Source organism: Mustela nivalis, assembly GCF_964662115.1.
Source record: "Mustela nivalis genome assembly, chromosome: 2".
NCBI classification, from domain to species: Eukaryota; Metazoa; Chordata; class Mammalia; order Carnivora; family Mustelidae; genus Mustela; species Mustela nivalis.
Genome location: NC_139021.1, coordinates 135,936,453 through 135,997,400, shown reverse-complemented (window position 1 = coordinate 135,997,400; position 60,948 = coordinate 135,936,453). Strand labels below are relative to the sequence as shown.

The 60,948-nt window shown below is 46.2% G+C and overlaps 2 protein-coding genes across 5 annotated transcripts in view; one reads left to right on the top strand and one right to left on the bottom strand.

Moving 5' to 3' along the window:
• The first annotated feature begins 2,243 nt into the window (after positions 1–2,243).
• On the top strand, positions 2,244–36,985 carry DUSP29 (dual specificity phosphatase 29). 2 transcript variants are annotated; one of them, XM_082722590.1, is made up of 4 exons: positions 2,244–2,297; positions 13,831–14,058; positions 27,258–27,478; positions 36,396–36,985. In XM_082722590.1, the coding sequence occupies exons 2-4, from the start codon at positions 13,859–13,861 to the stop codon at positions 36,638–36,640; spliced, it is 666 nt and encodes a 221-aa protein (XP_082578716.1). In that variant the 5' UTR covers positions 2,244–2,297; positions 13,831–13,858; the 3' UTR covers positions 36,641–36,985. The 2 variants fall into 2 exon arrangements, with proteins under 2 accessions (XP_082578716.1, XP_082578715.1); XM_082722589.1 differs by lacking the exon at positions 2,244–2,297 and adding an exon at positions 10,170–10,313.
• A 4,890-nt stretch (positions 36,986–41,875) lies between these two features.
• KAT6B (lysine acetyltransferase 6B) overlaps positions 41,876–60,948 on the bottom strand; it is a 55,317-nt gene continuing 36,244 nt past the window's right edge. For all 3 annotated transcript variants that reach the window (XM_082722586.1, XM_082722587.1, XM_082722588.1), the window contains exons 10-14: positions 51,324–51,555; positions 50,850–51,009; positions 49,885–50,244; positions 47,515–47,806; positions 41,876–45,705 (exon numbers count right to left, since the gene is read on the bottom strand). In XM_082722586.1, the coding sequence (XP_082578712.1) occupies positions 43,142–45,705; positions 47,515–47,806; positions 49,885–50,244; positions 50,850–51,009; positions 51,324–51,555 (3,608 nt within the window). In that variant the 3' untranslated portion in view covers positions 41,876–43,141. The remainder of the gene's footprint in view (positions 45,706–47,514; positions 47,807–49,884; positions 50,245–50,849; positions 51,010–51,323; positions 51,556–60,948) is intronic.

Below are 60,948 nucleotides of genomic sequence, written 5' to 3'. Positions count from 1 at the left end.
CCTGGGTGGCTCAGTGGGTTAAGCTTCTGCCTTTTTTTTTTTTATTTTTTTTTTTTAAAGATTTTATTTATTTTATTTGACAGAGAGAGAGATCACAAGTAGGTAGAGAGGCAGGCAGAGACAGAGGGGGAAGCAGGCTCCCTGCTGAGCAGAGAGCCCGATGCGGGGCTCGATCCCAGGACCCTGAGATCATGGCCTGAGCCGAAGGCAGCGGCTTAATCCACTGAGCCACCCAGGCGCCCCAAGCTTCTGCCTTTGGCTCAGGTCATAATCTCAGGGTCCTGGGATTAAGCCCCGCATCAGGCTCCCTGCTCAATGGAGACTCTGCTTCTCCCCAACCCCACTCTCTCTCTCTCCCTCTCTCAAATAAATAAATCTTAAAAAGAGAAGAAAATGTTATTGTTCCCACCACACGTCAGCCCTTCAGCTGCTAGAAGATAGGCCAGATGTCTCCTGACGCCACCACCACTCTTTTCTAATCAAATCTTCCCAGGACTTCCTACAATTCCTCATAATCACTGATGCAATTTGCCACCCTTGCCTAGTCTTGGTGCCCACTTTTGGGCCTACTTGAATATGTGAAGGACTGGGGGCATACGAGGTGTAGGGGAGAGGGTCATCAGTATTCCAATCAACTACATGTAGGGTCTACTCTATGCAGGTGATAATCCAGCATCCCACCTGATTCTTTTCTTGCCTTTATTCGCTTGAATATCCCTCCTAGACCGTGTGAAATATTACCTCCCACTCTCATCAGTCAGTTATCTATCTATCTTAGGTGTCTTTGGACACTTGATTGTTGTCTGCTGCTGAACCTACACCTACAGAGGCCACCTTTGCCTCCTTCACCCTTGACTCAGGCTGGGGTTAGGGCAGGGGCTGGGACTCCTAGCCAGACAGAAGTCATTCTCCAACTCTTGACTGTTCCAGCATCTCTGACTCCTTTAGTTCCTGGGGTACTTTCAGAAGAGCCCATGACCCCACTGCTCTGGCTTCAGCTCTTCACCGAGAAGACATTTGGACCCTGATGTTTTGACTTTGTTATACACTCGGGTCCCGAGTCTTGGCCTTGGGACTATTCTTCGCACCAAGAAGTCAATAAAAGCTAAGTCTTTCGGCAGTTTCACAATGAAAAATACTGGTAGAAATAATCACCCTAAATAAAACTGGCAGTAGGTAAACATGCAAATTGTGAGGAAGATCTTGAGGTTGCTGAGAACAAAGTTGCAGCGGACAGTTAATGACCCCAACACAAGAAGACTGGTGACCCCTTCACCCTCCTCCTGATCCTTAACACACTAGAGTAAGAGCCTAAAAGGGGTGACTAGGACCTCATTCATCGAAAGGAACTGTAGGAAGGCCAGGAAAGATTTTAATAGATTAGAGGAGCCTTGACAGGACTATGGCCCTCAGCACTAAAAAGGGGGATCATAGTAGCAGGGCATGGGAGGGAGCCCCTGGGGCAAAGAAGCCCAGAACCAAAGAGGTGGGAGATTAAGAGAAGGCACCACCAAGAAGAGAGACTTGGGAGTGACTGTTGAGTTGGAAATATTTTGGAGCCTCCTCATATCATTTTTAAATGTTAGCCAAGTGTTTTCCCTTCTTTATCTCATGTAGCCCTCCTAATCACAAGAGGACAGCATTGTGATTATTTTCCCCACTCAAGCCCAGAAGGGTTGGACACTTGCTGGAGGTCTCACATGAGATGACACAATGTAAAGGAACCCAGGTTTACAGAGTCTCTGTCTGCTGAGTTTCACGGATTGCCCCCCATACTGCAGCAACCTTTCCCTCTGCACAACTCCCCCTGGCTGCCTAAACTCCGGGAAGAGACTGGAGTGGACAGCCCTTCTCCAGTCTGGGTGCTCTCAACCCTCCCACAGGCTCTCCATTGGCTGGCAAACCTCCGCTGTTCCAGCTGTTCTGGCACAAAGCCCAGGGCAGGGCCCCACGGACACCTGGCCTCATCCATCTCGAGAAGACAAAGCTGGGAAATTCCCCTGCCTGTGTCCACTCTGGGCGGCCATGTGTCCCTCCTCTGTCACTGGGCCAGGGACGAGCCTGTGGGCTCCAGGGACAGGGCTCCCAAAGTCGAGGGTTTCAGGTCACACTGTCCCATCACTTTGCAAGCAGATGCCACGGGTCTCTTCCCAGACTGGGCAGCACTCAAGGTCAGCGTCAGCAGATCTAACCCTAAAAATAGGTTCTTGGATGCCAGTGGAGGTGGCTGGGAGTGCGGCTGCCACACGCCCCACAGACCAGCACCTCCTGACCCAGCCAGGCCCCAGCACACACAGGTAAGGCCTTTCGGCGGGGACGCGGACACCTGTCACGTCCCGTCATGTTCTTTGGGGTTGGGTGTGGGGGCTAGAAGACCCCTTTTGACTCTGTTTCTAGAGTGGCAGGGAACAGCTGACATCTTTTTAGTGTGACAGGCGTCTTGTTGCCCTATCTTGCTCTAGAGGATCCCTGGAATGTTCTCAGCTTCCCTCTCTCCTAATCTGAGTTTCCAGTTCAGTGACCATTTCTAATGGATAATCGGGTGGGTCAGAGCTCAGCGGCCCCTTGTGGGGCACTGCATCCACGGGGTCACACGTCATTTTCCAGCAAGGTTCTACATTCGTCCATTCAGCCAGCAGAGGGGAAGGAGATCTCAGCAGGAGGGGAGAGACACACACTGTAGGAACTCACATCTTGGGTAGGGCAGCACACATTACAAGTGTAGGACTCAGAATTCCAAGGATGAGAATTTTTCTGTGTTCTGGATAACACTAAGCATCATTTGGAAGGAGTGACCATTTTCAAAGCTTTTCCCAGTTCTGGTGGGAGGATGAGGATGGGGATGACGGCTCTGGTAGAGACGGGGGGACTGGATCACCAAGGGACAGAGCCACTTGCCAAAACAGCAGCATGTGTCGGTGAGAACGTGGGAAGCCGTCCTGCCTCTCAGGCCAGGGCTCTCCCTGTAGATCCTGGTGTTCTTGTCCCGTGGCCCGGTGGCTCCTCACGGGCCTGGAACCCAAGAGCTGTGGGGGAGTGGGGGGCTCTGACTGCTCAGGAAAGCTGAAACATTCCAAGGGAAAAAAGCACCCAAGTAAGAAGGGAGGGGGCGTGAGGTGCCTGTGTGGAGGGGCCTCCTCATTCAGGCCCAGGCCCTGGGTGTCCCTGGTACTTGGTCTTCGTTCAGTTGCCCTGACCTTTCACTGATGGCCCCCTTTTGTTCTGTTCATGAGAAAATCACTTTGGCCCCACCAATGACACTTAGACACAATGCTTGAAGGACTTCCGAGCTGAGATCTGTACAAGAGAAGAGACTTGGGCCTGAGTTTAGGGGGTGAGATGTGGGAGAGGGTCTGAGGAGATAGGGGGATCTTCATCTGTGCTAAGGGTGACAAGGGGGGCCATGGTTCACCCCCATCTGGTAAGCTGGAAGCCCTCCCTGGGAACATGTCAGTCCTGGGGTGTCACTGGGTTGGAGGGGACTCTGGGTCTGAGGGTAGCATTCCTGTGGCTCTTGTCTACCCCACAAGGGATGAGGAGCAGAGCAGGCGCACTGAGGCGTGTCTCCTAACCCTGCTGAGGCCCCGCTGAGTTCACTCGGGGAGGGGGCCGCCTGACCTCCACGCAGCGGGGCTTGGCTCTGTAATGTTTGCCGGTACTAGCAACAGGTCAGGCAGGCACGGTTCCAAAAGCTTTTCTTTTCAGCATGAACTCATTTGTTCCTCAGAGTTAGAACGGCCCTGTGAGGGAGGGACCTCCCCGTCTCCATTTTCAGATGAGGAAGCAGAGATCCAAAGGACTGGAGTGGACTGTCCACATCCCACAGCCCAGACAGCGGCAGTGTGTACCTTCGAGTCTGACGGCACAGGCACTGTGCTCTGGTTCCTCCCCTGTGGGGTAGAGTGGGGATGACCTCGCACTCCCCTGCTTCCCTTGATGCCGAACTCCAACCTGGGCCCGGCCCCCAAGGAAGAGCCACTCCAGGGAGTGGTGCCGGGGTCACTGCTCCTGTTGTCCTCCGCAGCCTGACCCCAGAGCAGACGGTGTTTGAATTTTTGCCCCCAGGGACCCTTGATGGTCTGGGCCCCCCATTTCTGCAGTAAATAGAGGGCCAAGCCCCACAGTAGCCCGGCATGGCCACCAGATGTCAACAGGCTGGAGAGAGTCCTTTCTCCTCCCCGAAGCCTTGCTCCTACTTAGCACATGAGCAAACGAGCCTCATTACCCATAGGAAGACGTGCAGGCTTATTTATGCCCCATTCCCACCACACCCTACAGAAACCCTTGGCCTTGGCCAAACGCTCTACCTACTATTCCCTACTCCTGGCTCAGAACTTAGCTCCCGACACAGTTGGGAATTCCCCGTCCAGCCTCCCCAGTGCTTCCTTATTCCCTTCCATGGAATGTTTTCTGAGCCCCTGTCGATGTGCCAAGGACTTATCTCTTTCAGTTCAACAACCGGCGAAGTGGATATTAAGCCCATTCTACAGATGAGAAAGCCAAAGTCCAGGCCAGCGAGAGCTCTTTGCACGACTACACACCACTCTGGGATGCACCTTGGGGTTGGAGGCACACAAATGGAAGGCCCAGGCCCGCCCTCGGGAGCGTAAGCCTTGTGAGCAAGAATACAGTGACCTTCTGTTGACACGGGTGGGGGTGCTTGGTGGGTAGAGCCCCAGTCATACCACTTGGTACCGAGTTCCTAAACTCTGACCCTCATTTTGCTCATCTGTGAAGTGGGGGCAGCGTTCACTGTCTAAGAGATTGGAGAGTAGATTATCCCCAGGTACACAATAGTGGCAACAACTGTATGATTATTTCCTGGGGTCCTGCCAGGCCTTGATTACTCAGTGAGCATTCGCGGCAGCTCCAAGAAGTGAGTGCATGGCCCAGGGCTGCCTCTGTACAATACCGAGACAGGCCTACTGAGTAACAGAAGCCTAGACAGGGAAACGGAGCGGTGGCAGACCCATGGCGAGGGCTGCACCTCCACCATCTACCCCAGTTTGTCTTCTCCCATTCACGGAAGCCTTGTGTTCTGGGGTGACGCACAGGGAGAGATAGTTCTAGAAAGTTGTGGGGTAAGAGGCCATCTATTACTGAGTTCATGAGCTGTGAAATCTCCTGCAGTATTTCCACACATCCACAGAGGAAGTGAAAAACCCAGCTGCTTAGGACTCAAGAACCACAGTTGGTCTGGTCAGAGGTCATGGTCTCTTGCCCCCAGCGCCAGAGCCTTTTCTCCCTCACTGGGGTCCAGGCCACAGAGGTAGAGTCCACCCCAGCCCGCTCCCATGTGTGAGAGGAGGAAGCCGGGTACAGGCCTCCAGCCTCCTCATGGTTTCCGGGAGGCTCAACTCTGCCTCACCAAGATTGGGGAAATCAATTAAGACTTCATAAATTACCACCCTGAAGCGCTTTGAAACCATTTGAAGAGTTAATCAAACAAGTTATGACATCAACACCATCACAGAAGGAATATTAAATTACCTCTTTAAATGAAGGCTTTTCTGTTTTTTTAATCAAAGGATTTTCTATTAATTCACATAATTGCCTCCTGTTAACATGCTTGCCAGAATCGAAAAGAAAAAAAATCTGTTAAACTTGGATTGTGTCAGATACGTTAGGAATTAAATTATAGGCAACAAAAATTTCCTGGGCTTTCACGTCCAGGTTTTAATTTTTTAAAAATCCACAACTTTTATTTCCTCGTTGGGATCATTTTTATAGGTTTAAGATGCATAAAGACAAGCACTGACTTGAAGTAAATTAAAAATATGTTTATTTATGTACGTTCGCTGCTGCCAAATTCTAGACCTTCACATACCCCAGAAGGTATTACTCTCTAACAGAGTAACTTATCCCACCACTGTAACAGTTTTACTCTCCTTCTTCCTTCAAGGCGCATTCCAAGCCCAACTTGGGTGGTGTCGGGGAGGAAGTGTGGTGTGCATACATTTAAATACAGATGAACTTTCTCCCATGATCCCAATGCACTAGGAAGGTAAACGCGCCACGAGACAGAATGACCTCAAAGGGAGAGGAGGTTGTTTTAAGATTACTTTAGAAACTGCTCTCCTAGACCAAAAACTTCTAGAAGGCAGAGATCTCTCTGGCCCAGTCCACACCTGGTGCTTAACAGAGGGATGTGTGAGGAAAGCCTGGGGGTGGAGGGCAGGGCCAGGCCTAACTTGTGAGGCAAAGTCAAATAGGAAACAAGGCTGGGGCGCCTGGGTGGCTCAGTTGGTTGGACGACTTGCCTTCGGCTCAGGTCATGATCCTGGAGTCCTGGGATCGAGTCCCGCATCGGGCTCCCAGCATCACGGGGAGTCTGCTTCTCCCTCTGACCTTCTCATCGCTCATGTTCTCTCTCACTGTCTCTCTCTCAAATAAATAAATAAAATCTTAAAAAAAAAAAAAAAAGGAAATGAGGCCACACCTCATGCCCATTTGTGGGCCGCCGGAACACCCTTGTTGTTGGCTGACTGAGGCTAAAGCGAGACCACGGAAGGCAAGTTGAGGATGTTGGCTCGGACACCACAGGCAGGGGAAGGGGGCTGCTCTCTTCACCTGAGGTCTGTCTCCAGTCAGAAGGGAAGGAAATTTCCTTTAGAGGTGGATTTACCCCAAAGCTTCAGAACCCAACACTTACATGGGCCTTTTCCAAGGCCCTGTGCCTATTTAGTTTTCCCTTCCCCTTCTTTTCTTATGTCTCTTCCTTTTTCTTTTCTTTCCAATCTATCATCTACCTGTCTGTCTGTCTATCTATCTATCAGAGAGCACAGGCAGGGGGAGAGGCAGGCAGAGGAAGAAGCAGGTTCTCTGCTGAATAGGGAGCTTGATGTGGGACTCGATCCCAGGACCATGGGATCATGACCTGAGCTGAAGGCAATTTAACTGACTGAGCCACTCAGGCGTCCGTAGAATGACCTTCTGACATGACCTAGGCCTGGCTCTGCTACCAGAAGCCTATAGGAGGGCATGGCTCTGTTTGGGGAGCTCACACTTACTGGGAGGGCACTCGGTGCCATGGTAGATGTAAGAAACACTTGGCCAGGGCTTGTCCTGAAGGTCACCTTCCTGTGCCTTAGTCCACAGGTGTAGGGGGAGCATCTACTTTGTCCAGAACAGTTCTAAAATAGAACGTTCATAGGCTTTTTTCCCCCTTTCATATACTTAAGTGATACATGTTCAACCTAGAAAGTTTAGAATAGACTGTGCCTTAAAAAGAAGAATGACATATAATCCCATCATCCTAAAATAAGCACCTAGCCAGTGTTGACTATTTTAGTGAGTATTGTACATGCTGCTTCATAAACCTGTGGTCTCTTCTCTCCACCTGCTCAAGCCTCTTTCCCTTTGATTTCTCAAAACCACCACCAGCATGGCTGTCTCTTGCATCTAATGGTTTCAAGGTTTAGGATGACAAAGAGAGGGCTGACTTAGCTTTAGGACACTGCCCAGTTCAGCACCAGGAATCCCTGTTCTCAGCAGAATGGTGTGCGCTGGACACTCTGTGGCTCACATCCTCCTTCCCTTCCCTCCAGCAGGGGCCTTCGCCCCTTCAGGGAATATTCTAGAAGGCTCAGAATAATTTAGCTCTCTGTTTCCGGCCACCACCTCCCGGTCATACTTCAGGATTTATTTTTTCCTCATCCAAAGGGTCCCCAAATGGTATTTTTTTTGACAAGCAGGAGGCAGGAGGTCTGTTGTGTTGCTCACGTTCCTGGCCAGTCTTTGCAGGTTCAAGGGTCTACTGAGAGATTTAGTTTTCCCACTGAAATAACTAATATGTCTCTCCACCTGGCTGCTCCCATCTTCCACCTTAGAAAGAGTTCAGGTTGGATTTTTGTTAATTTGTTTTTTTTTTTTTTATTTAAAAAAAGAAGATTTATCTAGGGGTGCCTGGGTGGCTCAGTAGGTTGAAGCCTCTGCCTTCAGCTCGGGCCATGATCCCAGGGTCTTGGGATCAAGCCCTGCATTGGGCTCTCAGCTCGGTGGGGACCCTGCTTCCTCCTCTCTGCCTGCCTCTCTGCCTATTTGTGATCTCTGTCTGCCAAATAAATAAAATCTTAAAAAAAATTTATCTATTTATTTATTTACTTGAGAGAAAGAGCCCATGCACGCATGTGCAGGAGGGTCAGGAGAGGGAGAGAGAATCTCAAACGGACTCCTTGCTGAGCGTGGAGCCTAATGCGGGGCTTGATTCCACAACCCTGAGATCATGACCTGAACCTGTACCAAGAGTCAGGCACTCAACCAGCTGTGCATGTTTGCTTGTTTTTAAAACTGACTTTACCCTTCTGACTACAGCTCCATTTTATCAAGAAAAAGGTGACACTCAAGGGGGATGCAAAGTACAGACCTGAGCATCTTCAGTGATCACTGGGGCTGTGAGAGCAGACAAGGGCCTGGAGCCAATGGATGTAAGGAGAGAGGGACAGGAGGTGGAGGGGCCCCAGGAAAGTGGCAGGTCCCGGGGGCAAGGAAGAGAAAGTGGAAATCAAAAATTAGAGAAGTCACAGGCAGCTTCCTGCCCAGATGTTCTGTTTGGTCAGCACAGTTTAAAAATATAGACATGGTGATTTATTATAAAATATGATTATTTATTTAAAGAATCCCAAAATAGAAAAGAGGAAAAAAAAAAAAAACCTCCCAGAGTCCTGCCATGTGCTCACAGCACTGACATTTTGACATTTTTCTTCTAGTTAAAAAACAACAACAACAAAAACAAAACCCAAAAAACTAATAAGATATTTTGTTTTGTTTTTACATAAAGTCCAATCACGGTGTCGAAATGATGGCTTTGAATTCATTCGAAGCCTTCCCTTATTGGACAGGGGACACCTTTAATCAAACGTGAGCTGTACCATCAAAAATTATGAAATGGGGGCACCTGGGCGGCTCAGTGGGTTAAAGCCTCTGCCTTCAACTCAGGTCATGATCCCAGGATCCTGGGATCGAGCCCCGCATCGGGCTCTCTGCTCTGCAGGGAGCCTGCTTCCTCCTCTCTCTCTGCCTACTTGTGATCTCTGTTTGTCAAATAAACAAATAAAATCTTTAAAAAAAAATTATGAAATGGAGTCAGATTTAACAAGGGGTCCCTATGTGAATTATTCCTGGAAACAGCATCTCAAAGTCAAGGCCACTGTTCCACAGAGGGAAATGCCACTCTAGGCCTTCGTGGTCAAGTATCACTTGGCCTCTGAATTCTCTGTGATCTCAGTATCTTCAAATGTTTTAAAATGAGCAGTAAAGTGTCTTAGCTTAGGTTCCCTTGAGAGCTGACCCTGAGACCAGGGCTTGGGTTCAAGTTGTTTATGTGGAGACGCTGTATGAGTGGGGAGCAGCGTGAGGTGAGTCTGGGAGGGAAGAGAGCCCAGACAGGACGAGTGTTAGCAGGTTACCTCTCCAGGACACTGTGAAGAACAGACTTCCCACCGAGGTCCCACTGAACGGGGAGGAATCTGGGGGTACCTATTTACCAACACCTGTCCCTCAAGAACAGTAACTTTTGAGGGTAACTCCTCCTATTTTAGGCCTAACCAGCACAAAGACCAGAAAATACCCTCCAGCAGGGAGAGTCAGGGGCTTGAGGGAGGAAGCCTTTTGTGTAGTGTGAGGGGACTGCCCACTTACATGGCAGCCGTCTGAGCTGAGGAAATGGAACAGGGCAAGGAGAGCATCTCCTTCAGCTGCCTATATGTGAACAGCAGCAGATTTCTCACAAAACTCTGGCTTTCTGACTTCTCATAAAAATATCAGACAATCTGGGCTCGCATTCCCACAGGGAAGGGCAAGCTGCTGTGCCCATCAGGGGAAGAGTTGCTCCCCGCCACTCCCTGTTGCCTCCTGCCTGAGGCCAACAGTTAGGGGGTTTTGTCTGTTTTATTCTCAAATAGGCAACCTGCTTCCCTCCACGTTACCTGCCTGGCGCCTCCGGGAAGGAGCCCAAGTTTGCTGTCCTGTGAGGAGGACACAGGCCACGTAGCCTTCAGGCTGGTATTTGGTTTCCTGGGACCAAACCTTTAAATATGAAGCTGTAACAGAAACCTGGAGGCCTCTCTTGACAACCTGCCCAGCTCTCATTATGACATTTAGCCTGTGATTGATATTGTGTGTGTCATCGAGACCTTGGCAGTTAATCTCTGGGTCGAATCTATGGAAACCAAACAGAACAGATTTGTCTTCCCCTTCCATTTTGGCTGTGGTCTGGGAAACAGACACTCTCGGCCTCTCTGAGATTCAGAAATTTGGGAGCCACGCAGAGAGGGATGCACACAGGCCGCCTTCAGGATTTGGAAAGATTACAGGTCTGTGGTTTCTGGACTGTTCTGTGCTTTGTTCTCTCCCCCCATCAAATCTGCACCCTGGAGGATAATAGATCCCAGAGCTCCTTCTGTGTGCCAAGCTGCTCTGAGTAGACCGCACCACTTCCTCTTCTGTCTGGAAATCCAGCCGAGGCTTTCAGCACGGAGATGGGGATGGGGACGGCTCCTTCCCCAGTGTAATGGTGGAGGAACGGCCTCAGCAAGGGTGAGATCAGCTTCTGTGATCAGAGGAGGCAGGCACGGCTTCCAGCATGCAGTTTGTTCCAGCATCTCCCTCAAATCACCCCTCGAAAGCCTCCTTTAGTGGCAGACAGGGTTGTTTGGGCTGGTTTCTGTAACAGAAGTTTCTGGCCATCCCTGGAAACAACTCCTCCCTTTGTGACTGGAAACACCAGCAGGCAGGCCCCACAGCAGAGTTTGGGCCTGAGCAACCACAGGAGACTATCCGTCCTGCCTGGTGCCCATGGCTCACATTCGCCCCTCCTCCATTAGCCGAAAGACTCAGTCCTGCCTCATCTGCTCTGGCTGAGTCCTTGTGAGCACAGGTCTTATTCACCCTCCTCCCCAGCCAGCCATCCGTTCACTCATTCCATCCTTTCACTACCTGTCAGACCCTCGGGCTCAAGAAATAAACACCAAGCAGCCATCGTCTGGCTCTTCTCTCCTCCACCAGTCCTGCACCTTATTCTGGGCTGGAGATAGGGCCCCTCCTTCAGTGAGAAGTTAGGAAGGAGACTGGACACCTTTATCCCTCTCTATCCTTCTGTTGACTCCCCAGCTCCTTGCCTCTTTAGCCACACTCTTGGGCAATCACTATCAATCTTCAGTGACCATCAGACTCATTTGGGAGCGTGTTAACATGCATACCCCTGGGCCCCTAGCCCCAGGCCAGGATGTAACCCAGGGATCTGTATTTCTAGCAAGTGCCAGATGATTCAGACAGAGGTAGTCTTTATTTTTTTATTTTTTATTTTTTTTATGTCTCCAAAGGCAAAGGAAACAAAAGCAAAAATAAACTTTTGGGACTTCATCAAAATCAAAAGCTTCTGCATAGCAAAGGAAACAGTCAAAAAAACAGAGGTAGTCTTTAGATCACACTTTGAGAGAATCCGGCAAAGGGTCACCTCCGCTGCCACCACGCCCAAATCAGGCTGTTGTAGGAGAAGTCACAGATCCTGGCTTCCCATGACCCCCAAAGACACACAGCTAGCTAGTGATCCTTTAATTTGTCTGCTGTGAACTTGGGAGAATCCCATTCCTCAGAGCAGTTTTAGCCCTTTCTTTTTCTTCACATTTTTAAATGAAAAATATCAGACACACAAAGAGAAACAGTAGCTACTTTACAACCATCATCCAACCCCAACCACCACCATCCATGTCCAGTCCTGCCTCTTACCTACTACCACCTCTACTCCCCACTCCATACACCATATACTGTTACATTTTCCCTAAGAATATTTTTGTAACAAATCCCAGACATGATATCATTTCATCTGTGAATATTTTGATATGTGTTTCTAAAAGGTAGGGGCCTATGGTATAATTTAGCTGTCCTTGGAATTTCCTGCAAATTGGTTGTTAGGTCTAGACTCTGAGGGCTCTGCTAAGATTCAGGTTTTCCTTTGGCGAGACTCTCATGGCGATGGTGTGTTCCCCCCACAGAAGGTCCGCAACGTCTGAGTCTCTCTTCTTGTGTGGTGAACAGACAGAACTAAATGCCTATATCTAATAGTCTTGTATTTACATGTTGTAAAATGGGGTTGTCTTTCTTCTTTATTATCTGGAATACTGCTATAAGAGCAAACTTCCCTCATCCACCCAGTAGTACAGTTTGTATCAGAAAGGAACAACAAACTAGGTTCTTTCCCTTTACTTACCTGTCTTCAAAATAATGAGCAGTTCCCCTATGTCTTCCAACACCGAATAATGCTTCAAGTATCGTTATAATTTAAATGTTTGGTGTGTTTCAGTCCATTGCAGTTATTTTTATTATTCATGTTCAAATTGTCACCTTTTGACTAGTGGGAACCTCTCTGAGCTGTGTTCTAAGTCCTTTGAAATGATCCTACTGGTCTTTGGAGCTAGCAAACTTTATTTTTTTAAGATATTTATTTGAGAGAGAGAGAAACAGTGTGCAAGTGTGTGGGGGCAGGGGCAGAGGGAGAGAGTCCCCAGCAGACTCCATGCTGCGTGTGGTGCCCAGTGTAGGGCTCGATCCCACAACCCTGAGACCTGAGCAAAAACCAAGAGTCTAGAGGTTTCACTGACTGAGCCACCCAGGCGCCCCAGGCTAGCAAATTTACTTGCATTCTTCAAATCCCTGGCCTGCCCTGCTTCACACTGCATCCTCGCCACACCCCTCCCCCCAGCAACTATTTCTTTCTCAGAAGACTGAGACCCTGTGTTACAGACATCCTCAATTTACAATTCTCCTTGTCTGCAAAATAGAGATAATAATAATAATGCCTACTTCAGAGGGTTGTTAAGAAGATTAAATGAGTTAATAATTGTAAAGCACTTGGAACAGTGTCTGGCACAAAGTAAGTACCAGATAAGTATTTGTTAAATAAGTAACACTCCCTCCCCATCACTCAACTCCATGTTTCTCAGTCTTGCTGCCCTTTTCTCCTCCCCGCCAGTCTCAGAGCCTAGCTTCCCCGCGGGCATCTCTGAGTCAAGATGCATCAGTCACTCAGCTCAGGGAACAAATATTGCCCAATTCCACAGCGAATTCCTTTCCTTGGGGACAATGGAAACTCTTCTTCCACATTCCAGTTGCATAGCCTGACAAGCTCTCCAAATATGCATTTCAATCTGCAAGCACAGCTTTCCAGCTTAGAACATCTCTTCTGACCCCAGTTAGCACAACTGCCAACCACCTAGCGGGAGAGCCACCAACATTGCCTTCAACTGTCCTAACACATCGAAAAAACCTCAGGCAGCCAAGCCTCCTTCCACGCCAGGGCTCCTGAAGCTCCCAGAATGTGCATGGCTGCTCAGATCAAACAGGCTCTTGATTTCCAGGTGTGCCCTTTCCACTGGCCGACAGCTCCCTGTAGGTGTGGAGAATCACACGCCTGGCATGGCAGGAACCCATGGCCAGAGCCAGCAGATTCCAATCAGATAAGGGAAAAATTAGGCACCAAAACAGGGCTAAAAGCTAAAAGAAAAGAAGCAAAGGACCAGCAGCCTATAGGGATTTCTGAGGCTTGAAGTCTGTCTTAGGTCTGCTGCAAACCTCCCTTGGCCCATGTCAGAGGGCCGCCAGCCCTCTTGCACTGAAGGAGACTGGAATGTCAGTGACATGTTGCTTACCTGCCATCATGGCCCTCCTTAGTTACCCCTGCAGCCTGGGAAGAGTAAGTGGGAGCTAAGCAGGCATGGGAAATGCCTGCTGCACCTTAAGGTCAGCTTATCCCTACCTGTTTTTGTAAAGACCATTCCCTACCTCTGTCCCCTGTTAACCCAAATCCTGACCCTCTCTCATGACCATTTGCAGGAAAGAAAGAAAATCCTGTGGCTCCAAAATGACATCCCGAGAACCAAAGACAAGCCTCCAAAATGCTTACCCATCTGCCAAGAGGCTGCTGCCCAAGGGGGAGGGGGATATGGAAGAGGAGGAGTACTGCACCCCAGGTGCCTTCGAGCTGGAGCGTCTCTTCTGGAAGGGCAGTCCTCAGTACACCCACGTCAACGAGGTCTGGCCCCAGCTCTACATCGGTGACGAGTAAGTGTCAGGGTCAAGCCCCACCTCCGACCTCACCCAGGAGAAGGGAGCCAGCCCCGCCCAAGGTCACACCCTTCACTTGCTCTTAGCCAGGAGTTGTTGCTTTTTTGGTTAGTTGTGTTGTGAGAACCCAGGGCTGGGTTTATCTTCACAGTACAGGAAACCCAGAGAAGGGACTTATGCAACATAGACGTTTATTGCTCTTTCATACAAAAGAAGTCCAGAGGAAGGTGAGCTGCGGCTGGCATGGCCACGCCAGGGGCATCAAGGTGTCAGGCTCCTGTGCCCCTGCCCCACCATCCTGAGGGTGTGGCTTCCTTCCTCAAAGTTGCTACATGGGCCAAGAGTGCTATTAGGGCTCCAGCCACCATCTGTGGGATGGATCCAGGCCACAGAAGCATAAAGAGAAAAGAAGGAGCAAAAGGGCATCTTTCCAGAGGGACAGGTCACCCAAGAACTCCCTTGCCCCTTGCTGCAAAGGACTCTGGGAAATGGAGCCTTGTACTTTAGCTGGGTATAATACAGCAAGAACAGAGTCAGTTCTCAGATTGGTGGCACGGGAGCACATCAGCTTAGGTGCTGGGAAGCATGGTAGGCCTGGCAAGGTTGAGGTCATCTTCTCCTCCTCTAGATGTTTATAGCCACCAGTTCCCACTCCTTAAACAACTGGGACACATCTCCTATAAATAATATCAATAATAATAATACCTATCATTTATTGACTGCTATGTTCCAGACATTGTGCTAAGCACCTTGCATGAATGATCTCATTTTATTTTCACAAGAGCTCAATGAAAGAGGACATCTAATTGCTCCCGCAAGGTACAGGGCAGTTAAGCCACTGGCCCAAGGTCTACAGCTCAGGAGGTGGTGGAGGGCTGGGATTCAAATGTGCTTCTGCCCAACCCAGAAGATTTTATCTTAACCAGCACTCCTACTCCTCCCTCCATTCCCCACGATTCCCCACGATTCCCACTCAGGTTCCATCACCCCCTGGAGCTGATGGCACAGGACCCCTGCAGGTGGGACTGCTTAAAACCTAGAAATAACTACCTAGTCATGGGAAATCCCAGGGGCAACATCTCTTGTCCTTTTTTTCTTAATATTTTTAAACTGGAAACGTTAAAAAATTACATGCCCTTTTATACTGAATTAAACGAGAGGGTTGTAAAAACAAAGTGCACCATTTCCCTCTGTCCTCTCTTAATTCTCTTTTGGGTAACCAGTATTAAGCTCACCTGCGTACTTGCATTATTTTATGTACACTATTGCAAACGTGAGGTCACATATACACATGTATAAAGGGGCTTCATTCCTTTTAACAATTTTTAAGTGGGGGAAGGAATCGTACTATTCTGTACTTTTACTATTCCGTAGTAGTAGTGCCAACCTGTAATTTATCCAATCATTTCCTCATTATGAACGTTAGGGGAACCTCAGTGATGGGTATATGAGACTCCCTGTACTGTTTTCTTTCTTTCTTTTTAAAATAGTAGCTTTATTGAGATATGGCTCACATTCCATAAAATTCACCTTTCTAAAGTGCACAATTCAGCGGCTTTTTTGCATTTGCCAAGTCGTGCAAACAGCATCACTCATTTGAAAGCATTTTCATCACCTCAAAAGGAAACCACCTCACAATCCTCCATTCCCTGTCTTCTTACCCACACCACCACCCATCTGCTTTCTGTTCTACGGATTTCTTATTGTGGACATTTCATATAACTGGAATCATAAGGTATGATTTTTGTGTCTGGCTTCTTTCACTTAGCATAATGTTTTCAAGGTTCATCCAAGTTGTACCATGGACCAGTACCTCATTCTTTTTTTTATTATTGGATAATCTCTGTATTATTTTGGCACCTTTTCTGTAAACTCTAAAATGAGTTCAAAATTAAAGAAAGTGCTCATATACTTTGACCCCAATATCACTTTAAGAAATGTAAAGAAATAAGAGTATCAGTACGTAAGGAAATATGCAGAACAATGTTTATTTATCCCTGAAGTAAAAAAAAAAAAAAAAAAAGGGAGGGTGGATCTGAATCTCTTATCTCTTAGTTATAAAGTATTACATAAATCAGTAAATATATGGTTTTCCTAGTATATAAGTAATTACATGGTTATTGTGTAAATATAGAAGTCTTAGGTTCTTTATTTGTAGTAGGTTAACAACAGGACCTTCCTCATTGGGTTGTATGGATTAAGTGAGATAGTATATGTAAAATATTAGTGCAGTGCCTAGTACATATTGAGTGCTCAATAAAGGTTAGCTCTAGTAATAGTGATTAATGTAAGAAAGAAAACAAATCTATCAGAGCAATCACCAAACCCCATTACTCTGAAGCCACTCGTATTAACATTTCCTCCTAGACTTTCTGTGTATTTTATTTATTTGTTTATCATTTTGGTTTTAAAACTTGCTTTTATCATAACCATATTGATAATTCATTTAATCTTTTTTCCCACATAGCATCTTTCATAAACATTCTCCTTACTACATACTTCTCATACAATTATAATATAATGCTCTATATCAGATCATAATATATCAGGTGATATAAAGTCATTCTACTTAACCCACTTCCCTATTGTTGGACTTACGAGTTAGTTCCACGTTCTCACCTTCATAAATACTGCAGTGGCCATATTTATGCACATATTTATCTATACTATTCCCTTTGCCTAAGATGCCCTGCCCCTCATCTCATCTCTATGTCCAGATTCTATTAGGCCTCCTACAATGACGCCTCAAATCACGTCTGCCATGAAGCTAGGTTTCCCCAACCCCCATCCAGAGAAGTAAGAGTTTTTCTCTGTATATTATATACTGTATTTACATTTCCTACAGCTAACAATAATAATAACAGCTACATTGTATCTTACCATGTGCCTTGCCCTGTGCTAGTCAACCCTATGAAGGAGGTTCCATTATTACTCTCATTTTACAAATGGGCAAACTGGGGCTCAGAGAGTTCATCCATTTGCTCAGTCAATCAGTATTTCCTGGGCACCTTGCTAAGTGTTGTGGGGGATACAAAGAAGAAACTGAGGTTCAGAGAAATTAAGTGATCAGCCCAAGCTCATATCACCAGTAATGGTAGAATTTTTTAAAAAGATTTTATTTATTTATTTGACAGAGATCACAAGTAGGCAGAGAGGCAGGCAGGGAGAGATGGAGAAGCAGGCTCCTCACTGAGCAGAGAGCCCGATGTGGGGCTTGATCCCAGGACCCTGGGATCATGACCTAAGCCAAAGGCAGGGGCTTTAACCCACTGAGCCATCAAGCTGCCCCAGTAATGGTAGAATTTATACCTAAACTCAGATCAAGAAAATGTGGTCAATCATCAAAAAAAAAAAAAAAGAAAGAAAGAAAGAAAGAAATCTTGCCATTTGCAATGATGTGGATGGAACTAGAGTGTATTATATTAAGCAAAATAAGTCAATCAGAGAAAGACAAGTATCATGTGATCTCACTGGTATGATGAATTTGAGAAACAAGACAGGATCATAGGGGGAAGGAGGGAAAAAATGAAATAAGATGAAATCAGAGAGAAAGACAAACCATAGGAGACTCTTAATCTCAGCAAACAAACTGAGGGCTGCTGGAGAGGAGTGGGGGTGGGAGGGCTGGGGCGGCTGGGGGATGGACACTGGGGAGGGCATGTGCTATGGGGAGTGCCGTGAATTGTGTAAGACTGATGAATCACAGACCTGTACCCCTGAAACAAATAATACATTATATGCTATTTTAAACAAAAGAATGAAAGAGAATGTGGTCAATCAGATAAAGGAGCACTTTTATAGCTGAGGAGGGGGGATCTGTAGAAATGTAGCAGGGAACAGAAGGAGAATGGGTAATGAAGTGGAAGGAGTGTGGGCTTCAGGTCTTGGCTCTGCCAAACACCAATTCTGTGTCTTGGACTATTTTACCTCTCCACACCCTAACAGAGATAGGGCTTATTTCATGGGGTGAAGACGAGATGAATTAAAACAAGTAGAGTGCTAAGCACATAGTAAGTAAATACCGCTAAGTGCCTGATACTTGGAAAGCGTCACAGAAGAGGTGAATTCCAAGCAGGACCCCAGAAGATGGGTAGGACTTCAACAGAGTTCTGGGCGGAGATGCAGGATGAAGAAATGAATCAAGGCAAGAATAAGCGAGAATTGTTTGTCGGGAACGCAGGGGATAAACGTGATAGAGGTCCACCCTCAGGAAGTCTACAACTGAGCCACGTTTGACCACCACGTGGTCAGCTCAGATTTAGCCGTGCTGCAGGAACAGGGGACCCCAAGATCTCAGTGGCCTACCACAGTAATGGCTTATTTCTCATGCACATGACGTGTCCGTGGTGAGCCAGTTCGAACTCTGCTCTGCCTCCACGTCCCTCTAAGACACAGGATCCAGGCTGACAGAGCAGCCCTTATCGGGGATACTGCCAGTCTTCTGGGAGAGAGAAGGGACTTGGAAAATCACCAGTGGACTCAGAAGTGACACATGCCATTCATGCCCACACATTTCAGGGGCCAAAGCAAGTCCAAGGCAAACTCTCATGTTATTAGGGCAGGAAAGTATAACCTGACCTAGGGAGTGGCAGTAACTATTCCAAAGGATAACGCACCGCCTTCCACGGCCACAGTCTCCTCTCGGTGCAGTGACTTTGGGCAGGTCCTTCCACCTCTCTGTCTGATGTTCTTATCTCAAAAAATGATTACTAAGAAGATAAGAAGATTCAAAGACATAGAGGGAATATAAGTACATTTTATATAAACAAAAACAAACATTATCATTATGGTACTTAGTGAGAAAAAAAGCATGGGCAGATAGATCAGGGCCGGCTTGCATAAGGCTGAACACTGGCCCAGGAACTCTCTTCAGGAAGCCACGGAGAGTCTGAACAGGACAGACAAGTTCTAGTTACTAGAGTGCCAGACAAGAAGTGTGATGCTGTAAGACATGCTTACCTCCTTGACATCTGACCACAATCCTGCTTCCTTCAATCAGGAAAATGTCACTACCCCTTCAGTTCATTCCAGTGCTGCCTGGTCAAGCCCCTAAACACACGCACACACTCACGCCCAGTCTGGGCAGGCTCCACAGCTATGTGTATGACCTGAGTGCGCCGCGGGGGCAGGGGGCGGAAGCCAGCATGGCACAGAGCTCGTCCTCATCTCTGCTCAGGGTCCCCCCTCCACACCCACTTACAAGGGTAATAAGACTCACACATACTTACTGAGAGAGCGATGGGTTCCTTCGACACGGCAGCCACATGGGGTTATAACCCTGCTGAGAGCAGGCACGGCTGCCTGTGTTTCTCCATCTCTTCGAAGGTGTTGCCCAAGGCAGCAGCAAGAAACTCACAGCCGGCTCCTCGTGCATAAAGCCTGGGTTTTAATTTGATAGCTGCATTTAGGTTGAACTTTTCCTTTCCTTAAAAGCACTGAAGATTTTCGAAAGGCAATTATCAAGGCTCTGGAAGGTAGGGTGGTCAGGATCCAAGAGTGAGGACGGAAGCCCTGGGGGAGCCAGAACGGCTGGCCTGGACCTGTGATGCCTGGGACCTGCTGAGGACCAGACTTAGCCCAAAGAAGCAGCTCACTTCTTCTCCTTCCTTTCCCCTTAATGGTCTCTCTATGTCCCTCCAGGGCTTCTTTATGGAGAGAGGCAGAATGGTCAAGCATCTGCTCCAAAGCCATGTGCCTGGTCAAATACTGGTCTTGGACAAGTCACTCGTGCTTTCTGACATTCTATTCCTTTCCCTATAAGATATAGATCCAGTGAGTTAATACGGATGCCACTCAGCACAGTGAGAGCATACCCAGTATGTGTGAACTACTACAGATCAGGCAGGTTCTCGAAATTCAACTCCCAGTGTGAGAAGTAGGTAAAGAACAGTCATTGTGCTCTGCCATGAAGGGTGCTGTGCTAAGGGCAGCCTTGGGACAGAAAACAGCCCTGGTCACATTGTTTCCATGAGATGCTATGATGAACCCAAGGTCAGGTTGGAAGGAAGGTCCCTCCTGATGGGTTTCTCTGGTTCGTGTCCCAACCACCTCCACAGATACTGAGCTGGCCTTCCAGGAACCCACGTGACCTCAGTCCTAGGGAGGCAGTGCCACACCAAAACCCTAGGGGCCTGTGGCCAGAACTTCAAGAGCATTTTCCCAGTCTCAGCTTATTCCAAGGGGATTCGCCAAGTGGAGTGGTGACTCCAAGTCCCCATTGCTTACCAGCCCAGGGAGGGCAGAGCTGACGCCACCACTCCGACCGGATGAGAAGAAGCCACAGACAAGGGGGAGATCTGGTGGGTACTGACCATGCTGGGTCAAAGGGGCTGGGCCAGGCAAACCGGCCACCTTTCAGGTATTCTCAGCAGAAGTCATTCTGGCAGGCTCAAGGCACAGACACTCTCTCTCCCCACTCACTTCCCTTCCCTTGGTAGGAGATGTGAACTGGCCATAGGCAGAGCTGTAGGGTCAGCATGGAGTAGAGCAAAAGGCCCCTAATGGGATGCAGGGCCCAGAGTTCAAGCCCCCAGTGCAGATGGTCTTTATGTGCAGCCTACAGCAAAACATTTTCCAGTTCTGGGTCTCAGTTTCTTTATTTGTAAAATAAAGGGATGATTTCAAAGGTCCCTTCCCGCTCTAGAATGAAATTCTTTAAGAAATGTGCTATTAAATAAATTAGGCTTTATTAGGTTCAAGCACATACTTGTTTTATTACTTTTAAGTCATTCAAATTAGATTCAAATTAGGTTAACCAAGTGTTGCCCTCCAGAGAGCCAAGGACTGGCGTCAATGATGAGATAAGAATAATTCATCGCCTCTTATCAATCAGCAGTCCCTAAATGGGTGCTTCAAAAGTGCTTGAGTATGCTTGAAAGCACTAAGTTTCTGTAATTTAAATATTCTCCCTTTAATCTTATTCACATCTTTCATTTGCTTAGCAAAATCTTTTTTCTCTTTTCTTTTTTTTCCCCTGCAGTCAGCAGGAGGGGAAATATCCTGGCTACTGTCAAAGTGATTGCAAATTCCCAGGCAGGACAGCCTCCCATAGGCTTGGCTGAAGCAGGAAAATTGAGAAATCGCTCTTCTCCCTCCCCACGTCAGCATCCCTGTGAGTCAACACCAAGGCAGGCGCTAAGTTGCTCTGTCACCTGAGTGACAGGGCTGCTAAGGAGCTCTCCATTTTTATTAAAATACATTTGCCTCCAAAGTCTGGCTTTTGGGGCATCATCAACAGCCAGCTGCCCGTCCCCACAAAGCCGGACCCCTCCCTGTGGCTTTCCCTACTCAGGCTGAACATGCTTTCAAGGGGTCTTGCTATCTTACACTTTCTGCCTTTCTCCTCCCAATCAGACCAACAGCCTCAAATGGAGAGGCATCTCCAGGCCCGGCCTGTAGCTGAGGAGGCTGGAAAGTGAGGTGAGAGCAAATCCGCCAGCTCAGAGGGCCTCTGATTGGTACCCTGGAGAGCTGCACCCTTTCACGCCCCACCCCACCCCCCCAAAAAAAGAAGGAACTAATTCAGCCTCAAGGCACCAAGCAGAGCTAACCTTGACAGGCTTCTCCAGGGTGGGTTTCTTCATGGCTGCTTTAGGAAGCAGTGAAAACACAGCTTTACAAGGTTTCCAGTTAATGAGCTGAATGTTAATGGAAAGAACTAGAAGACCTGGATTCTGAACCTCCAAGTACCAAAGGTGACTTAGATACAATTGGGCACCAGTGAACAGGGGGGACCGGGCTGGGGCTTGCCAGCTTCTCAGCATGGACCTCAAGCAACAGCAACCACTTCCTTTCATGGGTAGCAAAATGCCTAGCCTAGTTATTAATACGGCATCATTTCTCAGTTCCAGGCCTCTGAGCTCTCTTTCTCCACTCAGCCTCCATCCCTGGGGCAGAGGAGGAAGAAGTTTCTAACAAGACTTTAACACCCTGGGGCCTCCTTATATCTTTGAGTTGCCAGTGTCTCCCGACAACTAAGGAAAACATCAATAGAATCATGGCATATGCTTTTGTATTAAATGAATATCTGACATATTCATTACTGAAATTTACAGGCGAAAAGAAAAATTCTCCATCATCCCCTTATCGAGGGAGAGCCACCGATAGATAACATTTTGTTGTTCCTCTTTTTACTCCTTTTTTTCCTCTTGAATTTCTCTTTTAACCTTTCAAAGAAACTAGAGTGTTGCATCATTCAGTTTACAAGAATCTTGTAAGGAAAGTGCTGCCAGAGTAATTGGTTCTGTTTAACAAAGAGAGAAAACTGCCGGTCCCAGAGGTTCCGCTGTTTGAGCTCGAGCAGCAGTGTGGAAGCTTACCCCCTGCACCTGGCAGCCCGGTGCGTTAGGAGAGGCCTCAAAGGCAAACAGCTTCATTGGCAGCAAGTAACAAGAACACCCAAGAAACTAGAAAGCCAAGAAATTTCCCTTCCAGATCAGGTGAATTGATGGAGATCAACAGCTAGAAATGTGTCCACCGTTTTGAAATCCACCAGCAAGGAGTAGGTATGGTCAGAACTCCAAAGGAGAAGGTCCCCATCATGCCCATGAAATGACACGAGGCCATAAATGTCAGACACAACCAAATGAAAAGGGTGCCAGATTACGGTAGGGGGCGCGAAATCAGTGGGTTCTCCCAGACCCAGGGGTGTGGAGAACCGTCCAATTATCTGCGGCCTTTCTTTAGCGCCCACTGCAGAATCCTGGCAACATGGGAGTAGCTGTTTTCCCACAGCAAGGGAGCTGGGGGAGGGCTTGTGTGGATGTAGGCATGCGTGTCCCTCCTCCCCTGAGCTCAAGAACACCTGTGGAAAATGGGCTTTCGGGCAGATAGCGAGGCCTTTGGGCCTGGAGTCAGGAGGGCATCAGGCGGTCTGGAGAAGTGGACTGTCAGGAGTGCTGCCCAAGGAGACTGCCCCACCAAGAGTGCTCTTATTCCCAATTCCTCAAGGTGGGTTGAAACAAGCTTCCTGGAGGAACCTCTGGGCACCAGGAGGAGGCTGGGCCAGGCAAGATAAGGAGGAAGGGAGGGGAAGTCTCTGAGTGAGGAAACTGGTCCCTGCCAGAAGGAAATCATTTCTCTGGCCCTCCAGTCTAGAGGAAGAATCCAGAGCCAGGACAGAGGTTCACGGGGAGAGAGATAAAGGGAATTGGGTCAAAAACAGAGATATGAAAAATACAAAAACAAAAACAAAAAAACCCCAGAGATACGGCAATGTTCTTCAAAAGTAAACCGCACGACTCCAGTAAGTGTGTCAGAAAATGTCCAACCTCTTTGCTAAAAGAAATGGAAATATGACATCTTTTCTTTCTTTCTGTTTTTTTTTTGTTTTGTTTTTTGTTTTTGTCTATGAAATTAGCAAAGAATAAAAATCAGGCTGTAAAATGAGCAAGCTTTCTGGAGGATAATTTAGTAACACATATCAAATGTGTTTTAAAAAAGCTCATACCCATTGACCCAGCAATTCCACTTAAAAAGTAATCTCTCCTAAGGACATAATTAAGAGATGTGCCCAAAGAAATACAGCGAAGTTGTTCATTTATAGTGTTTCTTATAATACCCGCCACTACCCCTTCAGGAGAGAGATAAAGATAGAGATAGAGCGAGAGCAAGAGGGAGAGGGAGAGAGAGGGAAAAAACGTCCAAAAATAGGAGCTGGGTGAGGTAAAATTGAGATTTCCCTATAGACTAGGACAGCATGCAGCTATTAAAGGCTATGTGTTGACAGAGGAAGATGTTTACAATGTAACACCATGTCAAAGTTTTTGAAACTTACATATGGTATCATACCCCAAAATGAATCTTTATATAAAATATATAAATCTATGCATAGAGAAGTAACTGGAGAATCTTACATCAAAAAGCAAATAGACTTAATCTTAGGGGAGGGGTAGAAATACAGGTGTGTGCGTGTGTGTGTGTGTGTGTGTGTGTGAATAGGTTTTCACATTCTGCACTGAGCATGTGTTATTTTTATAATTAGATGATATATTTTGATGACATATTATTCCTTAAATAAACACATGGCTTACATTGGGATTTTTTTTTTTTTTAAATTAAACATCCAGAAACTAAGTCTTCTGCATCACCTAGGTTCTAAAGGTAAATTTCTAAGTCTGCTTTTTTCTCTGGAGATTTTCTCCTCAGCAGAAACACATTCCTTAGTCTCTTTTCCACATAACATGTCTAAGCAGGCAGCTTTAACATAGAAGAAAACCACACTACAGGGCTAGGGAAATCCCCCCGCCCCCTCCGACCCACCCCACTCCCAGGAATGGCTGAGCCAGACATTTGGGTCAGCTGGGGACCTGTCTCTGTCACAACCACTGCTTACCAAATGTACTAAGAGTTTCCCTATTTGCAGATCCCCATTCGGTCATGGATACTCTTCTGAGCACTCAACTAGACTCTGAGGGTCAAGCTACGGAGAAATCCCCAGAGCGTTGCAAGGACACCACCTCCCTTTCTGGGCTCTGGCAGCTGCAGAGCCCCCCGAAAACCTGCAGGGGGCCTCAGACACTCAGCAGTTCTGATCCACCCCAGGAGCCCTTTCCTCTCCTTCAGACATAGCTAAAATCAGCTCTGCCAGCTGACTGTGGAGGTGTCAGGCAACGAGTTTTGTCACATATCTACCCTGATCCTTGACCCCCACAGCAGCAAATGCAAATTGCTATTTATTCAAACTGCCACTTGATTATGTTGAAACCCAGTTGCTGAACCCAGAGAGAACAGTCTTTATGGTGGGTAGGAACTTCCTGTCAAGGACAGTTAATTTTAATTTTTCCACTGAGCTCAACCTCAAAGTGAGGTTGATTGCTACTCAGCAAGATGGCCTGCATTAGTGGAAGCTTTAATTGAGCGCAGATCTATGTCCCAAAAGCATAATGTTTGTTGTATACATACTTTGGGACGAGAAGAAAAATGAAAAACAGGTCTTTCTGAGGAAAAATTGAAAGCAGAATGTGGTCCATAGTCAGGATGGCAGCACTGAAGACCAGCTGGGGGGCTTGGGGGAACACTCCACCATCCCGTGGCTCAGTTCCAATGGGCTCTTTGCAAATGTTTTTAAAAGCTCAGTGTCTGCATTTAGGTCTCTCTTTCCCAAATACTGGACTCCATCATGGTTCCTCTCATGACCAAGAAAACACTCCAGGAAAAGAGCAACAGATCAGGGGTCCTTGGCCAAGGGGCCATAGCATATGTTTCCTGCTGCAAGGCTCCTTTTGGCCCAAGGTACTGATCAGTGTTAACATTCAATATGGTGCCTCTGTCTACATTCTTTTATAGATGACCTTGAAATGAGCCCTCAGCTGGAGCACAATGCCACTTCTGGCTTCTTGTTGTTATGGTTCCAGACCCCTGTCATCTCTTTCCTGAACTGTAGAACTGGCCTTTGCCCTGTTGATGGGAGATGTCGTCTTAAAACCTAGTTAGGATCAACCCTCCCCAAACATGGTCAAAAGCTGTCCTTGAGCCCCCCAAATACAGATCTAGTGACTTCCACCATCCAACCCCACACTCCCTCTCCAGACCTTTCTCTCTCTTCCTCTCACAAGCTATGCTCTGGCCAAATCAGCTTCCCCCTCCCAGCCCCCTTCCCAGTCCATCAGCATGTCCTGCCGTGACCCCACCTGCTCCAACCGCCTTCCTCTCCTGGCTATACAACAGCCTCCAACAGAGCTCCCTGCTTCTACTTTCTCCCCTCTCCAATCCATGTCCACACATCTCCAGACTGATTTTTTAAAAAGGAAACAATGCTCACTGCTTTCTTAAAACCCTCCATAGCAGGGGGTGCATTCCACCACCCTATCGGTAAAAGGCAGACTCTCCCCTGTGGTCTACAGTGTCCACCATGACCTGGCCCTGCCTACCTCTCCAATCTCCTCTTGTACCACTGTCCCCTTGCTACTGGAGCCAAATGTGCTCACCTTCTCTTCTTAGCACTTGCTATGTCCTTGGCCTGGAAGAGACACTTTTCCTCCTGCTCTTTCCCTGCCTAGCCCCTCATCCCTCAGTCTTAGCTTGAATACTACCTCCAGCAAGGCCTTCTCTGACCACCTTACTTAAAGTAGGACCACAGCCCTTTGGCACAGCTCCTACAGCTAACTGAAATGATCTTGTTTATTCATTTGTTGTTTATTTGCTCTTCCCATGAGAATCTATGCTTCCAGAGCGACCTTGACTAACCCGTTCACTGTTACATCGTCAGCACCCAGGACAGTGTCTGGCACACGTGCGATTCTAAATCATTATTTCTGATTAATGATTGATTACAGGAAGTAATACACATTTCCTGAAAGGCCTTCATTATCTCCAGCCTCCACCCCTCGGGCTACTTTCTTACCCTTGCCTCCCTCTTCCCCTCTGTCACCAAGCACTGACATTTGTAGTAAGGCAAACTCAAAGGGCCCTCACCCCTGAAAGTCCCCCCTGGCCTCTCTAGACATAAATAATTCCCACTGCTTCTGACAATGTACTTCTGCCCTATATTCCAAGGCCACCAACTTCAATGTGACTTTATTCCTTATTCCTGGAAATTCTTGCCTAGAAAGGTAAGGATAGAAATCAGAAAATCACAGTAGACTCCAGGAACTTCCTAAAATCAACTCCAACAATAGATAACTCAAATACCTCTCCTCAGAAAAATGCTTTGCCCAACTAGGCAATGATTCACTCATTAAAGTAAGGGTTCGACACTGTGTTCACCACCCGTGTGCACATCAATGTCAAGAATGTTGCCCAATCTCAATCAATTCTTTGCATGGAAACAGCATCTTAAACCATTCATTCGAGCCCCAACCCACGAAACCCTATAAACATCTGGAAGGTTCCGAGGAAAGGCCTGCTTTAAAGATGAGATGAACAGGTCATTCTGGTGACCTTTTAGGGGATATGAAATTTAGGGCATAGTGTCTACACCAGCTCTTCTGTGCTTGGTGAATGATGAAAGAATGAACAGACCAAGGACTAGCTCATCTACCCCCACCTTTCATTCTTACCCTTCTCAAAGAGACAGAGCCAGGAACATGCAGCCAAGGGGTCAGTTAGAGCAGGGCTTTGGATGACCGAAGTCCTTCATTTCAGTGACTAGGCCTTACTTTGGCACTGACAGCAGAAAACCAAGGGCAGCCCCTGAGAACCCCCCAGATCCAGGCCAAGGCACCACGCAGCTAACCAGCCTCTCCCCTCCGGCCCAGGGCGACAGCTCTGGACCGCTATGGGCTGCAGAAGGCCGGCTTCACGCACGTGCTGAATGCAGCTCAGGGTCGCTGGAACGTGGACACTGGACCCAACTACTACCGCGACATGGCCATCGAATACCACGGCGTTGAGGCTGACGACCTGCCCACATTCGACCTCAGCGTCTTCTTCTACCCAGCGGCCGCTTTCATCAACACGGCGCTCAGCCTTGACCACAGTAAGAGACCCACCATGAAACAACCCCAACAAACCTGCCTGAGGCCCCGCCCCTCCCATGAGGCCCCACCCCTCACCTTGGCTGGAGATGTGAGCTGTGGACTCACAAAGCCTGTTCTGTGGGGTTGGGAGTGATTGAGTTGGGATTATCTGAGCCCCAGGAGGCTGGGAGCCACACTGAGCGTGCTGTTTGTGGGCTTCAGGAATTGGAGGGTTCAGAGGAAAGGCCTTTGGTCTGAATCCCAATTCCTACGGCTCATTAGCAAGCTCGGAACAGCAAGGATGCTGTCTGGATGCCCTCAGAGGGACTATAGCCCAGATGTCAATTGTCCAAACCTGACTAATAGCTGAGGCTTCAAAGCCAGAAAAGCTTCAGGGAGCTGACTGGACTGGGAATTCATGGAGAGACTTCAAATTCTCCTGCCAACCAACCAAGCCTGCTGCCTCCCCTAAATCTCCCTTCACCAACACCACCAACACACAGTCTAGTGAGGCCCCCTGTAGAAAGCTGACATCCTAGCCTTCTAAATGGCGAATGATATTTGAGAACCCGAGTTTTGCACCCATGATGTCCAACTTCCCCAAGGTTAATTATCCATTTTTAAAATCACAGTGCTAGTCCTTGCACTCAAAATTCAGTTTTAGCTGTCTAAGCCAGGTAAAGGCTTCATGGCTCTTTCTGAGAGAAGGGCCTGGTTTAGGTTTGCTCTGGGGTAAAATAGTATGCAATTATTGCTGCAAGGGGGTGTTTCAGGGGCATTTCATAGAGGCCAGAGGGACTTATACTCCCTACTCAGTGCTCTGACTTTAGGCCCACATTTCATACCCCTTTATGGGACCATCACATTGTCCAGTTACTAAAAGCCTTTCTTGCCACAAGAGACTGGGATTATGAGGCTCAGTGACTAGCTGACCAGTCTGCTTCAGGAACCTGCAGTCTGCAGCTGGGCCCCGCCCGAGTCCCAGACCTTGATGGCCCTCCCCTAGTGGTCCTGGCCCCACAGCTGGGCACCAACAGTTTGTCATTGTTTTGGTTCAGAAAGCAAAGTCCCAGTGAGGAAAAACCCTCACAGAGCTGAAGGGCTCCTATTAGGGGATGCCTCATTTCAAAGTCATGCTTTTATGAGACTATTTGCGGACAATCTTTTGCATTATATGTATTCTGGGTTTCTAGGTAGTATCAAAAAGCAACTGGCCTCTGACTCATCAATGTGAGGTAAAATTCGCCTTAAATTATTTGAAGTTAACCGAAAACATATTTGACAAGAAAAAAACAAAAAACAAAAAACGAGAAACTGCCACAGCCTAATCCTTTGGTTTCTGTTTAATGTGTACTCTTTCACCATTACTGTATCTTCAAACTTTTTCTTAATGGAAGGGGTCTGGCAGGCTTTGGAGAAGATGGGGCGGGATTTCACGCCATATAACTGACTAACAACGTGGTTTCTCTAAGCTTTGCTTTCTCAATCTGGTGATGAAAATATTTACCTTGGAAGGTTATAATGAGCATCGGCAGTAACCCACATAGAGCACGCCACATGGAACCCGGTGCACAGCAGGTCCTCAGATGTGTTTGATAAAGGGAGGTCGTGCACCATGAAACACATAACCACACTAGCATGTGTGCGCCATCGTAATAAAGTTTCCAATCCCAAAAGAAAAAAAAAAAAGGAAAAAAGACATTCCAACTTTGAACTAGGGCAGTAGACTCACATGACAGCTTGTTTTCAGTTCCTGGCGCACCATTTTAGAGTCCTCCCCCCTCTGCTGAATTAGGGAATAATGAGGCTCGCAAAGCATGTGTACTCCTGGGCAGATCAGAGCATTGACGAGGAGATGTCAGGCTGCAGTGGATCCCGACCCGTGGGTCATATTTTCGAAAGTACCTAGCAAAGAAAAGAAAGGGCCAAGAGAGAAAAGTATATGCTCAGGTCAGAGACTAGGCAGGGGATAGAATCAGGGGGTGTGGGACTAGACCTGTTGGCTGGGCAACGGGAACAGGATAGGATCCCATTCCCAGGTGGGAGGCGGTGCTTTGCACTTGAATATTCTCAAGTCTGGAGCTCAAATCGATTGCAAACCCTGAGGAACCTGGCAGGGACAGAAGCAAATGAAGCTGGCTGCGTCGGATGTGTGCTTGTTGTGAGATGGAGAACCCCAGATTCTCCCCAAAGGGGGTGCTTGCTACTCCATCTCAGCCAACAAACATGGGTCTGGCAAGAATCAGTGCAAATGCGATTGGTTAGATTTTTCAGGAAAAGTCTTCAATCTGGATGTTAATGTGAAATTGCCCAATTTTTTAAGTGTTGGCGACACCTTGAAATTTTCTTAAAATACCACAAAGACCAAACCAAAGAAATCTGGAGACTGTCCCTTTGAAACCTATGCTGGGTGGTCAGAGTAACAAAGTAAGATGCTCATTAGTCAGCGATGGCACTGTCACAGACTCCACCCACTGGGGACAGCCTGTACTCAGCGTCCGTGCCGTGTGCAGGGGGCAGCATGGGGCATCTAGTCATTCACCGGAAGGCTAGGGGATGCTACTCTGGCATATGGGAGCCAGGCTCCCTCATATGTTTCCTATTATACTCTTGATGTAAGAGGTGTTGATGGGCAGTCTGGACTGAAGGCAAGGCATCTCTCTCTCTCCCCTCTCTTGTCTTTCCTGTTCTTCCTTGGCTAGTTTCTGCCACGTGTACACTGTTTCCCACTGCTGCCCCTCACATCAAGTCTTGTTTACTTTTGGTGAAAAGCCTTCCTTGTGGTGCTGTAGAGCTGTATCGGAGGCTTGTAGTGAGCCCCGTGGGACCCGCCCCTACCCCTATCCTACCCTGACCCTTCTCTTATGAAAGAACTCCTGGGACAACTGTAGTCAAGGCTTGAAAAATCTCAGAAATAAGCTAGTTCAGTGTCTGGCCCTTAGAGGTGGGGAAACAGACGCCCAGAGAAGCCAAATGATGTGCCCAGGGTCACCAGAGCTAATCAGAGGCCAGCAAGAATTCCTCCGGTCACCCAGGCTTCTCGGAAGAGTCCTTTGGCCTTATTCTGAACATCCGGTGAATTTACCGTCTAAGAGGTCACCAAAAATCATGAAAGGTGAGGCACTCCAGATGGTTATAAGGTCTGGAAACAACTGAACGTGTCACTCTTCTGTGGAGAGAGACGTACCGACAAAATACTGCCGTGGAAACCCCATTTGGACAGCCTTAACTGCTCCTGGCATGGTGTCCTCGGAGGTGAAGTCGTGTGGTTTTAATTTAAGAAATCCCAGGGCCCATACTGGGAAGCTCTAAAGATCAGGTTTTAGTATCAACGCTCTCCTTTTGTTCTTTCTTTTTCTTAAACAGTCTGTAGCCTGCTTTTGAAGCCATCTTAAAATCTATTACGGATAAGGCAGGTAGGAACAAATAAACGAAGTCCACTTTTGAGCAGGAGCTTGGCTCTCTGGTGCTTAGAAGCTTTATCCAGAGCAGATTTTCAGGGTGTTTTGAGATTCTCCTGCCCCACCGCAGCACGCACGGGCCTCCCCCTCGCAGTTCAAAACACAACATGCACCCTCTGTCTGACACCTTCCACCATACCCAGAACCATTTCGGGAAATGTAAGAGCTCTGCCTGCCTTTGCAGGCCGCTGAGGGAAGGAGGTGAGGGTGAGACAGGCAAAGAGCCTTCCTCCAAAACCAAGACAGGAGGTTGTTTGTAAGAGTCCACCCCTGGCAGGGGTGGGGTGGAGTTGAGGGTAGGGGTTGGTGGGTAACAGGCTTGGCCTCTCTATCTGATTTGAGTGACAGAGGCCTATCTTTTGATCACCAGTGAAAATGTGCACCTGGAAAGCAGCAGCAGCTCTGGATATGGGTTTTTATAAGATTGTGGAAATTCACCTTTTGGTAAAGGCCAAGGGGAACTATTTCATTGAAATGTCCATTTTCAAGACACAGATTGGGACCACTCAGAGTGTTATAAGAATCCATTTAGTGGGTGCAACCAGCATTTCTTTTAAGAAAATGAATAGATTAGAAAAGAATTGTGGCAAAATTTCGTATGACCTTGTGGAGCTTCTGCCTGCTCTACACATGCTTGTGATACCACACAGAATCCAAGAGATCCGAATGTGGGGTGACAAAAGCCGGGGGTGGGGGTGGGGATTACTGTTCTGCCACTGCCCAGCAAACTGGGCCAATCACTTCTTTGCACTTTGTGTCCTCTGTGACATGGGGATGATAACTGTGTCTCCTGCATGTTGGCTGGGCCGACTGAATCTGGTAAACTATTTAAGAATGTACTCGGCAGATTTGGGGGTGAGGAGAGGTTCCACACGTGTAAGCCACGAATGGTTGTTCACGCACAACGGAGGGAGAGCCACTGAGAGGGGAAAATGCCAGTCCCGACACAGCTGGCTTCGCGCAGGGCCCTAATGCTGGCTTGGCATTAACCAGAGAGCTTGGGGGTGGCTCTGGTGTGGGTGCTGCGGGGAGAAGGCCCAAGGCCACTTTCCATGCCCTTGTCCTCTGAGCCTTCCCAGGAGTGTTCTCATGCTGCACCCCAAAGGGTGCTCCTTAGCAGAGCCACAGAGCAAAGAGGGAATGGTGCCTGGGGGAGCCGAGACAGGCCCTTACCCCGAGGGAGACCTACCAGGCTCACGGGGTTGACGACATTAAGGCGGCTCTTCGTATAACCAAAGTTCAGCTCCAGGAGCTTGTGCTGGAGCTGAGCGCACCCTTCTCTCCCTTCCGCCTTTGTCTTCCAACCCCCTCCATCTCCCTTCGCCCTTTCCCTCCCCTCTCCTCCCCTCCTCCCACTTAACAGACTTCAGGCTCCCAAAAGACTTAATGAACTACAGCTTTCGTCTGTTTCAAGCATTTAGTCATGACAGGAAGAATTACCCTTTTTGCCAGGAGAGGAAGAAACACTTTAGTTATCAGCAGAGCTGGCAAGAGGCCAGGCAGCCTCTGGAACAGTCTGTGGGGATTAAAATGCCAGAGGTACATTTCAGTCAGGAGCACGGTCATGCCATGCAAGAGCCAGGGCCAGTCGCCCCCAAACCTGACCCAGCAGTAAAGAAGCCGGCCCTGCTTCTTGCCTTCTTTTCTAGTCCAACATGGACAAGGAAAAAGTGGTGTGGTCACATTCTTGTAGCTCAGCAACATGGCGGGTGGGATAGAGAGCCGCCTGGTTAGCTTGTAGAGATTCGTGAAAATGAAGTGATCGAATGAACCGTTCCTTATGAAGCACCTCTCTATGCCAGCCCTGTGTGTGTGGAGAGACCAATATGGAGACCTTACTGTTGGGCAAGGTGTGCAGGCCTCGCCGGCAGGGGGAAGAGAAAGAGCCTCCCCAGGCCGGATGGACGGGTCCTCTTGGATTTCTCACACCGCCTGGGCCACTGTCCTGGGCATGGTCCCCTGGCACAGGTGAGGGGTGAGAGTGAGGACACAGGGAGCCACACTCATCCAGAAATATTCTTTAGCAAACTGTTCTCCTATCCTTCTGATGTTCCACAAGCCAGATGATGTCCATAAGTCTTCTTGGTCATCCTTCTGAGCTTCAGGCCCAAGACTTAAGAACAGAGACATCACTGCGGTCACAAGTCCCACAGCTCAAACTGCCCAGCCATCTCAACCCCAGCCGGGCTCTCCCACAATGTCAGGAGAGGGAACCACTGAGATGGCAGTGTTGGGGACAGGCCGAGAGCTTAACCTTACTACTTTCTCTGTCCACAGAGCCCAGAGGTCTGCGGACAGCCCACAGAAGGGTCTCAGCAACAAGTTGCTTTAAATGATTTCTAGTGACAGCACCTTCTTTTTGGGTGACCTCTGGTATGTCACTTAACAACTCAGAGCCTGTTTTCATCTGTAACACGGGGATGATTGTAATGAACCTTGAAGTTCTGTTAAGGATAGAATGAGATCAGGGGAGGAGTCAAGATGGTGGAGAAGTAGCAGGCTGAGATGACATCAGGTCACAGGAGATCAGTTAGATAGTTATCAAACCATTGCGAACACCTACAAATCCAACAGGAGATTGAAGAGAAGAAGAGCAGTAATTCTAGAAACAAAAAATGGACCACTTCCTCAAAGGTAGGACATACGGAGAAGTGAATCAGAAACGTCGGGAAGACAGACCATGGTGGGAGGAGCCAGCTCCCAGCAAGCAGTGGAGCAATAGAGCACAAAATCAGGACTTTTAAAAGTCTGCTCCACTGAGGGACATCGCTCCAGAGGCTAAGCGGGGGTGGAGCCCTCACAGGGACAGCATGGCCTCAGGCCCCATGGGGTCACAGAAGGATCAGGGATGTCTGAGTGTCGCAGAGCTTGCAGGTATTGGAGCAGGGAAGCCGGCTACAGAGACGGAGCTGAGGAGTGAGCTCTCAATTTGGGGTTACCTTAAACTGTGATCTGTGGCACAATCAGACCACTGCTCTTTGAGCAGGGACCCCACAAGTGGCAGATCTGGGGACTCACCTTCCTTCTCTGGAGGCAGGAATCTGCTGGGTTTGGAGACTCCAAATGGAGCTGCTGTGTGCCAGAGACAGAAACACTTGGTCACAGGCCAGTTGAGGACAGAGCGTGGCCGGAGACCAGGGAGATGGGAGTGATTGACCGCTTTTCCCCAAGGGTACACTGAGGATTGGGGCCCTGAGCCCTCAGCATCTCCAGGCCAGAGATTGGGAGGCCACCATTTTCATTCCCTTCTTCCAGAGTTCTATGGAAAGCGTTCAGGGTAAAAAGCTCCTGAAAGCTAACTGGAGAAGATTACTCAGCCCAGCCCCTGGCAAGGGCGGCGCAATTCCACCTCAGGCAAAGACATTTGAGAATCACTGCAACCGGCCCCTCCCCCAAAAGATCAGCAAGAACATCCAGCCAAGACCAAGTTCACTGATCAAGGGGAACAGTGGAATTCCAGAGGAGGGGAAAGCAAAGTATGGAATTTCATGGGTTTCTCCCCATGATTCTTTAATCTTGCAAAGTTAATTTAATTTTTAAAGTTTTATTGTTTACTTATTCTAATTTTTTAAAGTTTTACTCTTTCCTCTTTTAACGTTTTTTAACTAGTTTATCTTAACAATGCCTTTCTTTAAAAAATCCTTTTGAAACTTCATTATTATAATCATATTTTATCCTTTATTGTATCTAACTTTATTTTTTGTATACATATAGGGTTTTTTCTTCCAAAAATTTTTGGGATACTTCTTCTAATAGATCAAAATATACCCTAAATCTAGTACATGGCTTTGTTCTAGTCTCCAGCCTGAGCAAATTCTCTCCACTTCCTTCTTCTTTCTTTTCCTAACCAACTTATCAACTCCTTTTTAAGAATTTTTTAAAAAATTTTCATCTTTGCAGTCATATCCCATTCCTTAATCAGGTTTACCCTTATTTTTGTATATATATATGTAAGTTTTTCTTTCTTTAAAATTTTGGGAGGTAGTTTCTTCTAAGAGACCAAAATACACCCAAAATCAAGTGGGTGGCTCTGTTCTATTCACCGATCCAATATATATATATTTCTCTTAATCTCCTTTCTTCTCCCCATGATTTGGGGTCTCTTCTGATTTGGTTAACACACATTTTTCTGGGGTCTTGCCACCCTTTTAGTATTTTATTCTCTCATTCAGATATTTTTGTTTGTTTGTTTTGTTTTTTAAGATTTTATGTATTTATTTGACAGAATGAGAGAGAGAGATCACAAGTAGGCAGAGCAAGAGGGGGAAGTGGGCTCCCTGCTGAGCAGAGAGCCTGATGTGGGGCTCGATCCCAGGACCCTGAGATCATGACCTGAGCCGAAGGCAGAGGCTTAACCCACTGAGCCACCCAGGCACCCCAGGGAGGTTTATTTTAATAGACTTTTCAGATAATTGTGGATAGTCTTTTCTAATACTACACCAAAACTTGATAAGTAATCATTTTTTAAAGCTAGCTGTGATGTGGCATCTGAAACTGTATCAGTGAACTTCATACGTACTTTGTTACATGAAAATCCATTGGTCTTGCACTTTGAGTGGATTTTTTTTTTTTAACCCATGCATGATTTTATAATATCCCATGTTGGCCATTTGGAAAATATTGGTTCCCTAATTTATGTTATCTTCCAGTTGTTGACAGTTTTCATTGTAGATTATTGAAAGAACACTTTTTTTTTTTTTTAAAGAACACTTTTCTTAATATCACCACCAATCTCAACTGAAAAACTGTCAACGTCACAGAAATAAGTACAAGTTTCCTAAATTCTAATTTTTTAACTAAAGATTTTATTTATTTTTATTTATTTATTTGACAGAGAGAGAGATCACAAGTAGGCAGAGAGGCAGGCAGAGAGGGGGAAGCAGGCTCCCTGCTGAGCAGAGAGCCCGATGCAGGGCTTGATCCCAGGACCCTGAGACCATGACCCGAGCTGAAGGCAGAGGCCTTAACCCACTGAGCCACCCAGGCACCCCCCCCAAACTCTATCTTTTGCTCAAAGCCTTGCATTTTATCACTGACAACAAATACCATTGGTTGTTTCCTTTGAAATGAGAGACTTACTTCGTTCACTTTGGAGACAGAGTCTGCCAAATACCCAAATGTGAATTATCCTGGTTTTCCTGTCATTTGTTCTTTTACATAAAAACGGTGTTTCACGAAGAGTGGCTAATTCAGCTCGCAACTCAATCTCACATATGTTTTTTTTCTTGTGATAACCATCTGACTTTGGTACTCAGCCCAAGTGCTTTATGTGTACGTACGATTTTATCGCACAGAATATTAAGTAGAAGTGTAACCAAAGGCTGAAATTTGATAAAAGTCATTTTTACTGCTTCATCAAGGATATTCTTAAGGGAAACTGGCATCCGCCCCACCCCGGGCCCCGAGAGTGCGTGGTGACGAAGGATGCAATGATTACTAGCATAGTTAGGTGCCTCTTCTCCCCACTGCATTTCAGGTAAGATCCTGGTTCACTGTGTCATGGGCCGCAGCCGGTCGGCAACTCTGGTCCTAGCCTACCTGATGATTCACAAGAACATGACCCTGGTGGACGCCATCCAGCAAGTGGCCAAGAACCGCTGTGTCCTACCCAACCGGGGCTTTCTGAAGCAGCTCCGGGACCTGGACAAGCAACTGGTGGAGCAGAGGCGACAGGCCCAGTTTGGTGACAACAGTGATAAGGCTGGTGAGAAGGACCCATAAAGCCCCTTGCACAGCGTGCAGAGACACTCGGGAACGGAGAGGGAAGGCGGAAATCGCCCTGCCCTGGGACTTGGGACAGTGAAACCAAAGCCCGACTTCCTCCCAACTCAAACTTCCCAGGTGTGCGCTGATGAACAGGGAGGATTCAAAGCTGCCGCCTGACAAGCTCTTGGCTTCACAGTGGAAAGAGGTAGACAGCCCTCTCAGCAGAACTGGTTACACATGAGCACATAGCTCTGCACCAAGGCACCTGTATATATTTTTATTTTTTTATCTGGTGAGCAGAACAGGGTTGGAAAATGTCAGGCATTGTGCTGTGATTAAATGTTTTGGCTCTGTCTGAAAGTCATATATATATATATATATATATATATTTTTTTTTGAGACTTTATTTGTCAGAGAGAGAGGGAGAGCGAGCACAGGCAGGGGGAACAGCAGGCAGAGGGAGAAGCAGACTCCGCGCTGAGCAGGGAGCCTGAGGTGGGGCTCAATCCCAGGACCCTTCACCAACTGACCCACCCAGGCATCCCTGCAAGTCATATTCTGAAAGAATAATTTCAAAGTATAGTTTGGTTGTTTTCCTAGCCGCAGGAAAGTGCCCTGGATACTTGTGTTACGAGAGAGTTCACCCATCTTATTAGCGGGTCCCCTCTCTGGAGCATCCATACTTCCTTACCATCTCCTGCATCTTCTTTGCCACCCCCTGGCTTGGGTCACTTCCCACACCCGCCCCGTAGATGCTGCTCTCTGCCGAGTGCAGAGAGTAACTCATTTATTAGGGCTGGGTTGTGTGTCCTGAGTCCCTGTACAGAGGCCCCTACCTTGTGTTCTTTCTCCTTCCTTAGGAGCTAGGGCTCTTCAGAATCTTAGCCAGAGTTGCCACTCCCCAGAGAAGTTCCATGGACTGTGCACAAGAGGTTGACTTCACAATTTTGGAAAAAAGGAGAAGGATACTACTTGGAGAAGCTCCTTTCATTTTGATTCTAGTCAAAGCAACACAGGCTTGTTTTCAGTCACACCAGCACGTATTTGCAAACGTGTTTGGTGTTTAATGGGAGAACAAGGCAGTCAAGTGAGCTCAAGTGTGGAATTTCCCTGCCCCTGAGAGCTAAGCCAGGCACTGCGTTTTATTTTTGAGGAGAAAACAGCAGGAAGCAACAAGCAGGTAGATGGCTTCTGGAACCAGGAGCCCTAACCTAGACAGAATCCACGGAGAGATGACGATGGAGATGCCAGAGGTCGAGGACAAGAAAGGAACAAGGTCAGTTCCTCCTAATGACTCCGATTTCATTCTGAGGGAGCCGTACACAGGCTCTTGGGAAAGAGACACAGACTGAAAGGGGCTCTAGGGTCACAGAGGTGCCTACCTCGACTTTCCCGTCAGAGGATCCCAGTACCACTGTTCCTTGTCCAGAGAGAAATTAGTATTTCCGCTTTATTGAAATACTGTATTTAATACATCATAATTAAATACTTAGATTTAAATGAATCCATTATGAAGGAAGCGTGTAATGCATGGAAGTTCTCTTGAACTTGTCCCCACCTTCCAACATGCTCCCACCTCTTTGTGGGGGTATGAATCCTACTGAAGACAGCAGAAGCAGAGAACTTTGAGGTTGGAGTAACTGTCTCTTCAAGATGGCTCCCAGGCGCCTGAGGTAGGAGAAAGTAGCAACAGAAGTTTTTGCGAAAACATTTCAAGTCTTCAGGAGTAAGTTATTTGGTCAGAAAGTATTCATTAAGAACTTACCACATGCCCAAAACTGGGTTAGGAAGTAAAAAGTAAAAACAAAATGGCAGATTGTGACCTAGTGCAATGAGGGAAACAGGTATTGAGGTGAAGAACAGTTGGGGACGAGGCAGTCAAAGACCTCTGTGAGGAGCTGGGGTGAGTTGAGACTTGAAGGATTACACCTTCCAAAGAGGAGGGATCATTTTAGCCTGAGGAAAAGAATAGTGCTGGTGAAGGCCCCTGGGGTGACAAAGAGGTGTGTTTTTGAGGAACTGCCCTTGAGTGAAGCTGGAGCTCGTGGGTGAGAGGAAGAGTGGAAGGAGAGGGTTATAGAAACTAGATTTTATTTCAAATGCAGAGAAAAACCACTGAAAGATATTAAGCAGGGGAATGGTATGATCTATGTTGTAAGGAGATCACTCCTCCAGAACGGTGGAGAATGGCTTGCTGGGAGTTGAGAAGGGAGGCAAGATGAAGAGTCAGGGGGCTGTTGGAACTGTGGACAGGAAGGGGAAGGTGGCCTGGATTGAGACAGTGCCAGAGGACTAGGCCTCAAGATTTGTTTGGAATTATCCTGGAGAATCAACCAAACCTTCTGAGAGGGGAGAGAAAAATGAAAGCTACTGATTCGGTTTCTTGCCTGAATATGGAGATGGGATTGATGAGGGCAGAAATCGGGGGAGGAGACTGGAGATTAGCAGTTACCTCACATCTGTAAGACCTACAAAAGGTGTCCCGTGTCATTTGACCTTGAATCTAGAGGGAGCTTAGAGGAATGTTCATAACTAGAGATGTAATTCTGGGTGTCATCTGTATGCAGGTGGTGTTTGAACTCATCGTAGAATGAGGGGAGAGGAGAAAAGAGAGGAAGCCCCAGGCCTGAGCGCTTCAGCACCTGTGTTTAAAGCTGGGACTAGGTGGCAGAGGGAGATACAGAGAAGGGAGAAGGAAAACCAGGAATGTGGAATTATGGACGCCTGAGCACAAAGAAATGGAAGGTATTGCTTCATCATGTAACTGTGCTGGTACTCTGAGTTTTGACTGTAGACTGCTGGGGATAATGCTTGCTTGTAACAACAAAGTAACCTCTATTCGTATGGGCCCTTACCAGCTCCTATAACATCATGGATTTGTTGGCTAAGCCTTTCAACCAGAGAGACGACAGCTATGGCCTTTTCACAAGGTCGGGTGTTGTAGGAAGAGCTGCCATTTGGAGAACTGGGCTTGTTTCAGCTCACAGTTGAGCTGAGTCAGTTTGGGCCACGGCTTCTTGGAGCCCGGTCTCTCCATGTATGTGCACGCTGGAGACAGCTGCCCCATCTCCTGCATAGGGTGGGCCGGTGGGCCACGTGGAAGGGCTGTCTGAAAGCTTGGCAGCAATATTTAGTGTTTCTAAAACAAAATGTCAGCAGGGAAGGCCAATGCCTTCACACGTGGGTGGGCCCCGCTTGGGCCATTCAAAAGTTACAGTGGACAGCTGATGACCACTAGAGACTCTTAACACGGTAAATGAAAGAACACATTCCTGGGCTTAAAAAAAACGTGGCTTGTCAATGAATCTCAAGCCGATGGTGACTCCATGTCAGTCCTGATGAATCCAGGTTCTTGTTTTCCAGGATCCTTGGCATTACCTTTACATCGGAATGGCTTTCTCTAGTGAGAAGGATTCTGAGGCCACCTCAGATCAGCAGTTTCTCTCCTCCCCAAAGCCTTTCTGTCCTGCCCTCTAATGTTGGGAGATTGGGCCTGCAGAGGGATTCTGTTCCCGGCTCTGCTGCAATCCCTCGGGAGCCTGTGACAGAGTCCCCAGTACTGTTCTTAGATGCTGGTCTGGCAGGTCTGGGGTAGTGCCCAGAACTTGCCTTTGAGCTCCCCCAGGGGATTGTGAGGCAGGCATGGGTGCCGAGCCAAGCATTTATTTCTATGCTTGTCGCTCAAATGAAATGTTTCAACAGAACTTTCTCTGAATGCCAGGAAATGTTTGTAAACAATGACTTTTCACGTGGAGGGTGATGGAACCCCCGTTTCACACAAACCATAGGGTGTGATTAGCAAAGCCACTGCAAAAGGGAAAACACAGGGGGAATCTCAGTCCCCAAAGAACCTCCACAGAAGAGGAAAAAGACTACGTATGCGAAGGTTTCAAGATGGGGCCAGTGGAAGCTTCCAGATCAGCTTGTTAGCAGGCCCCCATCCCAGCTCCCGGGCTCAGGCAGCCTCTTCCCGACAGGAGCACCCACTGGGCTGCTAAGATTCTAGGCCGCTGCTGAAGTGAGGCAGCAGCGGAGTCAGGAGAGCGGCACACCATCACCTCCCGCTCTGGAGGTGGATTCGTTTCCTTTCAGTCCAGGAACAGCAGTGGGAGTGTTTTCTTCCCTTTGTGACGACAGCCCTTACAGGAGGGTGTTCTTGTAAGCGCTCCCTCAGCCTCTACAGGTATCCCCCCACCGACTCCATCTGTAGGAGCAAAGGACCGAAAGACAAGATCTTGCCACTGAAGCCAGAAGACCCTGTAACTGTGACAGAGACATAGGAAAGGGGAAAGCACAAGGCAACGCACCAGCCGGCACAGTCCCCCCCCACTGCAGGGGCCTGCGATCCTAGGGTGTACGCACGAGGCTGCCTTCTCTTGTATTCTGAGCCTACGCGAAGTCTGTGTCTTTCTAGATTTATTTGTGTCAAACCACTGATGGAAAAGCAATGCTTTTTCCTTAAAGAGGTCGACAGGAAGTGGCGGGAGAGTTTAAGTGCCCACATTTAGACACATGGAGAGCTAAAGCAGGCCAGTTTCACATGGGTGCCAATGCAAGCATTTACTTTTATGCTTGCAGCTTGAACAATAAAATGTTTGAACAGTCACCTTTCTCTGAATGCCATGAAATTATGTTTGTAAACAATGACCTTTTTCTTTTTGGTCTAAACTTTGGACTCTAAAGAAAACATCCAATCACTCATTCACAACAGAGCAAAACTTTCACACTTTTGAGAAAATGATTTTTCAAATATTTAATCCCAAACTGGGTGCCTTTTGGGTATTAACGTTTATAAAAATGAAGTCTGCTACCACTGTGCTAAGGTCCTGAGGGGTGTTTATACAGACTGTACAAATGAGGCAAACGGGTATTGGTGCAGGATCCCTTTGCAAATGAAGATCAAAGTCAAAAAGAAAAAAACAAATTCACTTTATTTTAAAGACAATGATTGGCATACAGAAGGTATGCACCAGCATAAAATAAACTTTCATGAAAAGCATTAAAATCCATTATAAATTAATTTATTAAATAGGTATTTGGTATATGTGATGGTTTTATTAGATATTACTCTTATTTATTGCCAACCCCCTCCCCCAAAGTCAAACAAATCAGAAAATCTCATAACTCCAATTTACACTAAATAATTTATTTTCCCGAAATGTGTATGTGTTTCTGAGATGTGACACATGATACAGTTCAATTGGTCATTCTCTATCGATCATAATATGACAGGACACAAGAGGCTAAAAATGGCTCATCATAATTTATTTTATGTTAAAATGTACAGCTTTTTTTTGTTTGTTTTTTTTTCTTTTTTTTTTTTGAAGTGACTGACTAAAAAGAGAACAGATAAATACAAGAGTGTCGCTGGCTCCTATTTTATACAAGGATTACGCCTCTCCTGCTTGGCCCTTACAGTCACCCTGTACAGGTACAAAGGCTACAAAAAAGGAAGCAATATAAACAGACACAAATAACTTTTTTGCTTTTTTACATGCGGTTTGTAAGCTTAGTTTGAGCTATTCACAAGCTACTTCTCTATTTTTCCTTAAAAAATAACTCCAATATTTTATAAAGATAGAAAAATCTACAGATGGAATGAAAATGTAAAGTTAGAGGCATTTCCATAAAATAGCAACTTTACACCAAATTCACTATTTTTTTTAAATCCTGCCAAGTATTTGGACATATATGAAATGTTTCAAAACCTGACAGATAAACACTGAGATATGCTTCATTCAATAAACAGAAGTCTGCATTTATAAAACAGAAAGCTGCCTTTTTTCCCCAAAGAAATCTGTCACCAAAATGGAAAAGGGTCTCAACTTTACACCAAACATTTAGCAATAAAACCCTTTTTGACTAACCAAATGGGAATAGCTTTTATAGCTCTTTACAGTTTTATAATTAACAAAAATATAGTTTTTTTTTTTAAACCCTCAAATTAGGGCACCCTAATCAAGGCAAAAAACTTAAGAAATGGCTTACTGTTAGCACAACACTTGTACAGTACTACAAAATGCACTGTCACTAACAAAGACATTAGCGGCATGCTGAAGTGTCACCTTAAACAAAATATACAATAACTGAAATGCTAAAGGCATTTACATGGAGTGGACAGGGAAGAAAAAAAAAGTTCTAGGTTCAGTATTAAAACGTATAATCTGGTGGGGGCGGGGCTTGATATCCACATCGTTTAATGGAAGCAGGCACAACAAGTGACTGCCTTCAAACTGTAGTCCAGAGAGGCCTTCCTTTGCAGAGAATTTCATATAAAAGTAACAGAAACAAAGATACGAAAAAAGAAAAAGGAAAAAAAAAAAACAACTTGTATAAGGCTTTCTGCTGCATACAGCTTTTTTTTTTTTTTTTTTAAATAAATGGTGCCAACAAATGTTTTTGCATTCACACCAATTGCTGGTTTTGAAATCGTACTCTTCGAAGGTATTTGTGCAGATTCAATCCGATAGTGATGCCGGGGGTGGGGGGGGCGGATCTCGTGACGGCCCCTGTTGCCTACCTTCTCATGTAGGACCCATTGAGAGACTGTTTGGACATGCCCGTGTTCATGTAGCCGTGATGTCCGGGGGCCGTATACATCATGTTACCATGGGGCGTGGTCTGCATTGGCTGCTGGGCATATGGCTGGGTTCCCATCATGCCCATCTGCATCTGCATAGGGTATTGGGGTGTTTGATTCATGTAGCCGTGATTGCTGTGGTAGCCACTGTTCATCATTGGCTGAGACATGCTGTACCCATTCATGGCATTGAGAGTATTCATGTTCATGTTCACAGAGTTGACGTTGTAAGCTGGGGCTGGCATCAGATTCACGCTCATGTTCATGCCTCTCTGCATGGTTAAAGTCCGTGCGGGACCCTGCATGGCTACAGTCTGGGAGCGCCCATAGATCTGTGACTGATGGGTGGCAGCGGCTGGTGACAGAGATGCCGATTTGGTTCTCATGGAGACGTGGCCCTTGCTGGCGATCTGGGTTTGCAGTCTTTGGCTGTGGGAGATGCCGATATTCGATGCAGCCATGTTCCGTTGCAAAAGAGGCGGTGGCAGGTTCATTGGAGGAGGAGTCAGGTTGGGGGGTGGGGTCATGGTAGCTTGTGCTTGGGGTCCCCCGGGGACGGAGTGCGGAGACTGAGAAAGCTGAACAAGCCCAGTGTTACTTAACGGTGTGGACAAAGAGGCACTGTTTGCATAGGAAGTTACAGCAGCGGAATGGCTGTAAGGCAATGAATGATCAATAAGTGTATTAGTTAACTGCTGTAGTTTGGCAAGGCTGAAGGTGGCTGACGGCTGTGGGTAATGCCCAGCCCCAAAATCACTCTGGCCCATTCGTTCATACAGGCCGAGGTTGGCGCTGCCCGTCTCGGGGATCTCAGCCAGCTGCATGGGCGGCGTGAAGTTAGCGGCCATGCTGCACTGGGCCAGCTGCTGGCTGCTGCTCGGCGGCCTCTCCACCACGCAGCCCTGAGGAGACTTGACGCTGCAGGTTGGGGGAGAGCTGATGCTGGTCTGCTGCAGCATGCTACAGCTGCCACTGATGTTGGACATCTGCTGGGTGACAGCACAGCTGCTCTGCGTCAGGTTGCTGGAGGTGAGGCTGCTGTAGGAGCAGCTGTTCTGCGAAGAGCCGTTTCCGCAAATGCTGCCGCCCATGGTGGAGTCGTAGCTACTCGGGTTTTCGTAGTTCTCCGTGGTGCTCTCGATGCTGCCCAGGTCGCTAAACCCGCTGTCCACGACTTGCTGGGAGTGGTCTGACACCGACGGCACATCCATCATGGGACTGGTCTCCATGTTCTGCAAAGACGGCACCGAGATGGCACTTTGATCTGGGCTGATTTGGGCATAGCTGTTTTCCAGGGCAGGGACGCTTGGGCTGTTGACAGAACGTACTGACTGGCCAGGATGGGAATGGACGGATGAAACGGGGCTACTGTGGTCTGACTGCTGGCAGTCGTCCAGAGTGGTGGCGATCTGTGGACTTTGGTCTGCATGGGTGTAGTTCTGTAGGCTTCTACAGGCCTCTTGAGTCTCGGCACAATCCTGAAAAGTGTCATCCTGTTCACTATTCTCCTGTGTCAAGGACTGAACCGCTTGAACGGTCTCGGAGTCGATTTCCATGGTTGCGCTGTTTCGCTCTTTGAACTCGGCACCTGCTTCTTCACTGCTCTTCCGGTCCTGCTTCTGGGCCTGTTCTTCCGGGGTTTCCTCATCCGATTCAGGTGCAGCTTCGGGGTCTCCAGCAAGCTCCTTAGGTTCACCGTTACAAGCAGCTGCAAGGTCAACGCCACAGTCCATTAAGACCTCTGAGTTCGAATGACTCGGCTGGACACTAAGGTCTAAAAAAGCCTCTTGGTTTTCCAGGACTTCTTTGAAGGCTTCTCTTGGGCGTTCTTCCTTCTCCACTTCTGTACACTCCATGTGGCTGTCGTCTTCGTCATCTGCGTCATGACCCTCGTTGTGAGATGGCTCTTCATCCTCTTCCTCCTCCTCTTCATGATCGTCCAAGGGAACAGGGTCTTCTTTGTCCAAGCAGACTTCTGGTTCTTCTTTCTCCTGATTTTTAGCACCACCTGGGTCTTTTTCCACATTTTCTTCTTCTTCCTCCTCCTCCTCCTCTTCTTCCTCCTCCTCCTCCTCTTCGTCTTCTTCTTCCTCCTCTTCCTCCTCCTCCTCCTCAGGTTTGATTAGATCATCTTCTGGTTTTTCACCCCGCGACTTATTTGGACTTAGAGGTGCGCATGTTTCGTCCCTTCTGTTTTCGTCCCGAGGCAGCAGGGGCTCCGTGGTTTCCTTGACCTCCTCCTCAATCCTGGTGGGAGTGGGGCTGGTTTTGTCCCCCGGAGTCTCCTTCTGTTCTTCTACTGTTATCTGGTCATCAGGTTCCATGGGTGTTTCCGGCGGGGTGTACAAGTTCAGTTTGAATCCGGTCTTCCTCTCTTTGTTCGGCCTCCACTTAGACAGACCACGTTTTGTTCCTTTTGGCCATACTTGTTTGCACTTTAGAGGTTCAGGATTGTCTCTACTGCTGTCTTTCAAGTTATCTGTATCGTCATCCGTATTGTCTTAGCGAGGAGACAGAAATGGGAGGAAGAAAAACAAAGGCTTAGAAAATATCACCTTGAACAACTTGAATTCATTCTTCTGAATCAGTATACGCTGCTTTTGATTTATTTAAGAGTTGAAGATAAAGACAAAATCAAAACTAATATAGAATCATAATGTACTATAAACCAAGTAAAGAACCTAGGTCTGGGAAAATAATAAATGTCTCAAATAGTCCCTCCCTCCCCCTCCTCCCCACTCTAACAGAAAGTTGTGCTTTTTATAGAAAGCACATGGATATAGACACCTCCAATAAACTGCTTTGAGTTTAACAAATAAGACATTCTGATGTAAAAGCCCAGAAATTCCACAATGTTAAAAAAAAAAACAACAATTTGAACATGTACAAATTAGAAACCACAGGGGAAAAGGGACTAATGCTAGCTCATCTCCAAAACACCACTGTCAAGGAGAAATGAACAGAAGCCTAATTCACATATCTATCCTGAGTAAGTGAATTCCTGTTTGTAGGCATTTACTAGATTTCAATGATCTCAGATGACATTATTTTCTTTGAATTGAATGTTCTCTCTGGCATTAAAGTCAACTGTGCACCTGACACAAATGAAGAAATACCTAAATTTGCCCAATACAAATGCATCTGTAATCTACTAGAGGATCATTTTTGCATGACACAAACTGTAATGTATTTGCCATGAAATGATTGAGTATTTATACTCTAGGTATTCTTTTGATCACTAATTCTGTCCACATTGTATTTAGGATCAATCTGTTGCTTGAGTGTAAGGTTTGAACACTACAGTAAATAAGAAACAAACCGTAACTGTCATGTTCATTTTAACTCAGTTAATCTTATTTCTACTGTAACATTCTGGACTTAGGAATATAAAGAGATTTCTTTTTAAAGATTTTACAATATATATATATATATATATATATATATATATTTTTTTTTTTTTTTTTTTTTTTCCATTTATTTTAGAGAAAGAGCACAAGCAGGGGGAGGGACAGAGGGAAACGCAAACTCCCCACTGAGCTCGATGTGGGGCTCGATCCCAGGACCCTAGGATCATGAACCAAGCCGAAGGCAGACGCTTAACAACTGAGCCACAGATCCTTATGATTCAGCAGGGAACTCAAAAATCCAAGCCAAAAGGCAAGGAATGGTTGCTTTTAAACAGGGGAATCATAGACGATTCACTGGTGTTAGCAATTTTTTTTTTTAGAGGATGGGGTTGGGTGTTCCTGCCAACAGCAAATTAAAATAGTAATTTAAAAGGAAGGACAATTAATTTCCTGATTTCCTCACTATCCTATATTATCAAAGCTAATACTGACGGTGTGAGTAAGTTTAAATGATTCTTGATAATAATGTGTCCTACGACACCACTAATTATACGTCGCATCATCGGTTTACTCAATTTATTTTTCAGGAAGAAAGAAACTATAGCATTCAGTGCTAACGCTGACAGGAATATAAGCCCTGATTCCGGAAATATTAAGTGTAGGAAAAAAAGTACTTGTGAGAATCAAGGAGTTGCATGTGTTTCTTATTGAAAGACTTCAGAGTTTTTAAGGATAAGCCAATTTCTGGAAAAGTAAGATGAACCCACCTAGAGGAATGTTCTGGCCTTAGAAGTTGTTTAAAATAAAACCCAGTTCCAGGAAGAAGGGATAGAACCTTTTATGAATGAGTGAGGAAAGACGAGCTCTTACTCCTGCTGGGTCAACACAACCTCCGAGCTGCCTCTGGGCAGTCACATATGAGACATACACAAGGATGAGATTTTTGTAATCCCTCCACTTACTTCGACAAGGATCAGCACTCTTAAAACAATGATTGTCTTTTTCGTCGTCTTCCTCTGTTTGTCTTTTCTTCCCAGGCTGATGCTGGAATGCTTTTCTCAGGGCCGGCTTCCCGCCGTCTTCCTCTACTTCAATCTCACAGGTAGGCTCCAGGTGCGGCATTGGCCTCTCTTCATCTGAGTTGTCAAAGGGCTCGTTCAGGACTTCGGTCGTCTCAGAAATGGTCTCAGTTGTGACGCTGCTGTTGATCCTCCTGCGTTTACGACCCCTTTTCTTCTTCAGCACAAAAGGCCTCTGAAATTAATTCCAAACATAATACATAAGAGCTCATGAGAAATTAAATGTTTGAGTCGAAAGGTAGCAAACACGTACCGAAGGCCTGTCTGAGCATCCTACACGTAGAGGTTTCTCTAATGCCTTTGTACTTAACCTTCCCTGTGATGTTTAACATCCCTCCTGGGCTCTAACTACACAGGCAAGTGTTTTCCAAATAAAACAGTTGTTTACTCAAGAAGATGCTTTGAGAGGGAACATCGCCTCAGCTTAACTGTAGATTTTAAAACCGAAGGTTTGCTTTTCTAGCATCCATTTTCCAGTGGTACCTGCAGACTCCAATATTCTGTGTATCATTGCTATTCAGTCATCACGGACACAGAGTCTCCAGAAATGTGGCAATAATTGACTAGCCACTGGGTCACTCATTTAATACCCAGTAACTGTTCACAGAGCACTTGCTATACGCGAAGGAGATCTGACGGTGTACAGGGCTAAACTCGTTTCCCATTTCACAGGACTTCAGAATGAGGAAAAGGGGAAGAGGACAGTGGTCTAGAAGAAAGAATTATTCTATTTAAAATGTTTAGAGTCATGTGCTGATGACTGCATGGATGTCAGCAACACGTTAACTCTATAAAGTATATTACAGAGGCATCTAAAAAATGAAAACACACGTGAAATCCGTCTCATCTATTTAAGACACAATTTTTTTTCTTAATTGCACCACAGGCTGGCACAGTTGACTCTTCATAATAGCAATTATAAAATACTTTCGCCCGAGCAAAAAAGTATTTAATGAGGCAAAATTAAAACACAGGAATAGCCCATTTGCTGCTAAAATGTAATCTGTCAATAAGACCTGAAAAATGATTTAAAATACTTTGCAAAGAAGGTTCAACATGCTTGGTTAAAACTCAAACTCTAAATAAACTGTATCAAAGACTGTTGGCTCACATTAACTCTCTGAACGTTCACATGTAAACCTGATAATCATATTCTGTAATTTACCATTTATGGTTATTAACACCCCCGGTCAGCCTGTCCTCCCTAACCCACTAGAGTTCACCCAATATAAAGAACTGATTTTTTCCAGACGGAATCCATTTATATGATGGGAATCCGTATCATGCTTTGGGTAATTCTGGTTTTTGAGGTTTTTAAGACAAATTTCTTTTGTAGTACGTAACACCTGAATACATTTTCCTTGTAAGAAATCCAAAGATGACTCCCAAGCCTGCAGTTTACTTTCTGGGATGCTCTTTTCTACCCCTGTCGCTGCAGCTGCCCCTCCACTAACAGCCCACCAGGCTGTGAATTAGGACCGAGGGTTCTTTGAGACACAGTAGGCAGATGACCTTGGGGCAGAGCCCCAACTTGTGTTATTTCTAAGTCTTGGCTATCCTAACAATAGCTGGTTCCTCACTATGTCACAGATACTGAAGACAAAGATATCAGATCTGGGTTGAACAATTTATTACCTAAGAACAAAATTAATTTTTTACTTTCTGCACAAGCTATATTTAGAGAGACCACCAGGCTACGAAAATTTCAGCACTGTGACTTGGCCACAAACGCCAAGTATCAGCATCTGCATGGAGAGCCCGAAATACCTCACCTTCTTATTCTATGCCAGGAATACGAAAAAGAAATAGTTATCAGGGGCACTGGACTTGGGAGTCAGGGTACTCATCTGGTTCTGGCTCCGTCTCTTAAGGAATTGTGTGACCTTGGACAAGTCTCCTAGCCTCCTTAGGCCTTGGTGTTTTCATCAAAATGCACTGAAGGGTGGTTTAAGTGCTCTCCAGGGCCCCTTTCTGCTCCGGGAGTCTGACTAACTCTAGTCCCACAAACCAGCAGGTGGCAGTAACTCCTAGACGAGGAAGCCTGCCTATTCCTGTCCCAGCACTAACAAACCTCAAAAAAAAGTAAACACAATCATGACTGTAAGATAAACGATGATGATATATGATCAGCAGGGCCAAGTACAAATAAACTACACCTAAAGAACAGAGAGTGAAACAAATGCTAATAGATTGCTTGCAATGACAAGATTTGATTGCAGCGGACACAGACTGTGAATCTAAACAGACACATACCTTTCTCTTTATGGCAACTGATTGTGGTTTAGTCAATCTTGGAGGAGAACTCTGAATATTTTCTTCTTCGTCCTCCTCCTCCTCCTCCTCTTCTTCTTCCTCTTCTTCCTCCTCTTCCTCCTCCTCTTCCTCTTCCTCCTCTTCCTCCTCCTCCTCCTCCTCCTCCTCTTCTTCACTGCTATCTTTAGACAGCTCCATCAGCTGCCCTCGCTCCCCTGCCACTGTCCGGCTCTCCGGGGAATGCAAATATTTATTTTTCGATTGTACTTTTGCAGGTGATTGCCTACTGTTCGCTCTAGAGGAAAGGATTTCTTGCTCCTCCTTTTCCCAGCAGCTAGCTTGTTCCATTAGCCGCTCAGCCTAAGGGGGGGCAGGGAGGGTAGAAATGGTTGGCCAGTGAAAGGGCAGTTAAGCCAGAGTCTCCAAGGATCAAAGGCAAAGGATCTGTTAAGTCATTTCTGACCAGGATAGTCAGCCAGCCAGCCAAGCAACATTCCAGCTGCAACATCTCAGAACTCTTTTGCATCAGTTAGGATAACAAATCAAAGAAGATTGGGTTTCATGGGATATTTAGCAGTATTAATGATGCAGCGAATTGATTTGAGTCCTTTATCACTACATTACATGCTCACTGGCATGGAGCACTTTAAGCAAGTTCATAAACACAAAGAATCGATTGACATTGCAGCCTTGGAGCTCAGCACCAAATGTGATCTGATTACATGCTGTCAGTAGTGAAAAATGCTGCTTTGTGATCAATGATAAATGTTTCATTTTTCATACTCAATTCAATAAAATTATCATGTCTTACCATGCAACCTCAGTTAGGATAAATTAGTGCCATATCATTTCACAAGCTCTCTCTACATAACCAAGCCTTTGACAACGATGGTAATGACTTTCCTAGCTTAAGAATCCTGCAAGATTGAAGTCACACAACTTAGGCAGATGAAGCCAATCATTACCTCTTTCTCAGCTTCTCGCTCCTCTTCAGAAACTGCAGCATTAGAAATTAAAATTGGGGTCCACCTTAGACTTTCTGGATCAAGTTCATTGGTCCGGGAACAGGTTTTCAGCTTTTCCATGTGGCCCAGTATCAACTTTTCCCTTCTAATGATGACAAATCTGCAATGCGATGAAGCAGAACAAAGTGCAATCGAAAGCTGAAATTTTATTTCACCTTCACATGTTGACCAATGCTAGCACTATTACCCAGGGTGTGACTGATGAGAAAGCTCGTCAATGGAAAGGTATGGCAAACGGAAATCCGACCAGCAAAAAAGTATCACTTCCTGTTTTCTATTTAGGAGAAAGGTTTTGATAATACCTTCGATCAATCTCTTATCTTAAACCAGAATGTATCCCTCTAATGCCAGGGACCCTTACTGGAATAAGCTGCTTGAGAGGCCGCCAACGAGGCCCAGGCATTTCGTACTCACCTGCCATCCCGCTTGTCAATCATGTGGAGGTGCTGCAGAGTGGTGGCGATGTCATGGGGGCACATGCCCGTGGCTCTGCTGATGGCCTTGATACTGATGTGCCTCTCCTGGTGGCGGTAGAGATATTCTAAGATGACACTCTTCCAGTAGGCCAGGTAGGAGAGGCGGCCCAGATCGGAGAGTGGCTTCTCAGGAGACCCTGCTTGGCCCTCTCTTCTAGAAAGCAAATAGCCTAGGGCAGAAAAAGCCAAAGTTGACCTCAATGTGGTGTTTTTAGACATTGGAACGGGCCACTTGGAAAAATGTAAGTAGCCACAAGGTAAAAACAGCACATCAGACTTCACATATGCGATCCTTCTCGGTTATAGTGATCTGATCTCCATCAAGTTTATGCTCCATCAAGTGCTTTTGTAGTAGCACTGTAAGTCCATTTCCATAGCCAGCAGCAGTGTTCCAAATACGGGTCACGGCATATTTAACAAAGCCCAGGTTGAGGATGTTACTTCTGATCAATTTCAACATCCAAGTTTCCCACCAGCTTTAGATTCTTTCAAAAAAAGAAATGTCAGGCACTTACTCTGAAAGCCTGTCGAGGGACCACCCCAAACATTAATGGGCAAGTTGTTTTCCGCAGGAAGGACCTAATGACCCTTTGACAGCTGGGTCTTAATAAAGGAGAAGGGTCTCTGTTGACTCGGGATTCTATATTGCTTGTTACATTTAACTAGTCGGCTGATCTGAAGCTTTGTTGCAGGACTAAGGAGAGAATGTCTTTCAAGTCAACTGCTGCAACTCGTATCAGCTTCACTAGCGCTACTTTCACTCCTTTCATGTAAATTAATTTATAATCCAACCCCAGAACGCTGCTTCTACAAATTAGAACAAAACAACCTCCTTAGAACTAACTGTTTCATGTATATTCAGAAAATCCCCGAGCACAATAAGCTTCTGAATGTGCACTCTACAGCGTTATGGTGAAGGTTCCTTGGCAAAGGGACTTTAAAATGATTTAGAACTTCAAATCCACTTGAAGGTTATGAATGAAAGCTGGCAGCTGTCCTGGTAATTAAGAACCACTTACGGAGGAGAGAAGAAATGCTATAAACTAATGATGTCTACCTTGCTCTAATTATCGATTTCAATAGCCTCACCTTCATGAGCTTCCTAAATTTAAACAAACATCAGCCACATACAGTAGGTGGCAGCAATTACAAAATCATGGTGTTCTGTAAACCACCCAAATCTTCTTTATCTACATTTCCAAAATGGCTGCAGTCTCAAGAATTTTCTCAATTTTGGATTTTTTTCTTAGAAGAAGAAATCAGGCCTCTGATGCATTCTCCTGGCTCTCAAAATCACTGCAGATAATGCAGAAAGAAGAGAACAAGAAATCCAGTCTGACCCTAGAGGGGTGTAACCACAGCATTTCGCATTTTGACGGTTTTAATCTGAATGTCATTATAAAGAACAAGCATATATTTAACTTTAGGCTTTCCTGAAGTCTTTTGACTTATTTGTCTCCTTAACTCAAGTTTAAGTGTAACGTAGTTGATTGAATGCAAACAAGCACAACATTTTCCAGTCAAGCCGCTGTCGACACGTCATTCAGCTGCACAGAGAGGCTCTCAGGAGCAGTGTGTCAGGAATGCTAACAGTGACGACCTCGGTGCTCAATCCAGCCCAGATCGTGCCCTGTCAGTTTGGAGAAGAGGGTTCTGCCGCTCAAGTACAAAGGGTGCCCAGACCTCCCACCACAGATAACTGGCACGTCCATCACCTGCCTCCCAAGTGCTTGGCACATGCTCAGCAATTCACCCTGCTGGATGGAGGACCCAGCTCTGTGCCTGTGTTGGGGGGAGAAGACCACAGTATCCAAGCTATGGAACTACTGCCCCTGTGATCACGAGATCCCACAGTTAAAAGTCTCCTGCAGTGACTGTGAAATTCCCTAGTCCCTCACTGGTTCTTATCTGAACCCCACAGTTAGGGCCACAGAGCCCCACCCACTCCCACTGCCCAGCAGGAAGATTTCTGTACAACCAAAGCAGTAAGAAGGCGACAGTGCCCGTCCTACCTTCTATTCTCCACTGCTACGAGCAACCTTGCCCAGGAGCACGTGGGTTTCTTTGTTCTGTCTTTTCTTCCCTCAATTGCTACCCTGGGCTCAGCTAGAATCCTCCCCAAAACCTATTCTACACAGCTGACGTTTTCACCCCGAGGTAGTATGAACACTCCTTTATCAGGTCCTCAGCCTGAACCGCTCAGGTCCCTGCAACTCTCAGGCATCCTGGGGTCTGTGGAGAGCATTTCAGCATAAACTTTACAGCACCTGTGAGTCCCACCACGATAAGTGGCGGTCTCCGGGGACCCCCAACGTGGACACAGTGTGTGGTCTGTGGCTGCTACTGCCACGGCAGAGTCCTGTGGCCCGAGGTGGGCTGGGGAGGCAGCGGCAGGGCACCAAGCCCCGCTGCACACGCGTACAGGGAGCCTGCTAAGCGCACGGACTTTCACCACAAGCACCCGTACAATGCACCCAGGGAAGGCCACACGGCAGGAAGACTACCAACATCTGCCAGCAGGTGATACTCTCCTGCGCGCCAGGGAGAAAAAAATCGTACACCAAAACTCCCACCTGGAAACATCAAGCAGGATTTCAGGGATGCTGGGCACCAATGTTTGGGACCACACAAGCCGTGGTCTAAAGGTATCATTACATTCCCTGGAGGTAGTTTTTTTTCTCTGGCTCAGGAGACCCTCAAGGAGCTTGTCCCAACGAAAGGATCTTGTACTTAAGCTGAAAGTCATTTAGAAGTCCATGGTCTCCTCTTGAAGGGGACATTTTAAAATTAAATGGAATCCATTTCCACAATCAAAACAACCAAAGGTCAATTTCTGATCCCTTACTACTTAAGTGAAATCACATGTAGTATGTTAAAATGTATAGCTTAGAACACAAAGTTGTCTACTCTACTCTACAGATGCACCAGGTTGATACAGTACTGAAACTTTCCCTGCAGGAGGCACTTTCCCTCAAGAAAGTTGTAGCTGGTAGCACTTCAATAATCTGACCTTTGTTTTTTCTTTCTTCCCTTCCAAGATTTGATATTTATTTATTTATTTATTTGAGAGAGAGAATGAAAGGGACAGGGAGAGTGAATCTGAAGCGCACTCTCCGTGGGGCTCGATTCCACAACCGCAACATCATGACCTGAGCCGAAACCAAGGGTTGGATACTTAACCCACTGAGCCACCCAGGCGCCCCCACTCTGACCTTTGTAACATGTAAATGACTTAAAAAATGAATTTCCTGCTATCTTTTGTTTCCTTCTCCTTTTTCTAGGCTCCTCAATTCATAATTACTACATAGCCAACTGACAGAATAATTTTTATAAGAACATTAAGATTGTTTATTACAGTGATATGGTGGTTTATGTTACAGCTCTTACATTTAACTTACCAAAAGATTCTGAATAACTGATCTAAGATGCAGGGAAATAAAAAGCACTTATCTTGGAAGCTGGTATATTATCCTGAAGATCTGAAACAAGTACAATACACCCCTGGTGAACAGATTCCCACGGTGCCCAAACACCTTTCCTTAACTGAGGATACTTTCAATCAGAAAACCTGAACTATCCCCCTCGGGGAACCTGGCTGTTCAGGCTAAAAACAAAGTGGTGTTTGGAGGACAAATCCCAGTAGCTGCAATATAATTAATTGCTGGTGAAATTATTCCCTTTAAATTGTCTGTGAGCCAGAGGTGCTGGTGAACACTTTTTTCTGTGATCAGGAGACTTGTAATTGGAAACTGACTGGCCCATAAGCCCCTCACCCACATCAACTATCTCCATACAGTTGAAAGCTGGTTTTCTCTTTTGCTTTACTGCAACAACTTGTCCAAAGGAAGATGAAGTCTGAGTTTCAGTGTATGGACCACACACTTCAATCAAAAGATTACCGAAGTGTTGGGGGACCTGGGTGGCTCAGTGGGTTGAGCCACTGCCTTCGGCTTAGGTCATGATCTCGGGGTCCCGGGGTCCCGGGATCGAGTCCCGCATCGGGCTCTCTGCTCAGCAGGAAGCCTGCTTCCTCCTCTCTCTCTGCCTGCCTCTCTGCCTACTTGTGATCTCTCTCTTCTGTCAAATAAATAAATAAAATCTTAAAAAAAAAAAAAAGATTACCAAAGTGTTTTCTTAAGGGGAAAGTTAAGAACAATGTGTTGTCGGCAAAAAGTAGCATTTCTAAACTGTATTGACTGCATAGGACCCCAATTTACCTCGCTTCCCTGAAAGCTGACCTACTTGTAGTAAGAATCAATTCTCATGGTAACTAGCCCCATTCCTTGTGTTTGAAATGGTTAACTCCATTCTAGGGAGAGGGGAAAAAGTAGAAAGTTGCCTTTGTGTAGACAGATCTATTAGGATAAGGAGAGAGCTATCTAGACAAGGTCAAGATTTGTTTTTACAGACCTAAATTCCCAAATTAATTCAGCTCCCAGCATATTAACTGGAAGGTTAACCCTTGTTTAATATGAAACATTCCTTCCTTTTAAACTAGTAATATTTCAAAATTGTACACTGGACCAGAAGTAGAATAATGTTCATGGATAAGGATTCCCCCCCACACAAAGGCAGCCACCCCTCCTTTTGCACACCTTCATCTTCTACCATCTGGAACCAAAACATACGAACTTCCTCAAGTACAAAGTGTGAACTTTGGCAAGCTACTCCCAATTCCCATCTGTCTGGATTATGTGCATCTGGGGTTACTAGCTGCTTTTAGGGTAAGATAATCTTCGAGGATTACACACCTTTCATCAGACACCTGTTTAGCTCAGCAAACCTTGCTGAAAGGTTCCTATCACTAGACAGCACTGGGTCTGCAAGCCTGGGAACTGACACCAGGCCACGATTTATGGCAGCTCTGGAGCGGAGGAAATCTGATGGCTCTAACAATGTATCTCGTGACTAGGGACTGAAATTCACTGGTCTCTGCTCATCTGTTACTGGTTTCTGGGGTTAAGCAGCTCTGTGACCAAGTGGATGAATGGCGTGTTATCAGTTTAAACAGTGATAAATGAACCTGACAGGCTATTTATGTCTGCTTGCTGAAATCTCGTGGTGGTTTTGCAATTAGTAAGGAAGGAAGCTGAACCTTAGTCTTCCTACTGTTTTCAGAGAACCGGAGTGTTCCAAATGACCCATGACCTGCCAGATTTCTTACTATTTTCCATTTATTAGAAGATATAAATGTATCCCTAACAGAAAGGGAAATTTTGGATTTCTGAATTATTTTATACTTTAAGAGACTGGTTTCAGAATGTGAAATGTGACCTCTCTCCCATAATTCTATGGGACTGAAATGCTTATAAAACAATTTGAATAAATATTGCTGGACTTTTCTACAGGCTTCTCTGTCTACTTCCTATCCACCAGTGGTTTTCAGAGACTGGCCTCCCAGACCGGCAGTATCCGCATCCTCTGGCAACTTGCTGGAACTGCAAATTCTCAGACCTACGAACCAGAATCACCGGGGGCACGACCCAGCACTTCTGCTTTAAGAAGCCCTCCAGGTGACTTTGAGCACACAGATGGGAGGAGAGCCGCTGCTATCACCTCTACTGGGGAGCTGCTTTTGATGTGGATGTGAAAACCGCCTTTTGCAGGAGGAGAGCCCCTGGGTAGACAGTGGGACTAAAGAGCCTCGATAGGCAAGGAGACCTCACTCAGCAACTTGATGGCAGAAAACTGGGGACAAAAATCTCCAAAGCCCCAGACAGAAATTCAGCAAGAGGTCACTGATTTGCTGAGTGGCTCTGTCCATAAATTTTACGTCTGTACTTCTTAACCATCATTGTGCAATCACCTGTCACTACAACTGAGCTCTGACTTGGTAGGTCGGGGATGGGGCCTGAGATTTTGCATTTCTAACAAGTTCCTATGCTATGGAACTCGGGCCATGCTTGAATTGCAAGGGTTTCTACATTCAATCACTAGTTCTCAAGTTCTTTGGTCTTGAGACCTCTTTGTACATAAAAAATTATTTTAGAGCTTCCATTCATAAGAGCTATACCTATTAATTTTATAGAGAAATTTGACAAATATTTATTTATTAATTCCTTAAGGACCAATAAACCCATTAGGTGTTAACATTTTTTTTTTTTGAAGATTTTATTTATTTATTTGACAGAGATCACAAGTAGGCAGAGAGGCAGGCAGAGAGAGTGGGGAGAAGCAGGCTCCCCCCAGAGCAGAGAGCCCGATGCGGGGCTGGATCCCAGGACCCTGGGATCATGACCTGAGCCGAAGGCAGAGGCTTTAACCCACTGAGCCACCCAGGCGCCCCACGTGTTAACATTTTCATATGAAAAAAATTGTATTTTCCAAAATGCCAAAACAAACAAACCAAAAAAAGAGGGTGATGCTGTTTTGCATTTTTCTGTAAATCTCTTTACTATTTGTGGTTTAAGAGAAAAGCTACATTCTCATATCTGCTTTGGTATTCAATCTGTTTGATATCACAGGTCATGAAATTACTTGAAAACTCCAATGCACACTCATAAGAGTGCAAAGTACAAGTAGCATCTTAGTATTACTTTGAAAATAGTTATGACCTTGCGGACTCCCTAAGGGGCCTTAGGGATCCCCCAGAGTTCCTGGACCATACTTTTGAGACCATCCACGTTAAATAAAAAAATGACAAGAATTTTTAAAACTTGGGCAACAAGGCCACAGGTATTTTAAAACAATATGGCACTTATTAAAAAGATAGTATGACAGTCATACGAGGGACTACAGGTTGCTTAAGAGCAAAGGTGCTAGAACCAGACCACCTGGAATGGAATCCAGGGTCCACTATGTACCAACTATGTGACCTTGGCTGGCCAAGTTATTTAATCTCTCTATGCTTCAGGTCCCCCATCCATAAAATCTGGAGAATAATCATACCTTTCTCTTAGGGATGTCATCAGAATTAAATGCATAAATGTAAAGTATGCAGAACCATGCTTGGCACGTTATTGAAACGCTACGTGTTAGCTACTATAGTTATTCAAAAGAATGAATGAATGAAACCTCAAGGGGATCATTTGGGTGACTAGATGTACTTAATGTAGGGGAAGAAAGAAAACATGGAAGAGAATGTAGACAGAAGGAAGAAGGCAGACTGCTCTACAAAATCAGATTAAGAAGATCCACCTCTGTTTTCCTACTTTTGACTTAGGCACCTAAAAATCATCCATTTACTCCAACGCCTTAGACAAAAGTTCTCCTCTCCTCTCCCAAACCCCCAGCTAACCACCCAAATATAAATTTAATTAAAGAAAGCAGCCATGAAAAAAAACACAACGTATTCTGCCTCAGGAATGATCTTAAGAAACTGGCAACTACAGTTCACAGCAAGCACAGTTCTGTGCTCCCCCAAATTCCCTTTGGCCCTTAAGTCCTTAACTTCAAGGACTATCCTCAGAAAACAGCAAGGCCTTCAAACCACAATAACAATGATTGCTTGAGGGCGTCAGAGGTACCCAGAGACATTCCCAGGACAGATGAAACAAAGACCCAAATGTTCTAGAAGACCCAAGTTTGTCCCTGGGAAAATGGTCTGAGACAGTGAAACCCAGAGGAAGGAGACAGCGGGTCTTTGGGGGGATGGAAGGCTGGCTGCTCTGGGTCACGTACCAGACTGTGTCTATCTAGGCCCCCTTTTAAGATCTCCCTTCTCTCAAGCTCCTGAGCAAACTGCTCAGGATGCTGAGGTCTGGCTCAGTTATGTGGAGGCAACACTGGTCTCTCACTGAACCGGGTACCCGCCTCCTTCCTCTCCCTGGGGAAGAGCATACGGTAGGGGCACGACCCCACGCTGCTGTGTGTCTGTGCAAAAACCTACAGACCATGCTGGAACTTACCAGAAAAGTTCCATGATTCTGTGACTGGGCGTGAAGAAGGTGGTCATTCTGTGTGTCAGTCACCCGCGGAATATAGAAACTCACCTATTATATGAACCCACAAATAGGGCATCAGGCAGCAGGAAAGGGGACGTTCCTCCCTCTGTGGTGCCCTTGTGTTGAGGAGGGCGAACACCTGTGAACGAGCTTCTGAGTTGGGGATGACCAGGGCCAGAGACAGACCTCTGTGAGATAGTCACAGGCCAAAAATGAGTCAATGTTATTTTTTATAATGGATAATCTAATTCATTGAGGATGGCTCTAGTTATCCTTTCTTTATCCTCTAGTCTAGCCCAATGCTTCTCAACCTGGCTATCCATCAGAATCACTTAGGGGCTTTCAAAAACCACAGATGTCTGTATCCTACCCAATCTCAACTCCTGTTTATCTCGGGCCAAACTGGTCATGGACATGTATTATGGGATGTATTAAGAAGAGGGTCCTGAGGACTCTACCATGGCCAGAATGTTAAACAGGGGTGTGACACCGGTCCCACTGCTCCACTACTGCCACCCCAAAGGGCTGTGGCAGTAGCAGTGTTGGCCAATGAGAAATCCAAGTAGAAGGTCAATCTTGGGGAAAACGGAGTCACCTAAGGATTGAGACTAAAGGGAGGAGATGGTCACTTGGTAAAGAGGGACAGACTTCACACAGGAGTTTTCTTTCTTCAGAGGTTTAACTGAGGAGTATTTGTTGACATATGGCATGTTAACACACCAGCAAGGTTCTGGTCTGGTGTACTAGAAGAACATAATTTCTCTAAGAAGATGATCACATACGAAATAGACCGAGCCTCTCAATTTCTTTGTTATGAAAATGAGGCACCTCTGACAAAGGCTGAAATGGTCACGGAGGAAGAGATCTGTCAATATCACTTATTCCCAAACTAAACCATTTGGGGCAGGATTTTCAAAAAGATCTTCCCTTAAATATAACTGGGATGGAAACACATTCTTCACGAAGCCCACTGCTTATTACCAATCTAACTTTAAGCTCTGACCCATCACCCAGAGGCACCTCTAGTTAGGTGAAGAGAAAGTACTAGGACCATGGCCTTTAAAGTGACAGAAATTAGAAAGACATGTCAAAATAATGCCTTCCTCTTTGACATTTTTGATTTTCCACAGCTCGAATCACTTTTAAATTCTGGCAAGTTTTAGGAAAAACAAATTTTCAAACACAAAACATTTTTAAGATGAAGTAATTTGGCATTTTAAAATTATTTCCTTTCTACTATAAACAGGCAAAAGTCCACTTTAGAGATTCAATCCAAAAAACTATTTCAGAAACAAATTTAATTCTTCCAAGGTAAGACCTGGATAAAATGTTCACGCCTAAGCAACAAAATCCTGGTAACAAGAATTTACCATTGAGAAGTTGTAAGATTTTAACATCACATTCAACACGTATGCACTTCAAATGAAGCATCTGGTCCAAGTGAAGAGCTGCTTTTAGTGCCTCACCTGTAAGACCATTCTCTGGTTGTTGAAACGTTATAATTGAACTTTTCCTTAGATAAACTAATAAAAGCAACAACTGAGGCTGAGGTTCTGTGGAGGCAGCTGAGGTGGTTCACAGCGAGCTGCCTGGTCTAATCCTACCCGCAGACTAAGGGAAAGTGCTTCTAGCAGTGTGGACCCTGCCGCGATTTCAGAACCAAGCTCTGGGACTCTGGGA

Bases quoted from the DNA above. Each gene is read 5' to 3' on its own strand.
- DUSP29 (XM_082722590.1), top strand. From the start codon at position 13,859: ATGACATCCCGAGAACCAAAGACAAGCCTCCAAAATGCTTACCCATCT. The intron at 14,059-27,257 runs GTAAGTGTCAGG...CCTCCGGCCCAG, and splicing joins CAGCTCTACATCGGTGACGA to GGCGACAGCTCTGGACCGCT. The intron at 27,479-36,395 runs GTAAGAGACCCA...ACTGCATTTCAG, and splicing joins GGCGCTCAGCCTTGACCACA to GTAAGATCCTGGTTCACTGT.